General features: G+C 40.2%; 1 protein-coding gene across 1 annotated transcript; it reads right to left on the bottom strand.

The window, feature by feature from the left end:
- Window positions 1-17,948: 17,948 nt before the first annotated feature.
- LOC146651262 (neuroligin-4, X-linked-like) lies at window positions 17,949-41,996 on the bottom strand. Its single transcript, XM_085384778.1, has 9 exons — window positions 41,630-41,996; window positions 39,367-40,329; window positions 38,410-38,559; window positions 35,437-35,622; window positions 33,479-33,929; window positions 29,375-29,588; window positions 28,038-28,162; window positions 24,676-25,285; window positions 17,949-20,954 (listed from the first exon to the last, which is right to left on the bottom strand). The coding sequence occupies exons 2-9, from the start codon at window positions 39,839-39,841 to the stop codon at window positions 20,547-20,549; spliced, it is 2,619 nt and encodes an 872-aa protein (XP_085240904.1). The 5' UTR covers window positions 39,842-40,329; window positions 41,630-41,996; the 3' UTR covers window positions 17,949-20,546.
- Window positions 41,997-57,935: the final 15,939 nt, after the last annotated feature.

The raw sequence follows: 57,935 nt of genomic DNA, 5'->3' as shown, positions 1-57,935 counted from the left end.
ATATAAGGTTACACACAGACACACATGCAACCAATATTGATGCACAGATGCAGAAAAGCACAAAATCAAAAACAAGAGATGCATTACAAATAAAAAGCCACGGCGGAGTAAATGATACAAACATTATCAAAAACACACATCCGTAGTCAGCTGACCGTATCTCGCCCCTCATCAGCACACATGGCTGTACAGGTATTAAACGTCGCCTGTGGCCTTTGTGCGATCAGCTACAGAATAACAATTACAGACACAAGGAAACACTTTTGGGCTGAAGGAGCCTGTAGATTGTGCACAAAGACAGACAAACTGACATCCACACATACATGAATAAAAAATATGCAAATAGACACATGAAAACAATTTTGTAAACAAAGAAACTCACTCACACATACTGGTCTTTCTGCGTTTTGATAGCAGAAGATGTGCATCAGACACACAAACCAAAGCTTGCTGCTCAGTCCTGTCTGTTTGCTTTCCCACTGATGTGGTTTGGTTGGGTTAGGCTGTCTCCAAACAAGCAGAGGAAGTCCAGAGAATCGCCGTTTCCTCTGTTTTCTCTTCATCTTGATGTCTTGAATAAGTCACCATGAAAAATATTTGACCCTCAACAGCTGTAGCCACGCAATTTCTTTATTGGCGTCAACAGATATTTGTGTTCTAGCTGTTATTTAACGTGATGCATCTTCTAAATGAAATGCTCCCATTCAAATATCTGTTCAGCAAAAAATAATAATTTAGATTTAATTAGATTTCTTTATAACTTGGACTTGGAAAAACTCCTAAGTGACACCTGAGCTGCAGACCAAGGTGCAGAGTTCACATTAACACCATGGCCAGCTCTAACACACACACATGCACGGGTGTGTCCACAAACTGATGCCAAAATCAGATTCAATCATTATTTGTCATCTTTGTATCTTCCAATTTGCAAAAGAGGTCAAATGCTTTGTGCAGTTTCTGTTCTGTGTAACAGATGAGTGAAAATAATTAAAGAAGATCTCATTAGACTACTGCATGCAAGCTAACATCTGATCCTGTGCACATTTCCTCGTCACATTAAATTCAGTTCCAGAGCGAACTGGCCAATTTATTTTTAATTATCAGAAATGACTCAACAAAATATGAGTGAATTATGGTACCACCCCATTCAGTTTTTCTGGAGGCCCAAACATGACCTGTGATGCACTTTAAGATACTCAGCATGTATTCACACACACAGCAGAGCCACTGAGCAACAGAAAGGTGGAGAGTCGGTCGGATGGACAGACTTTACCTAAACCTTTACTCTTTAGCTAGTATACTAACACAGATGATGTCTTTCACAAAGTCAGAGGAGCCTTGCTGAAATACATTTAAGAGCTTTATTTGTTTCTTTTCTTTGTTATTTACATAAAAAATCTATAGACTCTTTTTCTATCTGTGATTTACTTGGCTTGAAAAACTAATAGTTGTAGTAAATTTGGTTTTCATCTGTTGTTTTTACCTTCTTCAGTCACTGTTAACAGTGACTGAAGAAGGTAAAAAAAAAAAAGGATGTTGCATTAAAAAAATAATACAATGAAGCACCTAAAAACATCAAATAATAACACAAATCTACTTCTTACCAAAGATATTATAGTGAATTAAGCTCATCCCATCAAAGTGGCTTCACTGTGAGGCTATTGCTGCATTTTCACTGTGAACCTTAGGTTGATACTTTGACTGGAGAAAACAGAGAGGGCACAGTTGATGTTTGTGACATAAAACACAGGAGAGATAAAATCTCAAGCAAAAGGTACAAACTGCTCAGCAAAGTTCACGGGAGTAATGTAGAGGAGCATTTTAATCATTTTATTTTTATTTTTATAGTCTTGTGTAGCCTGTTACTTAACCCTGTAACTGTTTAAAGAGCAGAAAGTCAGGAAAGGTTCACGTGAGATCACAAGCTTGGCTGTGTGACCCTTACAGGTTCCAGTTTGTCTAGAGTTTCTTAAGTATGTGCCCTAAACTATAAAATCCTAACCATTATTATATTAGTGCAAATTTGTTTTCAGCATCATCCGTTCACTCTCTGTTACAGGTTTTCTCCGTCCTTGTAGGGCTGATGGCTGAATGAAGCCATCTGGAGAAAAGTGGATGCAGAGTGAATAATGCCAAGGTTACAATCACATTACCATATGTGACAAGGCAAAGAGTTGCTGTAAGACTATAAAATGCTGGATCTGTGGTCCAATAGAAAAAATGAAGTAAAGTGGTTGGCTTCAAGAGTTGATTTTTTTGTTTTTTTGGTGTGCTGTCAAGAGGTGCATCTTATCTGATTTCAATCATACTTCAAAGCAGTGTTTACATACATAGTTCTACGGTGCTTTCTTATATTATTGTAAGTTACTGATGCCTGTTGTAACTTTTTTTCCGTGGTGCTCAGAACAATTTATGGGGAAGGAAGCAAAAACTGTCTGCAGAAATGCAAATCGTGATATATAATTTTGATCTATTTCGATGTGTGTAGGATGTGCATGTATCTGTGTAAGTGTGTGGAGCTCCAGAACTCATTTTTGTCTCTTCAAGGTAAAATATTGCTCTTACATTTCTCCTGACAGCACAGATCGTGGCTCAGATTTAAATTCTGCAAAGCCGAGGGTGAAACTCGGATGAAATGTGGTTATTCTAAGCAGGCCATTGATTCCTGTAAGAGACAAACCTTTCCTGCTGAGAGTGTTGTGTCAGTGTTTCTCCACCCAGTGGATATCAAACCACCCCATGAGCACGAATGTAGACTTCCGTACAAAAGGAGACTGTTTAACTGTTTCTGTCTGAAAAGTGAAATACCAGACTTACATGATGCTCTTTGAGTAAAAAAAACAAACAAACCACATTCCCAGACACATGGCTGTTCCAGTGCTTGAACGATTGCACACTTATACACAGACGCTTAACTAAAATAAAGATTATTAACAGAATATATGGCATGCAATAATAAACTGAAACATGCAGAATTGTCATTCAAACACACAGAAATCAGTCAGAAAAAGGCCTGAAACACAGAAGCTGCACACACTGAAGCATAGTTAAAGGATTTACAGGGCGCAGAGGTAGTAGTTTGTTGTTGGAGGTGCACTTAGAGAGTCACTAATGTCAGCACTAAAACTAAATCATAGCCTGTAGTCAAACACGCCTCTTGAGTGACAAACACACAGGCACTACACAACACACACATGCCTAGGAAAATACACTCCTGCACAGACACACACACCTGTTTGCTGTCCATGACCTTGCCTCCGCTGGCCGTGACACACCTGCACTCTATCTGCCTGTTCAGACAGAAATTTAAGTGGGAATCCATCAAGTTTGGCAACAGGGCTCTGCGAGTGCATGTATGTGTGTGCATGTGGGTGTATGTGAGAAAGGGAAAGAAAAAGAAGGATTTTCAAAGAGCAAAAAGAAAGATGAAACAAGATACCAGAGCAGGAAAGTTGTTTGAAGTGAATTTGAGTTTGTGAATTCACAACAGAATTGGCCACGGGGAATCAGCCTCTGCTGTGCGATGGTGAATCTGCTTCTCCTGAGAGAAACAGACAAGTGGATTTGTTCTGGGACCAGCAGTAGATATCAAACTCCAGCAGAGTGTTTATACAACAGATTTCTGATTCCCCTACAAGTTCCTAAAGAGAAGTTGTAGGTCTAGTCAATACTGAGACAGTAAGAAGCAGAGGAACAGACCGACATTCCTTCTGAAAAAACCAGACTATGACGGATTCACGCTCTCAGCAGAAAATATTGGTTTTGTGAAACTGTCTGGTTAAAGGGGAAAGGAGGGGTAAAGTGAAAGGGAGAAAGCAGGGTGAGTCAGACAGAAAGAATAGAAAAGAAAGAACAGGTCACAGGCATTTCTGAGGGCAGAAAAATGGGAGATGGAAAAGAAAATTGTGATTCTCCTCATGTACTGTGGCAGAACTAACAGGAGGAGAGGAAGAGGAGAAGCCTGAGAGTAGATAAACATCAAAGAATGAGTAGGGAATTTGAGTTTAACCTTTACAGCCAAAAGGGTTTGACCCTTAACATCTGTAAAGATACATTTACTCCAAAACACCTCATATAAACGTACGTTTGCACAGAAAGAAGAGGAAACACTATGAAAACACTTTAAAGCACAGTCCTTACTATTTGCTCCACCCGGCCTGCCTTTTATCTTTATCTGTTCAACACATACACTCGCTGCTACACTTAAGAATACTTTAAATAAAATAAAAGCTGGCTGACTTAATCTTCCCCCTGATACACACATTCTATAAATTCACAGATAAGCATGCGTGGGCGTGTGGTGAAGAAGATCTAAGTGCTGCAAAGGTTTATAATGGCTCCACTACACGTTAACACACTTGTTTCATCTGCCAAAATCGTGGAGCGGATCTGCACCAGATCCAAGTGTCACCTTCCACCTAATTGAGAAACTGCAGTTTTCCCCTGTTTGCTCAGTTTATTGGTATTCTAGTGCTGAGTTTCTAGTGCTTTCACTGGTAGGAAGTCATATCAGCTTAACCATCAAAGCTGAAGAGCAGAATACAAAATTGCCCGTACCAGTACTAACAAAGCTGTGTTCACCAACAACAGCTGAAACTGCTGGGGAAAAAAAACAAAACATTTTTCTCATTTCCTGCAGACACCAAGGAGAAGATATTAAAACCTCAGAAGTAAACGGCTTACTGATGTGGCATATTACAATTTCTGGATGATTAAGGATGTTTGATTTCAGCTTTTGCTACTTTATAAAGCAACTCAATTTGCAAGATTGAATGAGGAAAAGTTAACTGTATTTTATTAGTGCAGGCAAAAGTAAGTTCTTAATATCTTTCTAACCAATCCCACCTAAGCCCTTAAATAGTGAAATTAAAGACCTATAGCAAAGGAATATGTAGAAGGTTGAAAATGTTACCTTACTTAATAAAGATGTGATGAAGATATAAAGGGAAACAAAAACACAGCTATTGGAAATTGTTAAATGTGCATTTTCTGTTTCATTTCTCATGCTCTTGAATAGTCCTATGTAAATAACTTTGTGTACTTAATGAAATGCATACTCGGAACCTGACCTGATCTGTCCTTGGGTTTTTATACCTTTTTCAGAGAGCCCTATCAGACAGCTTTTGGTGTGAACACTGTCAGGTATACTTAGGTCTGCAAGAACACAGAGCTGAGGGCTATTTGGTCTGTTTTCCTGAGAAAACATTTCACCATGACAAGGTCAAATGTGAATCTTATTCAGTTATAATCAGCTTAACTACATAAGGCCACATCCAGAGTGCATACAACATTGAAATAATTGAACACACACACACACACACAATCATCCTGGTAGTTATCTGCGTCTCCCAGCCGCAAGCTTACTATCCTGAGTTACATCAGAGACACCTGGGATTGCTTTGAATAACACACACATGAGCAGAGAAGCATGCACATTGACCAAAAAAATCAAGAATCACACTTGCACATACTGTACACAGGAATTGGAGGTGACTTTGTGCAGGTCTGGAGCAAGCTAGATAAAAGTAGAGGTACATAAGTCTCTGTGGACTCGGCCTGTGCATCTGTCAAGTGAATCAGTACACAGACAGTACAGTACCTGGCTAGCTAGCTAAGTGATTCTGTTTGTCTCATCTGTCTCTACATGACCAGACTAGAAAAACAGAGCTATTTGTCTCAGAGTATCCTGTCGCTTAAACCACAGAGGCCAGAGAGGTTCCACATCCTGGATGCATAATGAGCAAAGGATGTAAGGTGACAGGAGGTAAAGGGTAAGTAATAGCACTGCAGGAGGAAAAAAACATGGTTTGAATTATATGTTTGTAAATATAATACTACTGTAATACAAATCTAATAGTACTACAATGTAGGACTATTTGAAATCCACAGAATACTGGATCTTTTTCATGTCCAGAAGTATGTTATTTATTCATTTGAAGATTGGATTACATAGCTTCAGTCAAAGATTTTGAATTTAAACAACCTTAAAAAAAAATGCAAAGGAATGTCTCCCTTCGGTATGGGCTTTTACAATACCTTATTTGTCTGAGGCAGGAATGGAAGTGGCATTGTACAGACACTGAGCCTCATTTAAAAACAGTGCACACAAACAAATCTTTGCTTAAACCATGCATACAAACCTTTCACACACAGAATTTTCTTTTCTGAATCTGTTCAGCTCTCATGTTGTTTATGCCAAAGCTGTGGTCTAACAATTCTGACCCTATCGCCCAAATGTTAGGAAAAATGGAGACTCATCAGACAAGGCATCTTCTGCTGCTGTAGTCCAGAAGGTTTCAAGGTTTGATGCAGAGAACTGCTGTTAACTGGATAGTTTCTCTTTTTAAACCCTGGCTCGGGCTCATCTGGCAATAACAAACATGCAATGTTCAAAGTCACAAAAATCACATTTCTTCCTCATTCTGATTCTTGTTTTGAACTTCACCAGATTGTTGCCATAACACTGGCTGATTGTATATTTGCGTTTACTGGAATTATTAGGTTTTACTAGATTTCACTATTACTGTAGGTTTCACCACTGCAAAAGTGATTTTATCTCAGTTTTAAATATTTAGCATTTGCATCCTTGCTGGATTTCTTAACTTGCACCCTCATTCCTTTGCACTATCCCGCTTCTGGACATGCAATAACTGCTGTGGGTTTTTTCATCTTGAGTTGACAGACTGTCCTTGTCTTTTCTACCTGCTCCATTCCTTTTTGCTCCTTCCTCCTATTATTTATTTATTTTTATTACTTCAGCTTTGATACCAAACCTTTCTTTTTTTTTCTGACTGCACTGGAACCTATGTCTCAAGGGACAAAACACTGACCACCTCAGTTATTGCAGTCCAAGCCTTTTGTGCCCTTTCTGGCTTCGTCCGTGGACACTATATTTTTCTTCTGTTTCTTCTGTTACAAAATTATTCCGCTTTAGCAGTCAGGCTTTTATCTTACAATAACCTCAGCACTTTTCTCCATTTAATACATCAAGGTAAACATATTTCTTTAAATAGCAAAACCAAAGCATGGCAGTGCACTGACTGTAGCTTGTGTAGCTAGAATGATTGTGAATCACTAACCTATGCATAGTAATAAGAACAAAATTGACTAGTATGCCCATTTCATGAATGTGACTATAATTTTGCACTGCATGCACACCTATTTAGTAAGACATAGTAAGAACATTTCTACACATATGTTACTCAATGGAGAGCATAACACAACAGGAACTGGCACAGAATAACAACCATTTCCTTGCACAATACTGTCATCATATGAAGACAAGGATACAGGGGCTTTACGGCTGACAAAAAAACAATTGTTATAATCCTGTAAATATTAATTTTGCTTTGTGAACAGATTCAGTGGAATACTGGTAGCTGCTGTTGTCCTTCTATTGCTATCAATAGAAAGCTTACTGACGTCCTGTCTCTGTGTGGGATTTTCTAGCTGGACAATGGCAGAAGAAAGCACTCCAGGGGGTTATAAAGGTTGCCCAGGAAATCTTTGGCTGCCCTCTCCCCTCTCTGGAGGAACTTCACAACACCCACTGTCTCAGAAAAGCCCAAAACATTTTGTGTGACTCATCACACCCAAATCCTAATCTGTTTGAATTTCTGCCATCAGGCATACAATAAAAGACAATAAAATCAAGGACAGTCAGACTAAAAAACAGTTTCTACCCCACTGCCATTAAACTCAATTAAACCATAGTTTTTATTATTTTCATAGGATCGAGTTCATATTGTGAATGCAGGGACTGGCGACACATTTGCTGAATATCCATCTTTTATTATATTTCATTTTTAGCCTCATCTATTTATATTTCTTTGACCCGTAGGAGGTACTATTTAAATAGGAAATGAGCCATAGACATGCAGTTAGTTCACAAGGTTTAATGCTTATACAAAAAATATATATTTCTATACATGTAACAGCAGACACCAAGTAAACAATTAAAAGATCTGCTTTAGTAATAAATTAAATTAAAAACTATAGTACTGGGAAGACAGGATGATCACTGCAGGGAAAATATCAAAAACAAACATCATGTGTCACACGCTGTTTGCACAACGATCTACATTTTAACCCAAAAGGACAAAAATATATAAGAGAAAATCCTTAATGCCCATCATCACTCAAGCTCTATGTGGTGCATGGAGAAAGTGCAAGAAAAATCACACAGTTTCTGTCTATTTAAACCAAGAGATCAACTAGTTACCTGCACCTTATAAAGGGGAAAACAACAGGGTTGGTTCCAAGTCTCGGGTCTCACCTCTCACATTTCCTTTTAACACTGCACTTAATTTTCTTGTACTTGTAAATGACAATAAAAATGTCCTATTCCATTCTATTGTTTTCTATTCTATTCTAGCCAATACATAGAGAGTAGACTGTGAATTTAAAAGAAAATGCAATTCAGAGACTTAATTCTGTTCTCTGAATGTGTCAAATGTGATTTGGTCCAAAGAGATCAAAATTCCCACCCTGCTCCTGTGAGTGGTCTTTAACCTTCAAAGTGGGGTAATTTACCAGAGGCCTGGGAGCTTGAGCGTCCTGCACAGTGTTTTTGCTGTTCCTAAGATTTTGCTCTTCTGAACAGAGATCTCTGATGTTGTTCCTGGGATCTGCTGGAGCCACTAGCATAGCTTGGCGGTCACTACCCCAAGTGCTCCAACTGCCATGGGGACCAATGTTGCCTTCACTCATCACATCCTCTCGAGTTCTTCTCTCATCCCTTTGTGTTTCTTGGGCCTCTTATGTTCCTTATGTTCCTTCTTCCTGATGTTGGTATACAAATAACAGCCTCTATCACTGCATCTATCACTACAGCCATTGATTGCTTGTCCACTACTACTATGTCTGGTAGGTTAGACATCTGGAAGTCCCACAGGATATTAGCTTGGTCAATCGCACCCAAACTAAGGGGAGTATCCCATTATGACTTCAAGACTTTAAGACCATACAGATGTTCCTGTATACTACACCAGCCGCTTGATTATGGTAAACCATGTATGTCCTGCTTGCTAGCATCTTGCACTCTGCTGTTATGTCCTGGATTATTTCAGGGGCATCTCTGAAAGACACTTCTTCTATCGGCCTGTGGTTCTGATACTCACTAGGCCTCTTTCCTTCAACTTAGCATTCAGTCTCAGGGTGTACAGTTGTACATTTCCAGGCATTCCAGGATTCATTAATAAGGCACTGAGTCTGACTCTTTCTTGTCATCCAGGCAGTGCACAGGTTGGTCAGTCTGGTCTTGCAGTCTTGAGTGATTGCTCTGCTGATCTACCAGTAGTGTTTTGCCCCTCTGGTGTTTGTGCCTATTCCTGACCTCTTCCCTGTCGTGCTGAGGACGGATATTGGCCAGTAGTTGCATGGAACTGCTCCCATCTGGAGATTCTTAGGGATTACGACTGTCCAGTCACTCTGGGTGTGTCTCATTCATTAGAAGCTGATTCCTTTGTGTTGCCAGATGCTCATAAACTGCAGTTAGCTTCTTTATCATGTCCATGCCTGGTGCTGTCCAACTCTCCATGCTGGAGATTCTGTTTTGGATGTCTATTACTATGATGGTTACTGGATCCTGTTCAGGTAGGTTGCTGTGGTCAGCTCTTAGCTCCACCAGCCACATGTTATGGGTTATGTCCTTTTTCCATATGGTCTTCCAGCATTGCTCCAGCTTTAGCCTGGGTGTTTGTGTTCTTATATTGTTCCCCTGGCACTGAGAATACACCTTGGATGGTTCGGTATAGTACAGTTGGTTTATCCTCCTGGGTTCTATCTCTATGTTATACCTCTTCAAGCAGCTAGAAAAGACTGTGAGTTTTTGCTTGGCAGTTTCTAAGGTCTGACGTATGGGCATCTTGCTGTACTTCTTAGGAATCCCTTTTTCATCACTCCTTTCTGCAGATCGAACAGTTGGCTAACTTCCCTCTGTGTTACCTTTATCTTGGCCTCTAATCGCCTTCTTCAGAGAGGTTACTACTACTTGTGGCTGTTCATGGTTCCAGATGTTGGGACACTGAGCTACTGTTTAACCATTAATTTAGACCTTGGATGAAGTATCCATAAGTCCCACTTTGTCTTCATGTAAACCCTTCTGCTGGAATAGCTTGCACAGCAGCATTTCAGTATCTTCCTATTCTGTTGCTAATCATCTCTTGGCACCTGTTATTTGGGAACAAGAGAACATGTTGCCCTCAAAGTTGAGTTGTTAGAAGCATGAAAAACAAGCAAGTGTAAGGATTTGAGAAAGTTGAACAAAATGCCAGATTGTGATGGCTAGATGACTGGGTATGAGGATCTCCAAAACTGCAGCTCTTGTCAGGTGTTCCCAGTGTGCTGTGGTCATTATTAATCAAAAATGCTCCAAGAAAGAAACAGTGGGGAACCAGCAACAGGGTCATTGGCAACCTAGGCTCATTGATGGGTGTGGGGAGTGAAGGCTGGGCCATGTGGTCTGATCCAACATATGAGTTACTGTAGCTCAAATTGCTTAAATATTCCATGCTGGTTCTGGTAAATAAAAAGGTGTCAGAATACACAGTGCATCACAGTTGGTCGCATATGTGGTTGCATTGTCTCAGGGTGTCCGTGCTGATAATTTTTCACTGCTAAAAGCCAACAATGTGCATGTGAGAATCAGAACTGGATCCCAGAACAATGGAAGAAACCGGTCTGGTCTGATGAAACACATTTTCTTTTACATCATGTGGATAACGGGGTGGGTCACTTACACAGGGAAAACCTGCACCACAATGCACTATGGGAAAAAGGTAAGCTGACAGTGGTGCTGTGATGCTTCGCGCAATGTTCTGCTGGTAAACCTTGGGTCCTGCCATCCGTGTGGATGTTACTTTGACATGTACCACCTACCTAAGCATTGTTGCAGACCATCTACACCATTTTATGGAAGCAGCATTCTGTGATTGCTGTGACCTCTTTCAGCTGGATAATGTGCTCTGTCACAAAAAAAATGGTTGAGGAGCAGAACAATGATTTTGAGGTGTTAACTTGGACTCCAAATTGGCCAGATCTCAAACCAATCAAGCAGCTGTGGGATGTGCTGGACAAGCAACTCTAAACCATCGAGCCCTCACCTTGCAACTTAAAGGATCTGTTGCTATCTCGGTGCCAGATACCACAGCAGGCTGCTGTTAAAAGAAATAAATTAAAAACAGAGTAGGAGTCTTGGATAGAACTAGTCACAAATCATATGGCCGAAGCAGCAAAATATGGCAGGCTAAAACAGAATAAGCAATAACGTATAACATGAGCAATAACAATGAGATATTTTCTGCATTAATTTATCACACTCAGTTGCTCAGCTCATTTTAATGTGGCAAACATGCAGAAAAAATTATTAAATGAGGCCCAGTGGGAACACGGAGATGCACTCCAGTCTTAAACAACACAAGCAGTCAGATAAACTCAGAGCACAGTGGGTTTCAGTGTGACACTGAGGGTCACATTGCAATACCAATTAGCCTAACTTCTAAGCTATTTGAGGGGACATTGGGGCATAAAGCACAAGAACTTGTAAGGAATTTGAGAATAACTCGAAATGACTTTAGTTTTCTTTGCCTGCAGCTACCAAGGTTGCAGGGTGTGAGATGACCAGATTTTATCCTCTAAGGATCACAGAGAGTTCACACCCCTGTGTGTGTGTGTGTGTGTGTGTGTGTGTGTGTGTGTGTGTGTGTGTGTGTGTGTGTGTGTGTGTGTGTGTGGATCACAGAGAGTTCACACCCCTGTGTGTGTGTGTGTGTGTGTGTGTGTGTGTGTGTGTGTGTGTGTGTGTGAGAGAGAGAGAGAGAGAGAGAGAGAGAGAGAGAGAGAGAGAGAGAGAGAGAGAGAGAGAGACCAAAGCTCAGTGCTAATGAAGAAAGATAAAATGTCTGGGGCCCTGCTAAGGGTTAAGGTTTTGGTGTGAGCTGAGGTTAGGTTAAAGCTTGGGTTGATTTTCCACAAGGAATGAAAGTCAATGCAAAATCCTAACAAACACAGCTGCATTTGCAATTGTGTATTACTCATTTTGTAAGGACATTAACGTGATTAGTGCATCATTTTTGCAACTCGACTACCTTTTGGGGGCAAACAAGTCCTAATATCGATATGCACTGACATGGATATGCATGTAAGTCAGCATAATTCCTTTCATGTGATTGAAACTGCAGTGCCCTTCAGTGTGTTAGTGTGTGTTTTTGGTAAGAGCTTTTGCAGTAAGGAAAGTCAATTCTGAAGAGCCGAGCTTCCTTCCTGTCTGACAGGCATCACAGGCCAACAATAACACACATTTTCTCTCTATTTTATCTTTCTCTCTGTGTCTGCCTGACAGCAGAGTACACAGATCAGACAGGGATGGCCCAAGTGAATGGTAAACACATGCATAAATACACACACTCACAAACAATCATGTCAAGCAGCAGGACTGCCTGGAAATGGCACACATGCAGGGAGCAGGAATGGTTTTTTTTTTTTTTTTTTTGCTGTTTTTGTTATATACCCTGGTGTTACTGGCTAATATATCTATATATGTATTTTGTATCTGACTTTAACACTGGTTTAGGTCTATATTAGCAGATGTGACTGCTTTATAAAAAAATAAATTATTTGAAGTTTTGCAGGTTTTTAAAAAATGAAACTTTGCAATAAGCTCTCGCTTATGTTTTCTCTTAATTATCAGGAACAATGCTGACCTCAGCTGGACCAAGTGAGTTACTGCTGTTGTTTACCCTCCTTTATGAAAAGCAGTGGGCATCAGAGAAAACTGAATCATGTAGCAGTTCACCCGCAGAGACAGTCTAACAGAGCATATCAGGGGAAAAGACAGACAAAATGGAAAATGCAAGGCAAAGAATAGAGAAACCAAAGACAGAGAGAGAGGTGAGGAGAAGATGTCCTAACAGGTAGGTAGATGGTGCCATAATGGTGAGAAAGAGGTGAGAGACAGTCAACAGAGAAAAAGCAAGCGAGACAGATGAGCAATATTCAGACTAAAGCATCCTACGCTTAATTAATTAGAGAGTGAACACACTGCGGGGCTCTTGGCTGCTTGAAAGAGAGTTAGGCGTATAACATCCTCACAACACACACCCACACTCAAAACCCCAGACACGTGCAAAAACACGCATGGAAACGCACAACAAAGGAACCCCGTCTGACCTCTTTTTCAACAGTATTTTAGAGGAGACACAGCGAGAGTGAAAGCAGGGGTGAATAACATAAGGAGGGAAGTGCACAAGTTGGGCAAAAAGAAAAGAAAGAGAGAGAGAGAAGAGTCAAAGGGAGGCAGAGATGAAGCGAAGATCAGATGAGAGGCGATGAGACCAGATGAGGTAGAGATAGATGGTAGCAGAGAAGGAGAGAAATGGAGTGTGAGATGAAAAAAAAGGAGAATGATGCTTGGGGAGAGAGTGGAGGAGGAGGGCAGATTAGATGGAAGAAGGAGAGGCAAAAAAAAATAAGTGTAGTGAAGTGCAGTGGAGAGGAGAGAGGAGTGGAACGAAAGACGAGCAGCGGGCAAATGAGAAATGAGAAGACCAGAGACTGGAGACGCTGTGACCTCACATGCTCGGCTGCAATAACTCTTTGAAGATCATTTCAAGGTTGTAGATAAGAGGGAACACATCCAGACAGGGGGAGGAGGGTGACAAAGGAATGGGGAAAGGGGGGACTGGGGAAGCGAGAAGACCAACAGGAGACAGGAAGTAAGAAGGGGGAGATGAAGACAAGAAGTACGAAGTAAAAAAAAGCAGGAGAGAAGGATTAGAGGGAGGCACGGGGAACCGTGAAGAGATAAAGCGATAGTGAGAGAGAGTGATAAAGACCACAGAGAAAATGATTCAATGACTCAAGTTGCCATCAGGCATGCAGTAGTGTGTTTGCAAGTGTAGAGGCATGCATGCATGAACATGCGCATGGTGTATGCATCGGTATTCTGGAAACATGCAAAAATGTGTGAGCTTGCATGCAGGAGTGTGTGTGGTTACGTGTGCATGCTGGGTGCATGCTTTCTGGCAGGAGTGATTAAGTACTGCGAACCTTCACGCCAATAAACAACCAGGCAGGCTGTGTTCCATTCCTTAATGAGTTACCTTTATCAGTTCTCCTCTCCTCCTTCTACGCATCCTTTATTTAATCTCTCTTTCCATTATCTCCTTCACTTTCCCTCCCATATGTCCCATTATCTTTCGTCTTACATCCTCCACTTATGCTCCTCTTTTAATATTTTCTAGCTCAACAGCTTTTTTAGTCTTATCTTCATTTCTCCTCCCTCTTTTTTTATTCATCCTTTTAATTTTCCAAGAAAGAAACAAAGGAGGAGATAGAAGTGACACTCTTGTGTTTTTAGAATCTCAACAGATACGGGCCAAATTAGAAGTCTGACATAAACTATATGATCAAACGATACAAAAAAATCGGTGTAGCTTTACTACTTTGGTCCAGCCAGAAAGCAACTTTTGAATGAACTACTATGAAATATTGTACATTCATGTTTCTCTGAGGAAGGTTAATGAGCTTGGTGGTCCTTTGACTTATGACTAAATAGATGCAAAATTAACTTATGCTGTCCTTCTGCTTCAGCAGCACTTTGTGTTAGAGCCAATTAGCATGTTAGCATGCTGATGTCAGTATTTAACTCAAAGCCTCGTTGGGCATAAATGCACACAGAGCTGCTTGCACTTCTGTAGACCCATAGTCTTAGTTAAACAGCTCCTTAGTGCAGTCTCCGTTAAAGCAAGTGGATAAAACACCCCATTAAGAATATGTCTACTAAATGACATATATTCTCCATATGGAAACACGATGCTCACAACATATCACACATAGGACAGCGAACTGTAACATGCTGAAGAACGGCATTTGAATAAAAAACAACAGCATTAAAGGGACAAATTTAAAGCAGTAAGCCTCATAGAGTTAGTTACATTCAGGCAGATCTCACTGTTAGATATAAATTCAGCCAGGTAACTGAAAAATAATCAAAGCCTCACCATCTCTACACATTAGCACGCATAAAGCCTGAGTGCACTTGTTCAAAAATTCCTGATGAAATGACATTAATCCAGTTGGAACCACTGAAGTGAAAGCCAAGATTAAAGACGTTACATAGGAAGCGTTTCAGTGTCCAAATGGCTTTTGATTCATTAAAAAGCACCCCTCTCCCGAACTGTCAAACTGACGGTGCAGTTTGCAGCAGCTTCTCAGGGCTCGTTCATGCACATGTTGACGTCAAACCAAAATTTTAAAAAAAGAAAAACAACCTGGTCATGACTTGAACTCATGCTTTCTGGTGTGTTGCCTTCCATAAATCAAATTAACCGCAGTTATATCTAGTTAATGGGATTAGAGCAGGGACACAATGTAGGAGACATCAATCTGGTTTGGAAGTCAGCCATGAATTTGGTTCTTTCACATCTTACAGGGTCTCTGTGGCCAGCTGGCAGGGGCTGTTAGTCCATGATGATTTACAGTAATGTCTCCTTGCTGCAGTGGTGGCTTCAGTAATTGCGCCATATATGCACTATAGAGTAAAGCTAAACATAATCAATATATGATTCTTTTTACATGGCTTTGAAATCTAATGGAATAGTTCCACATTTTGGGAAACACCCTGTATTCCTTCAGGACAATGTATAGCACACTCTCATTTGTTCTCACACAGATATGTAGCTTAGCATATAGATTAGAATCAAGATACTTTAGATTTATAAACTCTATTACACATAACTTTCTTCTTTTTTCTTACGAAAAACTAAGTGGGATAACAGCAAGCTGTAGTTTTACCAGGAGCTGAAAATAATTTGGCTGAAACCATTTCTTGGCCGAGCAAGTCCTAAGCAGAGGCTCCAGGAAGTCACTGTTCCCAGCCAAGAAAGAGACACATAACTAGACCCTGAAGCCATACATTCTTATTTAGGCACAAATCAGATATGCACCAGTAATGGGGAACTTCAGGGAAGGTAGCAGGCTCCTACTCTTTATGCTAAACTAAGCTGAGATAAGCTAGTCTCCTATTAGTAGCTGTTTCTGAAAGACTCCATTCTTCCACAGCATTTCCCACACTTAAAACTGGCTTGAAATAATAAATGACATATCATATTTATTTACTGCTATGACTAATATGGGCGCTGACATATATTTAGTTTCAAGTGGGAAGATGAGAGCATGAGGGTGGGAATGGATGTTTGTATCTGTGTGTGCCTGTATGTCTGTGTCTATATGTCAGGTTGGGTGTCAGGCGCCACCTCTCTGGGGACATCTCAGGCCCTCCAAGGTTTGGAGGCCTATCTCCCCCTACCACCACTTCCCCTGCCAGTGGCGGACCCCCTCAGACATCGGTGTGTTGGTGGTTCTTTGTGTCCGGGGATGGGCGTCCAGGTACACACCGGCTCACTCCTTGGCGGCCGCTTATTGGGGCCTGGAGCCTGGGGCTCGCTCGGGCCACTTCGGAGGTGGGGTGCCCCCGGCCTCTCGGCCTGGGGCTCGGTCACTCAGGCGCAGCTGGCTGCCGGCAGAGCTCATGGGCGCGTCACTGCAACTCCCCCTGGCTTCTGCTCCGCGGCTGCTGAGTGAGCCCTCATCTGGGACTCTCCTCAGCTCTTTCAGGGACAGTGGCGCAGCTGCCCCTCTGTTGGTCTTCCTTGGTCTCTTGTGTTCTGGGGGCCTCTGGATGTCTGGAGTTTTGATCTCCTCCACACCTGCTTCATGCCCTGGAGGACGGGGCTGTGGCCCCCCCCACACCCTCTAGCAGATTATTACATGAAGGAACCTTTTAAAAAAACAAAAAACAAGCGCGTCCATGCTCACAGGTGTACACACGGGTGATCACACCCACAAACTACACCCTTTTTGGCTCCTACCTCAAAGCACACTGTGTTCTGTTGATCTTATGTGCTGCACAATAATGTTTAACATTTAGTATTTACTGTCATATTCCCATATATCATTGTGATGTTGTTTATTCTATTACTCTTGTTCTCTTCTGCTTGCTTTCTTTTTTCTTTCTCAGCAGGTGATCCAGGTGATTGATATATGCATTTTTTTTTCTCTGCCCGTTCTGTTGGTTTTTGTCTTTTGCCCTTCTCCCCCGTCCCTCTTCTCAGCTGTTTCTCTTTCCCTCTTTCTTTCTCCCCTTCTTTCCCCCAGTTAAGTCTGTCCCGTATTCAGTAAGTGAAAATAAAATAAACAATAAAAGGTGAATCAAATGGACCATTACGGCAAGGCTGGGATGGTCAGTTTGGTAAAGTAAATCCGTTGGGCATCTTTCTTTGCCTTTAGACAACAATTCTGATGGCAAAAGAGCCAAACGGGACAGGCCAAAAAAAAAAAAAAAAAAAAAAAAGTTTCAAGTGGGAAGTAGGAAATCTCAAGTCTGAGTCCAAATTTTCAGCTGGAGCGCTCCTTGAAGTTGGATTTCCCGCTTGAAAAGCCCCACCAATCTGGACAGTACAATCCAACATGGCAGCAGTGAGTGTAAACAGCATTAAGACTATAACACTTGTAATGTGTACTACCTCTGTTGTGTATTTCTTAATGGCTAAATAAGCCACACGTAGAGAACCGTCCACACGCTATCTGTAAACGCCCTGCACAGCTGTATTAAGCTGAAAAATAAGCATCGTGTTGTGTATTGCTAGTGATGGATGAACAGCATCACATGTCTAGGGAGCACAACAAATGCGGATTTCCCTTGCATTCAAAGCTACCAATACTGGAAAGCAGTCAACTCTGGAATGAAGTCACTCCCACCTCTGACATCAGACTTCCGATGTAAAAGGAATGCAGCATATCGCCCATAATATCCAACGGAAAACAACCACTTTATCTAATCAAAACAGAGATGACATTACTGGAATCCTCCTATTTCACTCTAATTGTTTTAAAAATGAAGACATACAAGGCATTTAAAATGCTCATAATTGTAAAATACTGATATTTTTATTTTTCAAAAATGCAGCAGAAATGTTTTATGCTTGACACAATCCAGCCATCCGCTGAGTCAGTAAACCCATATATGAAAAAAATATTCAGTCAATCAAACATTTGTTAAATGTTATTTTTATATCTCTTTGTAAAAGGTCTTTGCTTACCATCCACAATTTTTTTTTCAGCTTTCATTTTTCATGTATTCTGTTGACAGGTAACTAAAATCTCTCATGAAGAAGTTACTTAGGATGAGAGGAGGTTAAATAGGCCTCGCTGTCAAAGCTGCAATGTAGCTGCACAAATGAGGCTGGGAGGGGGAAAGGAAGGGGTTGGATAGGAACCAGATCAGGACAAGGAAGGCAGAAATAAAAGCGAGTAAAATGGGAGCTTCTCTGCGCCATCGTTATGGCTTTTGGTGAAGTTCCTGGAATCTGGGTTTTTAGTTGGAGCAAAGAAAAAAAGTTTTTAGCTTCACAGTAGCAACCAGATAAGACTATGATTTCATAAATGCTTCATATCCTATTATGATGACCAAAGCAGCAAGTACTCACGCTAAAATCAGCCATTATTTCCACATGATGTAGTCTGGGTGGGGAGGGGGGGAGTGATAATTAATTTAACTGCTTTCCCGGTGTGTCTTGATAGAAATTTGGAAAAATATTGCTCCATTAAGAGGATGTTAAGGCGTAAAAAGCAGCATGTTTGCCTCACACTGTAACACAAAGCAACTGTGATTGTCCCCTCTTCTGCTCCACCCAGACTCCACCTCATTTATCAAATCTGGCAAACAATTGGCACCATGGTGGCAGGTAGTAAGCCAAACATCGAGCTTACTACCGATAAATTGTTGGTGAGACCGCCACATTTCTCTACAGACTGTGGGTGACAGCGTCAAGAGAGTCTAAGCAACAAGACTTCTTTGTTTTATTTAGGAGGGGTTGGCAGGCGTGATGGCGGCTTTTATATTTTAATGGGTGCAATTCAGTCGTGGGTTCGTAAAACAGTGGGGCTTGAAAAAAACAACAGAACGAATCCTTGAATTTTGAGGGACATGCTGTGATTTTCGACAGCATGTGTCCCAAAAAAAAGTCTTTCCCTCATGCCTTCTGTAACAACCCCGCAGGGTTATTAATAGAGGTATTTAAGCCTTTTGTTCTTTGAATGTTTGGGGAGACATGCAGTGATTTTTGAACTCCTGAACAATCACCATCTGTCTGTAAATCTTCAGATTACATTTTGGTTTTTTAGGTAATACGGGTAAGGCCTTGACGAAGAATTTTAGGAATGCGAAGGGAAGGAGAGCAGGAAAGGTTCAAAGGGTTCGTGGTTTTTGGCTGGTGCTCAATCATCAAACCAATATTGCATTATCTACACAGTACTAGCTCATCTTCCCAATGATCAAAAAAAAGACAGGATGGAGTGAAAAATGTCCTATATTTCAACGACTAAACAAGTACCTAAATGCTCACATTGTTAAGAATTACTCAAATGACTGTGCATAGCAAATATAGTCTGTAAATAAAGGTACTGTGTACATATTACAGTGGGTTGAGATAGAAAGACAACCAGCCTTGCTTTAGGACATCTATACAATAATATAGTAATATCTGAAATGAAAGCAATAATGTGGTTAAATAAGTCATGTTTTAATGCAAGAGCAGGTAAATGCTGTAAATCATAATATATCATCTGTATCTTTCCATTCTATTTACAAGAGTTTAACACATAGCTGGTTAGAGTGATTCTTCAGTAAGTCTGGCAACACTTCAGAGGCCCCTTCTTCTTCTGAAGCTAATTTCTTTCTCTTGGCACACTTTCCATTTCTGTGTGTGTGTTTTTTTTCTTCATATCACTCTATCTCCCTTTGTCTTCCTCACTCTCACAGCTGTTAAATCCCTCTCAATGAAATCTTAATCTCTTTCCCACCATCGCGCAAACTTTTTCCTTCAGCTTATGTTGTCTTTTCAATCCCCCTCTTCCTCTTTCTCTGCTTTTTCCTTTTTTGTTTTTTTTTTACATCCATCTCTCGCTGGAATTTGTTATTTTCTCCTCAGCTTAGTTTGATCCTTGGCAGATAGGGCCTTTGATCTTTTAATGAAAAAAAAATGCTACATTCACATTTCACAGGTTGTTCAAGTTGACATCAGCAGTCTGTGTGTGTGGTACTTCATAACTCAGTTCTGCATCTACATCTGCTCTCTTCAGCCTCAGCACGGTTTGCACTGCGCAGCTCAGGTGCAGTAAGAGATGTAAAGTAACTGACCCCTTTGCCACAGTGCTCCTCATCCTCCTCCTCAGTTGTAGAAAAAGCAGATTTAAAATCCAAAGCAGGTTTTCAGACATTTGATGGATGTCCTGGCTCATCGGGTTATGAGCAAATGAGTATCTCGTCTGATCCAGTTTTAGGTTTCAGTTCCCCAGACATGCAACACACAGCTGTTTGTCTTTACATCCTGTTACTGAAAAATGTCTCTCTGTCATTCCTTCTGTAACAATCCTGCAGGGTAATTAGTAGAGGTATTTAAGTCTTTTGTTCAGTGTGTGTGTGTGTGTGTGTGTGTGTTTAAGTAAGGGTGTGTGTTGTATCTATGTGCTGCGGTATCTTGCTGCGGTTATACACGCGTGGTGGAGTGTGTGTGCGTGGAGATGTGTGTGTGTGGCAAGTGTGTATTACTATATGGGCTATGGTGTGTGTATCCCTGGTGAGGATGCCCCATCCTCATCCCGGCCACCGATCCAGGCGTCATTGGGGTCATTGGCGTCGCAGGAGTAACGGGGTGAGACCCCGGGGTCACGGGCAGCGATCCCGGGGTCAGAGAGGTCATGAGGGGGACATCGTCGGGTGAGCGGCGCAACGTGAGGGTGTAATCAGGTGGGCAGGTGAGGCGCACAGTGTCCAGTGTGCTGTAGATGTCCTGGGTGTCCAACCCATCCAGCGCATCTAGAGTATCCAGGGTGTGATGATGGTGAGCGTTGTTCCGTTCATCTGCTGAGGCAGCGTCACACTCCAGCTGCTTCACCTACAGGTTTGGAAAGTTGGACGAGAGAAAACAAGGAGGTCAAAACAAAACAAAAAAATGCATTATTAAATAACCACATCTAGGGCAGCAACTGAGTATTGTTTCTATGATAAATTAATCTACCGGGTATTTAATCAAGTAATTAATTTATCATTACTCCTGAATAAAAGATAACATGAGAAACTAGTTTAATGGGTTTGGATTTTATGTTTTACCCAGCAAACAGTCCAAAAACTGAAAAAATATTGAATTCACAGTGAAATAAATCTGAGAAAAACACCAAATCCCCACATGGCCAACATCAGCACAATTATGTATAAAGCCACAGTTCAGTAAAATAAACAATTAATCATTATACCTACTTCAGTGGGCAATTTTCTTCCCTTTAAATACCATTTAGCAGGTGCTATCCAAGACCAGCATAAAATATCACTGGTTTATATAAATATATAATGAATGCACAAGCCTCTAAATGCCACCTCGATCTAAAATGAGAAAGCGATATCAAGTGAAAGCTCTCAGTGGGTAGCATATGATAATAGAAGGCTTTCACTTCAAACCTGGCTAAACCAGACACTGAGCCTCCTCCAAAATAAGCACCGCTTTCCTTTGTCAGGAAAAGCCTCCATGTTCACAGCACCACCAACGAGAAGATGTGAATAAGATCATCTGACATTTAATCAGGTCAAGTTCCATTTATCAATGTGGTCAGACTATTATCATGATGTTGTTTGCCCCTTTCAGGCACTACTTGATATTTTAGACATGGCATGGTTTTTTAATTTTTGGAGAAAATATTATATTTAACCCTACTTTTTGAGAACTTTGATATATCAAATATACACATGTGATTCAAATGATGGGCAGTAAATGACAACATAATCCTTCATAAGTCTTTTTGAGCAGTAATGCTATTAAATTTTGCAAAATCTGCATTTAAACACCCAAATATATTTCTTCACATGTTCAGGCATAGGAACATATTTTTGAATGTAGCGATTTCAACATATAAAGGACGGTAGTCTGGGCACCGTGTCACACATTTGTGACATGTGTCATGAAATAAAAATAGAAAAATAAGAATAAACCCTTAAATTGACCCATTAATGCCTGTGTATCATTTTTGAAACACGGTACTTTATTCATTGTTGAGACTTCTACATCATCAGTGTGATTTTTCCCCCTGAATAACTTAAAAATGACACAATACAATTTTAAGCCTGATGCAGCAAATATGACACAAATGAAAAAACAGAAATTATTATTAAATTCATTTTTTAAACAAATTTGTCTAATAGTTCCAACTCTCCATTTTTTTTAAAAAATTGAATTTTCTGGCAATTATTTCATGGTTCAGGCTTTAAATGGTTAAAGGGACGGTTTAATAAGCAAAAGTGTGGTTTGTTGCCTGAGGCAACACCGTGCCATGGAGGGTTAGCTTGCTCGACACAACAAGTATTCACTGGTTTTAGAGTAATTTATTTATTTGATATATCATAATTCTGTTTTTATTTTTTATTTATTATAACAACAGCACAGGGCATAGTGATTGTGTAATCTCTTCTATTTATTATTTATTGATTATTTTGTTGTACTGTGTGGCTATTGTTCAGTTATTCATTTTGAATCATTTATTTCCAGTTGAATCTTTAGTGATTTTGCAAGCCTTTCCTACATCTTGTACAAAAAGTATTCTGCAAAACCAGCACAGATGGACAACAGGGGTTTGGCTGCAGAAGACAATTGAATTTGTTGAAAACCCAAGAACTGACTAGAGTTTTTGAAAATAAGGCATTTAATTCAGTCTCAAATGAAATTTTACTATAATTTCTAATCAGGAACCTGATTTTAAAAAATGCTTAAAACAAAATGTGTCAGATGGGCTTAGAGGTATTTGCATCTGATCTTTCATATATACTACAGTAATTTGCACTGTATGAAAGTCATGATGAATGGTAAAGATTGGCAGCCACTCTGCATCTTAGTGTTGTTAGTTATGCCCTCTGTCAATCGTGGAAGGAAATTATGGGGGAACAAGGGCAAAAAACATGATAAATAATAAAATAATATTAACTGAAAGCTTGTGTGTTAATTGCATATATAAAAAATTACGTTTTGAAATATGTCTCATAGTTGCTGGGGTCCATTTCCGACCATTCTCTAACTCCTTTACCTTGAAATGGTGCAACGATGTATGAGTCATTGTTCTACAACTCAATTGAATAAAACATATTTAAGGCTCTAACCAGACCGCCTTTTGTTAGCTCCATTACCCTGCGATTGAATCTTGTGCTTCAGTGAAGCCACTATATTGTTACAGGGCAAGCATGTCTCTTAATGCATGTTTATGGAAGCAAGAGGTCTGTCTGCAATTAAAATCAATATAACACTGATTATTGGCCCAATTTTCTGATATTCCATTCCACAGCCCCAGACTAGTACTCGGGTCCCCCTATGCCACCCCATTTTTAAAAATCCTAGATGCACCTGCACACCGATGTGAGACATTCACATTAGTGAGATCGCCTTTAAAGAGTCAAACGTCTTGGTAAACTGGGATTTCATTGCACCTGATTCAGAGCCAGCTTTGAGCACCTCCACACAGAGTTAGGACTTGAATCCATAAAACAAATCAAATCAAATTCTAACTACCTCATGCTATTTGTCATATAAACCCCTCCTGCCTTTATTTGACTGATTTTTAGGTATTACTCTACATCAGCGGTGGGTAATTAATTTTCCCAAGGAAAACTGGGACCTTTGCGGAGGGCCACACGAATAAGTTGAACTTAGTTTTGGTCAGTTAATTTTATTTCTTTATAAATAAGCTTATTGGTGCGGCCCTCCTCAACAGTCCAAGTTTTGCCTCCTGTTCTACAATCATATGTTTTTCTTAGCCAGAATAATGTAAAACCCAAGAATACGTTCTAATAAAATGTTAGATTTTTATATTTAAAGAAACACAGAATTGAAAATACGGACTTAAAACATAAATCTGGCAGCTGTTGTGCTGAACTTGATTACTGTAGTTCAATTGCCAATTAAGATTTGTCAGCTATAAAACATATCTAACATTTAGCACTCGCTGTGTGAGATTTAAAAGCGACAAGCGGCTAACAATGCTCCAAAGAGGCCAGATATTGAATGAACTCGAGGCAAATGAAAGCAATTCAGGCAATTGTACACAGCTAACACCTGCACATGCATCAACACTCACAGATACACACGGATCCTCACACTGATAATGTCTGCTGATGACGGGCTGTGTTTTGCAAGAGTGCTCTACTGGCAGCTGCTACACTGACAAGAGTTTAATTACGTCGTCACACAAAACCTCAACTGACTCGCTGACAATGAGCGTGATTATTTTCCATATAGCTTGAATCTGAAAGGGCACTCAGGGAGCACAGACCTCTGCCAAGGCTGATCCCCAATTTTGCAGGATTCAAAGAAAGCGCTCTGATTGTGCACACAAAAATGGAATGGGGTCTTACTTTGCCCATGCTCCACCTCTCCAAGAAGGTTGATGTAATTCTATAACTTTTGCTACAGAATTACAGCTAATCTTGGTGACAAACAAACAAACAAACAGACAAACCGCCAAGCTAAACAAAGATCTTTGAAGAGGATTTCTGTGGCTACACAAGCACACCATGACTCACCGCAATCTAGACTTCATCACATGTGCAAAGCATGTGCAGCCACCCACACTGTGACTTACCTGTAATGACATCAGTCCCTCCCCCTGTAGGTGGGCTGCAACGTCTGCTGGCGTGATGTCTCTCCTCGGTGGGGGAAGCGGACGTGGCCTACGATGCTCCAGACGCCTTTTGTCTTTTTTGTAAAGAAGAGCCGCAAATGCAAGTATGTTAAGAAACAACAGTGACGCTCCTACTGCAATAGTCACTGAGAGCTCAGTGGAGTAGTCCTCATTAGGGACACGGACCCCATTTTCTTCTCCACCTTGTCCTAACGCGGGCTCGGGTGGTTGTGGAGTACCTCCTGGGGAACCCGGGTGGCGTGTACTGCTAGGAGGCCAACCTTTGGATAGACGCTTAGTGTAAGAGTAAGGGGTGTCATCCTGTGGAGAGGGACTGTGAGTGAAAGACGACACCGACTGGAGGAGCTCGTTGACATGATGCAAGTGTGGGACCAGCTGGAGCCAGAAGGAGATTTTGGTAGCACGGTAGTGGTCTCTGACACGGGGCTTGAGGCCAATGTGGAGATACAGCTGCTCCTTGGGGGTGTATTTAGACCAAGCCACTTCCTCGAAGCGATTAGGCTTTGTGTGGATAAACTTGGTATCTTGAGGAACTGGCTGGTTTGGATCACTGAAAAATGCGAGAGAAGGATTTATTTGTTGCTAACAAATAACTGTAACCTTAAAGAAAATAATACTAAAAGAAACAAAGAAATTAAACACATTTAGCAAATGATCTCATGTTGCACCACGTGTGGCTCAGATATTCATTTGACGTACAAATATCAATGACTTTTTTTTCCCTTGCTTCTCAAATGTCAGGGAGTTCTCAGCTCCTTCTGTGCTGGCAATCATCCTCCGAGGATGCCGAGTTTCGCTCAAGCTGGCACAACAGTTTCATCAGACTTTCTAATCAATATTAAAGTGACATAAGACAAACCAGAGGCAAAAAATATTTGCTACAACGCAAAACAAGATTTATTTTCCTGTAAACATAGCTGCGAGGTGGTTTCGTTTTAGTTCATTGATTTTTGTGCAGTTTATATGCCTCTTACAGAACATTCCTGTTAATGCACAGTTCAAACTCCTGCAGTTTGAACTGCGTGCAAACCTGTCAGATATCTACATTAGAGATGAATGTGTGCGTGGTACAGTGGAAATAGCTTGAAAAATCACTTCTCTGACACATGCCGACAGGCATTTATTTGTCGATTTACCGACTTATTTGTGTCAGCAGCTAAAATGTTGGGAGTCAAACGGCAGCGCATCTTCACAGACTTGCCAGTTACGTGCTATGTGCTCGCTTGTCAATCAACACCTTATGAACAGCACAAAAAGGCTGCTAGCTTAAAGACCCACCGACACACAAATGCACACAAGCTGAGGATTTATACGCCCACACAGAGGCGTGCAAAATATACATCAGGGAGCATCACATCTCCCCCGTTAAATTGAGCTGTCGCAGAGTTCCATCACCATCCGAGGCACTCAGAGCCGAGAGAAATCTTTCTTCAGAGAAAGTTCCCCTTTGATAATTGAAGTGTATACTGAAATCTTCACATGCCTACTTGGTGATTTTGCGCTGCGGCTTGCTGCGACGGTAATGACAATACAGACTATGGGCTAGAAACAGCTAACTTAATGCAATGTGACTGCCTTAATGCATTCACATTAAAGATATCTTTATTTCATGCCACAGTCAAATTATGTGAGCGCACTGTCCTGGTTCTTTACGCTGTGAAACAGCGAGGCTCTGCGGTGATTTAGATCAAGGTTTAGACCACAGATGTTTCTGTTAATCTGAAGAGGTCTCAGTGGATTGAGCCTCAATTGGATTAATTACTGGTAATTACTCACTTCAAGCACTGCAGAAAGAAGGTCCATCTTCAACAATTACTTTTATCTTGTATATAATGTCAGCGTGGAAAGATAAAAGGCACTCTTATCAGTGTGGATTGTCAGGTTTGTAAAGTTTTAATGCGGGCTTTTTCTGTGGCAGCAATATTTTTCAAAGCTATGGGCAGACCACTTCAGTCTGCTTTAATAATTTGGATTGCTCTTTGCTACTTAGTTTTAATTCAACATACTGAATAAACTATATTTCTCATTGCGTCAGAGAAGAGAAGAGAAGAGAAGAGAAGAGAAGAGAAGAGAAGAGAAGAGAAGAGAAGAGAAGAGAAGAGAAGAGAAGAGAAGAGAAGAGAAGAGAAGAGAAGAGAAGAGAAGAGAAGAGAAGAGAAGAGAAGACATTTGTCAAGCAACAGCAAATTAATCAATTGATTCCTCTTTTAGGACATCACCTTGGCTGTCCTCAAAGACTTTTTTTTCAAGAGCAGGAGCTCTTTAACTATTTCCGCCAAGGTCCCAGAAGAAATGCCTGTCAAGACATTGACATGACAGACAACCTGTATGCCCACTTTGCCAAAATTAGTCTGCGGTGCTGCTTTCATTATTGTGTCTACAGCGGCGTCTTCTCGTCAGACATCAGAGAGCTCTTGAAGGAAAAGGCATTACAATAACATATCCTTTGCCTGTGAGCTCATTATTTTTGTTGCTCTAAAAGTGCGATGTTTTCATCTAATGCTACATTAAAATTCAACTTCTACGACAATTGCAATCAAATTTTTCTGGAGAAATGTGGTTCTCGTGCCATTATTTGCTATGTTAAATATTGCTTAATTTAATAAAGAAGCTGAGCGATTAAGCTTATTACTCCTGCCTGTTTTCGATAAACTCATGCCAATGCCTACAACTCAATGCTAACAATCAAAACTTTTACATTCTCCTCTTTGTTCCCTCTTTGACTGAACTCTCTGTGTGTAAACATTGACAGATAGCTCGGTGCCTGTGTTAATCTTTATTATTAATCTGTCCACAAATTAAGCACATGGAAAGGATATCAAGCGCTGCAAAGTGGAGAGGCTGTTTATCTTGATAACATTATAGACTTGAAACTTGGCTGTCCTATTTCAAGCCTGGAGGAGATTTATTCCAGTAAAATCAAGACTGAAATGTCCACACTTTCAGAAACAACACTTTGCGTTGCCAAAACCTCGTCTTTGCATAGTCAGTTAAAAAAAAGGACAAGGAACGACTGATCTTTGACTTTGACAGCTGTGCATTTTCTTTTGCACTTGTAAAATGTGATTAAGTGTCTTGGCTTTCATTCTCAGTCATGAGACATTTTACACATGTGGGAGGGGATTATGTATTAATAGCAGAAATTAGAAACGGGTTTCTCCGTTTGAAAAGACTGAATGACGCCGAAGCCATCCTCTGTTTTTTGTCTTTTTTATGGACTTTTGCTTGTGTTTGCTTAATTCTCCGCAGGATTTTCCAACAGAACAACATCTCACATTGCAGCGGACATTTTATTAACTCACCCAGTCTTGGCAAAGTTGGTCCAGTAGGTCATAACGACCGCACTCAGCATCACATCGTTTTTGGAGAAGTTACAGTTGAACAGATCGGTGGGTCCCACCATGGGCACGCCGAACACATAAGGCACCTACACATATACACACATATTCATGTTAGAGTCAATACATTTGTTCTATGGACTCCAACCATAAGCATGACTGAAGCACTACTGAGTCAGATCCTGCACATTTAATTTGATCATATTTCCATACTCTGGTATCTAATCATTTTCATATTACATGTTTTGTTTGTGATCTTACTTTGTAGCAGGGATAGTGCAATATTTTTTATGCTTTTTCATGTTATGTTATCTTATGTTGACTAACAGAGGACTACAGTAGAGCTCTACACCTGCATATCGCTTTCGCCCTTCAGCTATTACATACTTGAGCCAAGGAAAGCACTTACGATTAGCCAATCAGCGCCAGGGGTGGGACAAACAAAGAACAGGCATTTATGTGTATCATCACCTGTGCACCCATATGCACTGGCAGCAGAGCCCAGCTTCAATTATTTATTAAAAGGGTCTTAGCTTCGTTACAATGTTCAATCACATGTGGAGTGGCAAAAAGTGAGATGGGCAACATTACTGAAATTGCACTGCTGGCTTTAATGGGTAATTTAAGTTAATTGTAAATGTATTTCACTTGTCTTAGTGGACATTTTTTATGCAAGGGTGAAAAGATCAAAGTACTTTCTTACTTAATGCACAACATTTGAAAACCTTGTGAATTACAGCCAATTATGCATTTTACATTTATTTCATTATTTTGAAAAAGAAATGTTGTTGGTGTGCACAAACAAATACACAACCAACAATGACTCTGTAGTCGAAATTAGACTAAAGTGTGAATTTTGTGTCCTGTTATAGCCATATTGTTACCATCATAATTCAGTCATCACATGCATGAACAAAGAGCTGTTTCATATAAATAGTCAGGAAAAATACACATACACAGCATATAACTACTTAACCACCTAAAAGGCCTGTAGCACAAGTTATTTCATGAACATTTCTGATATTTAATGCTCTAACGAATTCCTTAATCAAGTATTTTGAACAGATCAATGTGAAGCAGTAACAAACCCCAAAGCTCCTCATTCATTGTATAAATCTTTCAAGATTCTTTGAGAAATAAGTCATTTTGTCAAATTTGCTTTAGAGTTAATTACTCAGATTAGTCACCGTCCTTTGCGAAGTCTTTCTTCTATCCTCTTTGATATTTAGTCTCATTTCTTGAGCCTAGTGCTTAATAACTCTTCCCATGCAACAGATACTGCTCATGTACTTTGATCTCACCTCATCACCGTGGGCAGAGTCGGCCCAAGGTGGCGTGGCGTCACTCTGGCAGTGGTGGTAAAATGAGTAGAAGTAGGTAGGAGACCCATACTGAGCGTGGAGATCAGCTGTTGCTATTGCTGGTGCCACCCACTGATGGTCAGTAAAAAGCGCCACTAGTGTCTTCCTGCGGGTTTCTGCATTGTCCCGATCCGCCCAGTCTGTGTACATGAACCTTAAATCATAAATACATTTGAAATTTAGTCAATCGATCATCTCATCTTTCAGCAAATCTATTATATGCATTACAGAGCAACAAGATTTCACAGCGAACGGATATTTATATACCAAGGATTCAAATTCTGTTGTCCTTGCACAATGACAATAAAGGTCTTGCACCTTGAATCCAGATGTCGAGAGGAAGAGATGGATCCGCATGCTTATACAGTGGTGATTCAACAGTCACAAAGTAAACCAGCCCTAAAGCATGCAAGCATTATTTGTTTGACACTACATAGCTAACTCATAATGTATAAAATTAACAGTAAATTGCATGAAATAATACCTAAATAATACCTCCTGCAAAACTAGAGACCATAAACTCATCATTGGAAACTATGGTCAGCTCTTTTTGCAACCAGAGCAGTCACCCTATGCAGCGCATCATAAGGAATTCAGGTTTAAGGTCCCTCTGCACTGCTTCAGTTTTAAGACACCACACTATGTCTACAGTTGTCTATGGCTTTTAGATTTTGCTAACTATGCTTTTTGCCATGCCTTTGACCAGAAGATTGTTCCCACTTGCATGTCAGTTTGATATATTTGAAGCTACAATGAGGGATCAGTTAACTTAGCTTAGCATGCAGATACTACAGTGTAGTGGTTTACACATTTGCCTAACAAGCAAATGATCCCCGGCTCAGTCCCAGGAGGAGACTCAAATCCCTTCGGCGATGTGTCAGGAAAGTCATCCGGTATAAAAAATCTGCCAAATCAAATATGCAGAGCAACCCACTGTAGTGACCCCTCTGTGATTAAGGGAGCAGTAGAAGTAGCCTTTTGTTCTAGCAGTTGGAGAAAACAACTCATTTTGTCCGTGTTAAAATAATTGCTAACCAACACCTCTAAAACTCACTAATATGCTGTGTCTTTTTCCACTAAGTCTCCTGCTGGTTTCCTTTATTCTAGGAATCACTGCCTGGAGGCAAGACACTGTCAATGTGAAGGGAGGAAGTAACAAATTACATTTATTCTCATTACAGTGCCACTAGTGTTTTATGAGTCCAAACTTTGGCTACATTGGTATATGCTGCAGAGTCAAAACAAATGTCACATGAAATAGGGATAATAAACACGTGAGAACGGAACAAGAAGCTGTAGCTGACATAAAAACCAGCTTGTTTACTGTGAAACACACATGTTCTCCGTGAACTTTACCTCATGAATATAGTTGTTGCACTGCTTGTTCACGCTGTTTCGGGTTCAATGCTAAAACACTTGTGTGGGGGGGGCTTTGCTATCCCTTCATCACCTATGACCCGCATGTGGGCGGTTGGTTTTCTCAGACCCATGGCCTGCTTGTATATTCTTATTATTCTGTTGTGTTCAAGGCTGCAGTCGCCCTTACAAGCTATGTCTCCTAGTATGAAGTATGCCTTAGATTTGGACATAGTACTTTAATATAGTGTGGAGACTGTGAGGCAAAAATTTAAGAAAAAAAATATGCGATTTGGAAGGTTACTTAAATCATCCGTCTTGTGATGCACGGCTCATATCTTCTACCACACAGAGGATTGTGAGTCATAATAGCCAGAAAAGCATGTTGGTTTGCATGCTTCAAATAGTGACTGGATGCTGTGGGACATCCTTGTCATTTTGGCATACTGTTTTGGACATACTGTATTGTGACATACTAAATCTTTATCTTATATAATAAGCAGCATGGTAGTAAGAATATTGGAACAAAGGCCATCTCTCTCCTCTGATCTCTGTCTGTGTCATGGATGTCTTTAGAGCCGCAGGTCTGTGTGTCTGTTTGACCAACAGTGGGACTGAGGCAACAGTAGACAGGACGACAGTGTGGGTGTGCTTATTTGTGCTTCAGAACGCGACCGCCATGTAACGATCAGAAAATAATGTTTTTCTTGCTCGCACTGCTCTCCTCATCATCCACTTTCTAGCCTGCTTGGCCACAGCTGCTCTCCCCATTTCTCTCTCTCTCTTTCTCTCACTCAGGAACAAAGGGGTTGGGTTTGAATGTTGGTAGTTTGCACGTTCAGATAATCTAAATTTCGACTACTATGACAAATATCCCAGTATGGCCACTTGAAATGAAACATCCAGCCAGACAAAGAAGGCAAAATAGAGGAAAAGCTGAGACTGATTTTTTTTAATTTCCTGAATTTTTAGAAACAGGTTTGCTTTAAGGCCGAGGAGTAAAGAGTTATCTTTAAAACAGGTAGGCATGTCAGCAAGTTCATTGTCAGTAGGCAATAAATGTAAAAATAGCTCAGGTTTGTAATCTGCTTTAACCTATAACTGCAGATCTATTAAAAAATGTAAATAATGTAAAGGGGATGTAATGATCATGCAGGGATCCCATGGGACAGGCAATGTCATTTTGTGTCTGAAAGCCCCATAACTTATTGCACAAATGTTGTAACTTCAAAAGTCTCATTCAGCTCAGTGTTTGAAGGCTTAGAGGCAGATTAAACTGAGAAGTGAAAAACAGAAAAGCTGAACCTGGAGCAAAATCAGAGTCAGGAAGGAACTACAACAAACTAACTGTGAGCACCACAGTTAGTGCCTATGTAATCTATGTGTGTTAGTGGGCTGCAGCTGCTGTGTGTAATTAGCTTATATTGTTTAGAGATTTCAGTGTTGTCGGCTGTACTGATGCCTCATCAGCTGAGGCTGATTATTTGATTTATGTAGCTTAATATTGCTACACAGAGTCTGAGGACACCCACTCTGGTTGTTCGGTTCTATTTTCTTCTAAATTCTGTAAAGGCCACCACCTGCAAAATACTCTATTGACAGTTGCCATGTTAATTTTACTCACATTTTAGTGACTACATTTGAAGGAAACTCTTTTTATTTTAGCATAAAATCTCTTTAAGGAAAGGGATACTTTTCTTTTTTCTTTTTACGAAGGTGCAACCTCCAGAGCTGAAAAATGAAGCCAACTGCAATTCCTCCAGGTGCCACTTTAGGCTGGCTGCAAGAGACTCAATCTTCATAGTGGTAAAATGTCCAACTTTGCAGCATCAAAAAGCATATTCACAGCATGGATCAAAAACAATTTTGGGCTCTGCGGATAGTTTCCCTCCTCTTAACCACTGGGTAATTGAATTATGGGCATAACCACATTGATTGACTAACCCATCATAGGCAGATGGCGCTAACTGGTGTCTGCTAGGCCTCACCTTCACTGCTGCAATAGAAGATAAAAACTGGACCTTTTTATCTTCTATGTACTATTGGGGCCCTGTGGAGCATTTTTAATGGATTATCTGATTAATATTGTGGCTTCTTTTGCAGCCATCCAAGACATTTCTCCTTCAGTTTTGGTGAGTACAATTGTCACTGTGTTATTTGCACGTTACATAGCGCTAATTAGCTGATATGTGTGTCTATGTGTTGCACCGGAACAGTTTATGAATGCAGCTTAGCTAGTATTAGCTAATGAATTAGCACTCCACTTTTCCATCCATATAAGCTAACTTCTGGCTCCAAGAAAACAACATGGTGCTGGGGAAAACACTAACACTGATACTTTAAAATGTGAAGATCAAAACCAATGGGTGACATTAAACTGTCTGATTTTTACTAAGTACTGTTGTAAAGTGCTTCTTCCATCCCTGGTCACAGCCATGACAGATATTTTTTCATAAACTTTAGACATGCTGGAGTCTGTTTCTTTAGGACAGAACATCAAGCTGTTCACACTATTACATCACAGCTAGCTGACACACTTCTAACTGCAGGGTCACATTTATTAGCTTCGTATCAATGATCCCATCTAACTTTCTAAAAGAAATCTGATAATTATATTATTTGGAATGTCACATTATTATCCCCTCACTTATTACTCATTTTTTAAGTATATTCAGAAACATAACTCACCTTATGCTTTCTCTCAATGTGTCTCGGCCCTCTGGGTATCCATACAAACTATCCACAAAGTCCGACACTGCAAAGTCAAAGTCCTCAGCACTGACACCGTCCTCTGAGTCCACTATGCCCTCCACAAACTTCACGCCCTCGCCCTGATTAACCCCCAGCATCACGTCGTAGTTCAGAAACTCTCCCTGCTCCATCAGAATCTGGGGGTCATCAGGTATAACATCACCATCAATCACCGGGGCAAAAGCTGTATGATATTTGGCTGGTGTTATGTTCTGCTCCACAAGTTCACGGTAACTCCGGCCCTGGAGGCAGGCAACCAGTTGCGTGCTGTCATCGATGCTGCAGCCCACTCTTTCACCGAGCTGCCGGGCATACTTGCTTGGCTGGTAGTTGACAGCCCAGCTGGCTAAAGCACTGCCACTCTGGATGATGGCTCTGTGGAACAGGTCTGATACACATGAACACACAAACATACTGTAAATACAAATCTGGGTGTAGATGTAGCCTGTATACACTGAGGCACATATATACCCACACATGTGTGCATGGATGCACAGCCACTTGAATGCACACCGGAAGGTTGCACAACACATTTGCACACATAAATAGATCCAGAAACAATCATTCCCACGGCAAGGGAAAAAAAATTGGCATCGAAGATCTGCATTATTCTGATTTAAAGTATGACAGGTTATATCTGGCATACTAAGTTGAAGTAAGAGTTAAATGTTAAAAGTTAAAAATAATAACAGCCCTAGGCTATATGAGTCACGGGCAGGCTATATTATTCACAGAATTCAAAGGCTTTTTCAGGCATTAAGACCACTAAATGAAAGCTGCAACGGTTCACTGGAGACCTTGAAAAGATTCATAATGGTAAATGTCAGAGCTTACAAAGCAGCCACCTACCTACCAACCACCATCACAATCTGTCCATTCTCTTTATATATTTTTAAATGCAAAAAAAAGTTTAACATACAGATGGGTGATAATGATCGCTGAATTCTTGAAATCTATGGCAAGGAGATCAAGTGACTGGTGGTGGATGGGGGGGGCATTTTTTCTGCCATGATTTGGTTCTCCCCTTGGAGATTCTTGGAGGTGGGTCACTGCAAATCAATACATTGTTATTCTGACTGATCACCTTTATCCTACGATGAGGCATTTATTTATTTTTTGTCTTGATCGCCGTGCTCTCTCCCAGGATGACAGTGCCTCCACCCATAGGGATAGTGGACTCACTTAACTCATTCACTGCCAGGGTTTTTGAGCATTTTTACTCATTTTTGAAGAGCCACAGAAAACTGTGTGTTATGATCATATAAACGCTGAACCTACCAAAATGAAGAACAGACTCTCTTCTTCCATCCAAAAAAAAAGCTTGTTTCTACCATTTTCCATTCTTTAGTAATCAGCTGTAGAAGAGAGGTGGGTTCCACCAAAAATGCCTGTTTTGACCACAAAAAGGGAGAAAACGAGCTTTTTGTGAAAAATACATTTCAAGCAGTCTGATGTTCACTGACAAGCTGCCCGAGGTTGTATTCTAGCCCCTCCCATTGGAAACGTAATTGTCGTCTATAGACGTCAATGGCAGTCAACATAAGTTTTTCAATTGACGTCTATAGACGTCAATGGCAGTGAATGAGTTAATGATGTAATAAGTATGAAATTACTTAAGTCATACATTGTGGTCTTCAGAGTTTTTGGATGTCGACTCCAATGAAAACACCTATGGGAAATTCTGGATTGACATGCTAACCAGGGCTCTTAACCGCCATCATCAAAAGACCAAAAAAGGGGGAAACCTTGATAGTCCACCACTACCCTAAAGTTGCACTGATGGCATGTTGTGGCTTGACAGTTGGTTTTTCTTTTCATTTGTCACCCATCTTTAAAGGTTGAACTGAATAAAACACAGTACATCAATACACTTTTTATCTTTGATTCTCGCTCACCCTCCGAGTAGTGCGACAAGGTGAGGAGGCTCACGCAGGATGCTCCAGCCCCTGATCCAAACACCGTGACCCTGTTTGGATCCCCACCAAAGGCTGCGATATTTTCCTTCACCCAGCGCAGGGCCTGGATCTGGTCAAGCAAGCCGTAGTTCCCTTTTGCTGCCTGGTCACCTGTACTAAGGAATCCTATAGGTAGGCAGAGAGAGAAGGAAGAAGTGGTGCATCTTTATCTCACAATAACAAAAAGAAACTCAAAAGAAAACACAAAGTTGGGCACAAGATTACGGCATTCATACTGTTAATTATTCACAAGTTGTTTTTATGATACATTGAAGTTTAAAATTCATGAAAAGTGATGTGCCTCTCCTGCAATTCCTCAAACTGAATCAAATCAACAAGTTACATCCATATTCATTCATTCATTGTTGGTTTAAAATGGAGCACTGTAACAAAAAATAATTTCCCCCAGGGATCAATAAAGTATTCTGATTCTGATTCTGATTCTGATGTCAGGAAATATCAATTACACACGGAGATAAACGCATAAATCTACATGTGCATGCAGTTACAACTGCAGCGATCCCTTATTCCCTTTACTACTGATGTTAACTAAACACGAGGATCCTAACGGCTCACTCCTCTATCTCATTACTGCAAAAGCTCATTTCTGTGAACCTCAAGCACATAAGAGTATAATGAGCAAGAAAAGCAATGCTAAAATACATTTCACCACTTATGTGCATTTGTCAGAAATTTCTCTGAAGCAAAAAGAAGGACACTGTAAGGATTATATTCGTTTAGAAGAGCTCTGTGATTATTATAACTGTATAATGTGCTTTCATATTCTGGGGAAAAAAATTTTGAGTCAATCGTTTATTTATTTCATTTATGCTCATGTGCATAATTGTACATCGCTTTTAATAAATGGGCTCACCTCATGCATCCAACTTATGGTGACAATGGCGAGGAGAAGGAAGAAGATGTACTCGAGATGTAGCTTGATGGTGATAGTGATGATGATGGAGAAGGCGCAGGTGGTGTAAATACAGGGGATGGAGTGAAGACACAAAGAAGCATGTAGGAGGGTCTTTATTTGGCTCTGAATGATGATTACAGCAGTAGTTGCTATATTTTCCCCAAGGTCAGAATTAAATGGAATTTCTTCTCACCCACTAACCACATGCAGCTTTATTCCATCTTATAAAATCAATGTCTAATGAAAGCCTTGGAAATTAGCATTTAAAAACGTATTAACCTTTTAGCATGTATTCAAACCCAATTTTCAAAAAACATTCTCTGCCTAATTAAGGAGGAACCCAGATGTGTCCTTACTTTTGGGAGAGAAATGTCTCTCAAACAGCCTGAAAATGATTTGCATGTGCAAGTAAAATATATATAAACCGATAAAATTTAATTAAAAGCCACCTATTAATTAATACAAAACACCAGTCTAGTTTTTCTATTACTAATTTACATAATCATGCATATTATAATAAGGGATGTCATTTTTTTAGCTGTATAAGCTAAATCAGGCATTAAAGTAGAAAAGATACAGTATCCACATGTTTCTAACTTACATATTATTTTCATATTTTCCTCACTCTCACTGCTAAATAGTGGGCACCTTCTTATTAGAATGCTTTTACCCAGTCAGTGGGATGTGTTGCCTGTATATTGATTGAATCAATATACGGGCCTCACACAAACAACTAAATGTTCATGCCCTTAGTGTAATACAGTAAATGAGGCCTCGCATTTATTTTTAACCCTCCTGTGGCCCTACTCAGCTCTTTGTAATTTTAATAATTACAACCACAAGAATGCTTAATACCAGGATTTTAAGACATTCTGATTATCCAACCTGTGAGCTTTGCATAGCTGCCTAAAATTAGAAAAACCACAGGGAATCAGATTTTTGCTGTTCAGAGAGCAATGAGTCAGAGAGTCATGGAGGTAAAGTGGATCAGATTTGAGTCGATGCTAGTAGTGGTGGTGGGGGGGTGGCTTCAGGGGGGTTTTCTTTTTCCACCAGGGACCCCCATACTCAACATGTTTCCACTTAAAGAAAAAAATTTAAAAAATAAACGGAAAGGGCGCTCTGGGTAAAAACAGCGCACTAATGGTTTTCACATTTCATAGCTCGTTGAAGGATTAAACAATCCAGATGGTAAGTATACTCTAGATTTGACTTCTGTGTTGAGACGTAAAAACTGAATTTTGTTTTAAACGAAACTGTTGTATCTTATAAAAGAAAGTTCCCACATAATGAGAAAAAGCAGAAATATTACATGTAAAAAAAATTCATTTACAAAGTACACACTGCATCAACCCTGAACTCTCAATTATAGCTCATAATATCTAATAAACAAAAACTAAAACTGAATTAGTGTAAAGCAACAATGTAAAATGCCGTTTTCTCCAAACTAATGCATTTTTTTTCCTGGTGTAAGATCATTCTGATAAATCTCACCACTGCGGTGACCACTGCCATCGGTGGACCTTTTGATTTATGCATTCCCACCTTCATCGGCTTCTATCATGGGGTAAAATATCCATCTCTTCCTATGCAATTTAATTTTTCTGGAAAAGACTAAATTCCCAGATTAAATAAGTGCCACTGAGATGTGGACAACGCATTTCAAATTATTATCCATCCATCACCCTTTAGACTAACGCTTCATAATGGAAATTACCATACAGTAGGTGTATGACACTGCAGTGATACCCAGAGCACCTTGGCAGTAATTGCTCTGCTATTGTTCTCTCTCGAAGGGTGGAGCACAGTTTTGAAGCTCAAATTCAGCCATTTTAGAAGCGATTCACTAAAAACCTGCTTGTGGCTGCTTGGATTTGGGAGACTTAAACTTAAAAATAAAGGCAATACAAAAACAAACCATGAGCATATACACTTAATACAGCCAAATTGTATACATACTGGAGACAGGATGGGTATGAAATGTAGATAATTTTTACCTAATACTCCTAGGCGGTAGTTGAGAGTTATGACGATGACATTGCCATAGCTTGCAAGCACACTGCCATCCATCATGTTACCGGTGCCTTCTGTGTATGAGCCACCATGGACGTAGACCATCACTGGCCTCTGCCCCTCCTCATGGATGTCTGGGCAAGAGAAAGATAGAGATGGGTTAAGATAGATAGATAGATAGATAGATAGATAGATAGATAGATAGATAGATAGATAGATAGATAGATAGATAGATAGATAGATAGATAGATAGATAGATAGATAGATAGATAGATAGATAGATAGATAGATAGATAGATAGATAGATATTAGCATCACATGGCATTTTTTTGCATAACTTTTTGCACAGCTTTATTCTGTTTGTGTGTGCATCTGTGGCTGTGTGTGTGTAAATGTCCATGTGTCCATTTTTATGTATCTCAGCCTTTGATCACTCTTCGGGTTTATTTGCTCCCCTGCCTTCATTTTTCAGTTGGTGGGTATAAATTGAAGTGGTGGGAGCATTCAATGCCATGGCGTGTGTATGTGTGTATGCGTGTGCGTAGGGTCACATGCATGTGTATGAACCAATATGTATGCATGAGTTAGTCTGTGTCCTTCCCACTTTCCTCCACAAGTAAAGGCGTAAACCCCATGGCGACTGACGCAGGTGTCTGCATATTAAGTGTTGGTTCAACCAGCAGTGTGCAGAGGGGGTTGAGGGAGCAAGGTATAGTTTAAAAAAAAAAGATTTATTTGTTTGTCAAGGTTATGTCTGTGCTCTGACAGGACACTCATGATTTAATCATTTGTCATGCCCAAAATATTCCCACAATCAAGTATCATCCTCTTAGCCAGTGTAGAGCAAAATGAACCTAACCATGTAATCCTAATCCCAATCCTGCACGCTTGTTTTCCTTCCCTGCCCCCAGATTTCACTGCACACCACTAGGTTCACTTACCTTCCTCAGTTGGCACATAGATATTGAGGTAGAGACAGTCCTCGCTCTGGTGAGTGAGGTACGTCGCTGCTATATCCAAGTTAGCAGTGAGCCAGGATGGCATCATGTCTCCCAGTATGCTCCTCTCATCCAATGACTGTGGGCACACAGGAGCAAACTGCGTCACGTTTCGTATTCCTGGCCAAGGTAAGGGCGGCTCAGGCGGCTGGAAGCGCCGATCCCCCGTTGGAGGCCTGGCGTAGGGTACTCCAAGGTACTGAATGACAGGCCCAAGGAGGTCTGAGGGCAGCGGGGTCAAGATGCCACGGATACGGCCCTGTGCCGTAGAAATGACCGGCACAGTCTGTTGTGCCAATAAGGAGGGTGGATAGAGAGAAAGGGAAAGGCAGAGGGAGAGGAGGAGGGATAGAAACCTGAGGTGGAAAGAGAAGGATGAAGGGGGGGATAAAAGTCTGCTGGTCCTCAGCTCGGACATGATGATGTGTTTTGGGGATAGCTGGAAGAGGAGGGATAGGAGGGGCAAGGGGAGGAACTGGGGGAGGCAGAGGGTTCCGGCTGCTTTGACCCTTCAGAGGTATCCAACACTCACACACAGCTGCTGCTCAGCTTGGCCCATAGCACACACAACACAGTCCTGGCTCCTGCAAACAACCTTTTCCCCTTGTGTATGTGTCTGTCTGTGTGTGTTCCTGTGTGTGAGTCAGTGATTCTGTTCCTCTGAGTGTGCAGTGACTCAGTCAGTGACTCCGTTCAATACGCCGTCTCAGAGTGTATGCATGTGTGGAACTGTTTAAGTGAGTGTGTATGTCTTGGACTGGCGATTTGAGCCTGCTTGCATGTCTGTGTGTATATGTTTGTGCATGTATGTGTGTGCAAGTCTCTCCTGTTATGTAAACAGTGGCATCACTGTTCCGCTGTCACTTTCTCCTTCGGGTCACCCCCATAACAAGCCCAAACTGCCGCCTGGATAAGAGAAAGAGAGGCAGAGAAAAGCGGAGGAGGGGAAAAAAAGAGAAAGAATGGATTTAATTAGTCCTGATTAGAATAATCACAGGGCAACAAAAAATAAATAAATAAAATGTCACACACACACACAAACACACAGGAGACACACATATGACATCACAAGGCCGGCTTGTGCACCTTGCTTTCTTTTCATGATAAAAATAGATATGGGAGTGATAGATAGGGCAAACGAGATGTTGTCCGCTCAGCTTAACTCGGTGTCAGACTGTCAGGGCTGCTGTGTCACATCCTCACTACACACTGTTTCACAGATCACAGGACCCCGATGGGGGGATGGGAGGGTGTCACGTCACACGCTTAATTAAACCCCGAATACACCGTAGGGCTCCTGACCTGCATGTAGCATAAGGTAGGAAGCCTGTGACGCGCGCACGACCACGCACACGCATACTTTGCTCTCTATCCCACCACCTAAGATGCGTGCAATACACCTTTTTTTTTAAATGTCTCACACACACTTTCTTTGTCACCTTACATGCTCAGTCTTTTTCCCTCTCCATCTCAAGCGCACTCACACACACTCTCACACACACACACACTCACAGCTGCTTCCCAGCCGACACTGCTTTCTCTCTCTCTCTCTCTCTCTCTCTCTCTCTCTCTCTCTCTCTCTCTCTCTCTCTCTCCCTCCCTCCGAGGGCCTGAGGGCAGAATATTAACACACGCGTCCACATACGCGCACAAAGAGAGAGAAACATCAATTCTCTGTATAATCACACACACATCCGCGCGCGCGCGCACACACACACGCCGACCCACTGTAAGCTGCAAAGATATTAGAGTGTAAAAGGATCAGCGCGCTGTCGCTCCTCTTATGTTAGATTGTATTGGTGTCTGCTGTCCAAGGTGCTAGTTAACATTCCAGTGGTGATCACACACACGCTGATGAATAACGCTCCATTTATCAAGGCAAACCCGCCTGCCACCCTCCCCTTGTGTATTTTCATATAGAAAGAACAGATAAAAGCTAGGCTGCTTTCTTATTATAACGAACGAGAGGGAAAGCGTGTGCGATGAAGAAGAATAAAAAACAAATAAGTGTGGAAAAATGCTTGCCTGTGAGGTAGAATTCCCTGTCTAAATCTCTATCGGCTCTGAAGCTGACTACGGCAAAACACGCTCACTCACTCACACACACACTCACACACACACTCAAATGCAAAGCCTCAACCTGCATCCCCGCTGCAGTAGAAGGGGAAAAAATCCTCAAATGACAAAAATGTAGGATATACCGTACCCAGGCTGGGTGAGAGGTGTGAAATCCCATGGACCTGCTCTCCTTTCCCTTCCACCGCAATATTTGCCGCGTGTTTTCGCTGCTGCAGCTTATCCGACGTGCCCGGGATGGGATATTGGGAGATATTCCTCTGCTGCTGCTGCTACTGCTGCTGGTGATGGTGGTGGTGGTGGCACGTCTCCGGGGTGGGAATAACCCAAAAAAGAAACAAGAAGAAAAAAAACAAAACAACCTACAAGCCTTCCGCCTGAGAAAGGTGGGAAGAACAAGAAGAAGGAAAAAAAGATTTGTTTGGAGCTATAGTAGAAATTTTAATGTTTCTCCGAGGAATACAGGGCCCAGGACGTTCAAGTGATCAATCTCCTTCTCTCCCTCTCTCCCTTTCTTTCTCCTCCCCCATCTCCCCCTCGCTTCCTCGCTCCCCCCCCCCCCCCCCCCCCCCCCTCTCTCTCTCCCCCTCTTTCTCTCTATTTTCTCTTCCTAGATGCGATTGGACAGTGTGGCAGCCAACAGCTACTGATCCAATGATACGCACCTAGCTCCGCGAGGAAGCGCAGACATGGAAAGAAGGGGGTGGAGGAGAGGACAGGACAGGAGAGGAGAGGACCGACCTGTTCATGGGAACACACACTCACACACATACAGAGAGGTGGACACCATTACACAATAAGTGCATAAATACACACACACACGCACACACACACACACACCTGTGGAAAGTCCCTCAAAGCCTAGAAACACACAAAAAGCATTAATGCATATTCCGACTCAACCGCATACTCTTGCATGGCCACAATCACACCTTGACAAATTTACAAATTTACTGGAGTAGCTGCACAGTAACCTCCTCGGGACCAGAACAGGAGAGTCTGTCCCCATTCTATTTAGCTATGCCTGCAAGCAGCTTTCTCCCTCGGGCACTGCGTGTCAGGAGTGTGTGTGTGTGTGTGTGTGTGTGTGTGTGTGTGTGTGTGTGTGTGTGTGTGTGTGTGTGTGTGTGTGTGTGTGTGTGTGTGGTAATGCAGTTGGTCTGCAGTCGCTACTAACTGTGTTTGGGAACACTCCTCACGTCAGCACAGTCTGCCGCAACAGCATTCAGGACTTTCTATTCCTCTCCTCAACAAGCTTCCATCCACCCATCCATCTCTTTGTCTGCCTCTCTACCTCTCTGTCTGCCTGTGCACTTGTTTGCTTATTTCTCTGTGTCGCCCTCTACTCACTTAACCCCTCCCTCCACCCTCCCTTTCCCTTGTCCCCTTTCAGAAACATGCTGTTTACATATCCAATAAGGCAAAAACAAGCTTGTGCATGTTAATTTGAACAGATGGGGTTTTGATAAGTGATTTAGAAGAATGATCCTGACATAAGTGGAGACCTGTCCAGGGTCCTTTCTTCATCTTTATCTTCCCCTGCTTGCTCTGCTTTTCTTCCCCAGGCTCCTGCCCCCCCTGCAAGCCTAAGATGGATAAGCGGTTAAGAAAATTGCTGGGTGGATGGATACTGACATAAGCTTTACAAAGCTATAGCTCCAATAAGAAAAAGCCCTGTCACTTATTCTCTTTTAACTCAGACTTATCCAAAAAATACCCTATATCTAAAACTGTGCCGAGAGTCATTTCGGCTTAAAAGGTTAGAGATGAGCTAGAGGTTAGACTAGGACGATCCAAAGAAGCTATCCATAAAATCCCAGTAACAACTCTAAAACTGGCAGCCTATTAAGTAAGACTATAGAGCAACTGGTACTGAGGTCAGAAGGGTTCAAAATTTAACAAAAGTAAGCAATATTTCATGTTATGAAAGTTATTTTAGTCTTGTGTTTACAGAAATTTGATTGTCTACCCAATACATTTATTTTAATTCCTTTAGTTTTTACATCTATACATGCATTTTTCCATTTTATTTTATACTACCACTTTTTCTCACAGTGATTTCATTTGTCAGTCAGAGCGTGTACACTATGTGACTGATTAGTTTTCCTAAAACGCGTGAGGCTTTCTGTAGACTCAGATTAGCACCGGGGAAAGTAAACTGTCTCGGGGAAATGAGCGTTCCATAGACTGTATGTAAAGACAGAAATTATATCAACACTTCCTGACATTATGCAAAAGGGAAATGAAATATATTCGTGTAACATCTCAGTCTTTATACCTGTTATGTTACTTAAATTTATATTCTATTACCTCTATATTGTTATAGTGTTCATTGTCTCAGACACTACCCAAGGTAAATAAACAAATAAATATGTTTTAAAGGTGAAATGTACTGTATGTTTCCTAACCCATAAACCCTAAACTACTGTTTGAAATGTCTTTTTAAAAAATGAATAAATGATATCATTGATAAATAATAAGAAGAAGAATTTGTTAAGTAACAGCCAAAATTGTAAGGTCAGATTAACAACTGTGGGCTTTATGGATGGAAGACACTTTGGTGAAATTTCTATGAAAAAAAAAACAATCAGTCCATTTTTGCTTGTTATCAGTCCAGAGTTTGTTTTTTCAGATCTTTAGTTTTATTTTCATTCCAAAAAAATTGTAAATAATACTGTAAAACAGCCACAACACTGATGTTATTGAACCAGTCCTAAAAACTCTCACTGACTCTATTAAATTTAATGCAACAGATAAATAAAATACAGCCAATATTACTTACATTTAAGTCATAGTAATAATATGCAGCCTCTTCAGTTTATGTATGATAAACTTTCAAAATTCAATTCAGTTTTTGTTACGGTTGGAAGGAGGACTCAAGCGCAGGACTCCGGTACTGATGCTTACAAGAAGAGTTTATTTACAAGTCACCAGGTGTATATACAAGAATGTGCAAGGGGGGTGTTATATACAGCTGAGTGGGGGAAGAAGGGGTCTCCAGGGAAGTCCAAGGGAAAGCATACGTTCTTCAGAATATCCACTCACACGATCACAGGTTCACACTCCAACACTGCCACACGGGAAACACACGGGGAAAAATCCAAGAGGTTGCGTGGTAGACAACGATCCAGCGACGAACAGCAGTCACCTCCTGGCTTAAATGCTGCTCCCCTTAATGAGACACCTGGGTCTCATCTCCCGAGGGCGTGGGCCAAGGGCATGAACCCACAGTGAGTTCCGCCCCGGCGAGAGAGAAGAGGAAGAGAAACAGAGAGGGCTGATCAGCGTGCAGCTGATCCGCCTGGCCGTGACAGTTTTATTTATATGGCGCCAAATTACAACAACATTCACCAAAAGGAGCTTTACATTGTAAGGTAAAGACCCTGCAATAATATAGAGAAAACTCAAGCAATCAGAATACCACCTATGAGCAAGCACTTGGTGAAAGTGGGAATGAAAAACTCCTTTTTAACAGGAAGAAACCTCCATCAGAACCAGGCTCAGGGAGGGGCTCCGACTGTTGCGACCAGTTAGGGGTGAGCGGAGGTAGACAGGACAAAAGACACACTGTGGAAGAGAGCCAGAGTTTAATAATAATTAATGATTGAATGCAGAGCGATGTATAAACACATAGAGAGCAAAGAAAAGGTGAGTGAAGAAGAAACACAGTGCATCATCGGAAGTTTCCAGCAGCCTAAAACTTTTGCAGTTTTAGCCAAACCATACAAATACAGAGTGTCTGTCTCCCAAATTCAACACAGATGAGGGGCCTGAAAGCTGAAGGCTCTGTCTCCCATTCTACTTTTAAATACCATAAGAACCACAACCAGCCCATTAGTATGGCACCATGGTACTATTAGATCTGTAGTCCCTGTCTGTACTCTTGGGTCAGCATTTTAGATCAACTGAAGGCTATTCAGGGAGTTTTGGGGACAGCCTGATAACAATGAATTGCAAAAGTCCAGCATAGAAATAATGAATGCACGAACTAGATGCATGACATGCATGAAAAATGGCACTGGTTGCGTTTTTATAACAGATACACAAAGTTCTGGGATGAAATGGCTGCACGGGCCCTAAAATAAATTACATTTGTAAGTGCCTCTTAAAAATTAAAAATTACTACATTGGCTCTAAAGTTTTGAAGTTCATTGAAATTAATTTTAACAAATGTGTATAGTTCCGCTCAGTCTTTTTGGTGAACAGAGAGGATTAAACCAAAATGTATTTTATTTCTGAGTGTTTCATATTTTTGAGGCTATGTAAAGACTACTCTACACTGTCAACAATATATGTCATTACTAATGTACTGTATATCCCACTTTTCTTTTGATTCTGTGAGTGTCCTGTGATCATTTATTAAAAACCAACACCATCAGATCGGGTTCTCATACTTCAAGGAATGACAAAGTACAGGTTAGCTCAAAAATGATACAGCAGTCTATCCAATTATTGGGTGTTTTTTGTATCATTATGAGCTTTCTCTAGTACTCAGCTGCCTGATTTTGTATGTTTGAGCACTGTCTTAAAATTAAATTCATAAACAGCTCATATAAAGAACTGACCCTGGAGGGAAAATGTTATGAGTTTTACAGATGCTTAAGGTTGGCAAGGTAGCTTTGAGAAGTTAGCAAAACAAAAATAACCAACTTATCCCACGTAATGCAGGTGAGAAGTTTACGTAAGTGCTCTTGACTGCAGCAGTTCACTTTGCAATGCAGTTAGTGAACCAAAAAGAAAGATGTACACGAATTAGCAATCACAGTACGCTTCTTCTCTAATACAGTCTGAGCTGCAGATCTTAATCTGACTTAATGTGGTGTTGCATATGTCTCATATCTAACATGTGCCTCGATTGACAGAGTCATTAGTTCTTAACATGCACCATGTCTCTATATAATTATATTAAAATTAATAGAATGATTCTGCATTCTATTAATTTTGTGTGGTATTGGACATATATTTGTTTGTTTTTTGTCATTTAGGTGTGCAATTTTGTATTTTATAAATGTTGTATGTTTTGTCTCATTTTTATAGTTAGCTTGTTATTGTTTTGTCACTTTGTGGAAGTTTTAATTATGACCTGTCAGGGGACTGCAGATAGAAATTAGTCTCACGCAGACTGTGGTAAAATGCATCAAAAATGTACCACGTGTTTAAAATTGTGCACGGTCCCTTACAAATAACAGTATTTAAGGCGTGTTTGATTAAACTTTTTCACATTTTAATCATAACATTAAACATTTGTTTGTTTCTGTAATTGAATTAGATTAATTTATGTCATATTTATTCTGTGAATTTTCATGATTTCATTTGAAAGTTGTGGAAACATACTCGGGTCTCTGTTTTAAATTACACTAAAATATATTTGCATACATTAAGTAAACAGGATGATTTGGGAGAGTTTGCATGGGGTCAACCTGGAAAAAGATGATAGAAGAAGTCATAAATAAAGGATCAAAACAAACATCTAAGTTTGTTTTGAAGTGGATATTACAGCGCAAGCAAAGAGATCATATTTAAGATTTGTTCCAAAACCTAACCAAACCAAAAACAGAGACTTTTCAAATCACAGAAAATATGTATTTTTGGAGTGGTTTGCAACAACACTGGAGGGTAAATAATCTTCCTTCACATGCCTAACATCTGTCTCTTCTGCAGGGCATGGACCTGTTGTGTGATGAGGAGTTCTGCAATAATAGTCCCGCATTAACATTCTCAGTTACGTAAGGAGGAGTTTATCTCCTATGTTTCCTTACTTACCACTCTAATGCGCAAGCACTGTGTGCTGTCAACCAAAGCTTCTTTTTAATGATATCTCTGTAGTATTACTCCTGTAATGATCCCCCTTACAAAATCTCATTCATACAATTCCTTTTGTTCCTTGTCTACTCATCTACTTCATATTTATTCAGAAACTCCTCATTAATAATCATGTATTTCCTAAGTTGCCTCTCACAAGTTTTACTCATATCTTTGACTAACACGTTGTGAAACAATTCATAGAAATCACCGAGCATGAGATTGGTGTTATTGCTTAAATGTGTTATGTGGTATATCCATACGGAAGTATTGACGTATTTCCCACCACCTTTCAAATCACATCAAACGCATGAGATATATCAAGACAGCTCTGTATCTGCCTCGATTTGTTCGATTGGAACAAAAAGTAGATAAAGAACTTCAAAAAGGATGGAATATATTTGCCTGCAATTTGCTTCTTGCCAAGATTACAAGTGCTGTACTGGAAAATTGTGTCGGTGTTTCCTACCGCTTTAAAGCACTTTCTCAATTCAATGCCAATCATGCATGATGCATGTTAAGAACCTAAATGCTTGCCACTATTAATCTTAATGGGCACAGTGAAAAGCTGAAACGCACAAAATGGCAAAACTGGCAGTAAAGTGGCAGGTGAAAGCTGCCTCCTAGTGTGTGGGAAAATGGTGATAAATACTGAAGTCTAACAAGAAGTGCAGGATTAAAATTTGTTGTTAAATGAATACTTTTACTTTCTTTGCTAAGAGAGACTGTATATACTTTGAAGCTGCTTTTTTAATAGCTAAACTTTAATAGCTAAACATACTAACAGGACTTGTGCAGACTGTAGAAACACAGGAAATGTTTTAACACCATGTTCGATTCTGTTGCGTGTTCACATGAATGCAACACTCCTGTAAAGAGTACCACTTTTATCTTTATCTTTAAAAGACAGTCTTTTTTAGTCATTATGTCATTACAGCTGAAAGCCGGAAGTGTGCTGTTAACAGTAAGTAATGTGGATGTAGAAAAGTGGAGTTCAATTCATCTCTCGTTGGTGGTGGTCCAGCTTATTCTCTGGTTACGACTCTCATTTACAACAAGACTTACATCTAACAAATACAGCGCACCATCATCAGCATTGCAGTGGAGCAGAGTGTCATTTTGACAAGTGAGCTAGTGAAAATAAAACTGCACTTCAGAATTAATCCTGAGGTATACCAAACCCCCGATTCAAAGAAGGATAATACTGTTCAACATGTAAGACAAATCACTGTGGAGATAACAAGTCCACTGTGTCACAGCTTTCATTAAAAGGTCTGTTTTTGCCTCACCTCTGTGACGCTCCATGTCTAATTTTTGCTGAAGGTGTCAAGCTTGTAATCAGATGAAACCAGAGCAGCTGACAAATCATAAATTTAGTGTATTTTCTGCCTCTTTGTGGCTGCGTTTGTGCTAAAAATGGAACTAATTAAATGTGTTGGTTGGATGTATTACAGCTTATTCTTTCTACTGCGGCCCTAGAGATGATTAACAATAATAGGTCAGGCCTTTAAGGTCAACATGTACAAAGCTTTGATGATTTCATCAGTCTCAGTTTCAGGAAAATATTGCATAGTTTTTATTGCCTAAACCTAACCAACCAAAGGAAACAAAAACAGGAAAAAGAACAAGGAAAAAGGAAATTGTAAAAAACACAGACCTTCAGATTTGCAAATAAACTGTAATCAGCTCCTAGTTGACAAACCGATGACTTACTCCATCACCACCTTCCTTTCGTCTGAAAATGCAAACTTCTTCATTTCCTTCACGTCTAATAAGGCCACAGAAGATGCTTCAAAGAGATGCCTTGTGTGTATTGGGTCTGATACCAGCCACATTTGATGCTCTGGAATGAGAACACATCCAGTTACCACACTAACCTCACATCCAGCTTTATAGTACGGGTTTCTGACCTCATGAGTCTAAACCTTATTTGAGTCTATGCCTAGATTTACTCTCATTTATATTTTATTTTTTATTTCACACACCTTTTTTTTATTATTTATCACAAAGCCAGTCCAAGTTTAGGGTCTTTTTTAACATTGCACAATACATCTATTTGCTCATTCATCTATCTTATTAAATTAATGTCGCTTCTTCTCTCCATTGCTTAGTCCAGATTAGTCCACCATTCATTCATCTCCCATCCCTCCAGCTTTTTTATCTCCCCTCCAACACATTTGCTCTGCCCGTCTATTAAATTATCTCTCCGTCTCTCAGCAGACCAACTCTCTTTCAGCTTGTACATCCTTCCCACAGCTCCCACTCTCTCTTAAAATATTCATTGATGCCTTAAACACTTTTTCTGTCTCTTTGACACACTACTAACTCTTAAATCTTTTATTGCTCCCTATAATCCCCATACACAACATCGCAAGTAAATTAATTTACAAATATACATATAATTCTTTGCTTTATTGGAACTACTATAGATGCTGTTATTTAGTATAGCTTTCTGGTGAGATGTTTTACTATTAGCTATAGTTTTATGGAACATACTGCATGTGTTATACCCAACAAACCCGTGAGTCACAACTTTCTCAGCTTGTTTCTTATTGGAACACTGATTTAACATTAAAGATAGTCTTAATTATCACTGCATAACACAAACTTGTATAATAAATAAATTACTTAAATCATTTTAAAAGTGTGAAGGAGGAGTTTAGCAGTCTGATGGTGAAGCAGCAGAGTTACTGTATTACTCTATCACTTGAAAGATGGTAGAGGAGTGAGCTGGCTGTGTTTGAGCTTGGTATTGTCTTTTCGTGTCTTTCGGGCTCGGCTCATCACACCAACAAGCTGCACAGCTTTTTGGTCTGCGCCCACAAGCCTCCCATAGCAGTTAGTGATGTTTCCTCATAGGATGCTTTTCTTTAAAAGTTAACAAGTTACTGGCACTGTGTCTCTTGTGTTTGTTATTTCAGCTTGTGCTACACTGGGTCTGAAAAATAATGAGAAATAAATGAGCGTCTGAGCTCCAGAACTCACAGCTGCATTTTCTTGAAATACCTAAACCTGTTGCTTGTCTCGTAAAAATTGTTCCATTTAAACGACAGTAAAGTCTGTGTTCAGTATAAGCAGCTTATTACTGCCATCAAAGAAAATCTTTTCTTATTTCTGCCTGCGTACAAAAATCTAACCAGACACAAAAAAAATACAGCGCACAAATGGGGGGAGTTATTGTTTTATCTTGTTCAGACAACACAGATGGGATAAAAAGAAGCGCTCCACCACTTTCCGAGCTGCATTTCGTATGTACCGTCTTGACATGAGATCTCAATTTATCTCATTAAATGTTCAAATTGTATTTCAGTCAACCTGCATATGGTGTCTGAGAGCTTCTCTCCTCATGCCCATTTCCTTGACCATGGTTCACTGATGTAGTGGCGCTGTAGGAGTATTTTTCATCTCTGCCATCATATTATATGGCTGAGCAGTCAAATCAAGTTCAATTTATTTATAAAGCACTTGTCACAAAGTGCTTTGTCACAAAGTGCTCCAAAGAAAATAAAGGACATGCAAACAGATATTAAAAGAAGGGCCAATAAAAAACAAAACCAAGCCCAAACTTCAGAGCTTCTGTTGAATTTGTGGCTTTAGTGACAACATATGGAAGCACACAGAGTCTGGAAGATACAGGCTAACAGGCTATAAGATAAGGAACGTTTTACTTCACTTTTTTACTTAATTGGCATCTAGCCTTAAGCAACGTTTCACATATTGTCTGAAGTAATGAAATGGGTGGAGCGGCATGGGAATATGAATACTGTGATGGAAAATATTGTGCAGTATTATGTAACAGCTTAAAACCATAGCGATAAAGGTGAAAGGGAACAGAGAAAAGTCCTGAACACTGTAAATGGCAAATGATCTAAGTGTCCATTGTAGAAGAAGTATTATATCCTACAAATGCAGATTTTTTTTTTAATCACTCGTACACTTGAGTAAAGTAAACAGAAAGAAGATATCCACAAACATACATCCCGTAAGAAAAGGCAACAAATGGCAGCAGTCATTTCATACATGCACTCACCCACTCACCGGCCACTTCATTAGAAACACTTTGCTAGTATGGGTTAGCCCCTCAGCTCGACTTCAAATTAGACGAGCTGCTGTACATTCCTCAGAGATTTTGGTCCATATTGACACGATGGTATCACACAGTTGCTGCAGATTTGTAGTCCACACATCCATCAAATTAAATCCATGAAAATTTCTGGTGTTTATTGAGCTTGCTAAGCAACAATACTCGAGTAGGAGTGTTCAAATGATGCTCAGTTCGTACAACAGGTCCCGAGGTGTGCTAAGAAAACATCCTCCACACCATTACACCACCAACAACCTGAACCAAATTTTACCTTCCTGTCATCTTGAAGCCGTCCGGGCATTCTCCTATGACCTCTGTCATTGACAAAGCATATTGATCCAAAGAAATGCCGCTCACTGAACAATTTCTCTTTTTCAGACCATTCTCTGTAAACCCCAGAGATGGTTGTGTGAGAAAATCCCAGTAGATCAGCAGTTTCTAAAATACTCAGAACAGCCTGTCTGGCACCAACAACCATGCTGCGCTCCAAGGAACTTAAATCACCTTTCTTCCCCATTCTGATGCTCGGTTTGAACTTCAGCAGGTCGTCTTGACCATGCACACATGTTAACAAGCAGTTACACAGGCGTAACCAGCAGAACAGCCAGTGAATGTTGATAGATCTCACATAACAAACCACTAAAAAAGTCATAGGTATTTAAAAACTTTGATTTTGGGTCATTTTAAATGTTCAGCAGTTACGATAACTGTAAATGTCTCATAAGTTACGATAACATTAAATTGGTTGTAACTGTTATAGAAAAGTGTGTAATGAAAGTTAGACTAAAGGGTGTCTAATTTGCTCTTGGCTCAAGTTATGGCCTCTTAACCATTTTTTTAGATTGGCTAAAGACTCACCCTCCTTTGCTCTCTTTGTTAGCTGCTAGAACGAATTCTCTTTCTGTTTTGTTACTGATAACAAAACAGAAAGTAATCACTCATTAATTACTCACAATCCATGAAGAAACTGTTAGCCCCGGTAAAATAAAAGATCCAACTGGTAGGCCTTTATGTGATAAACTTGATATTAATGTGGACTTCTTCTTTTTTTTAAATCGTTTCCACATTTCCTTTTTTGTGTGTGTTTTCATGGTTTATTTATCCAGTACCTAGTTTTACGTGCAGCACGGCCCTATTTGGTAGCGGTGCTGGAATCCTGCAGGTTGCATGAGCATGCACGTAACAATGGCTGGCACTCTCGAGGCATTCTGAGACTGCACACAGAGGCAATTATTACTGAAATATCTCCCAGCCTCAAAGTAGGAGGAGAGGACGAGAGTGGGAAGTAAAGGCTGTCACATTTCAAATGAAGACAAGGGGTGAAAGGGCAAGCAATGTAGGGGTGAATGAGACAGAAACAAGGATTAAAGGAAAAAGGGGGAGGCGTGATGACAACGCAGGAGAAAGAAGATTATTAGGAAACAAAGGAGAAACTGTGGCAGCTAAGGGAAAAAGAGAAAACAGGAGGAGAGGTAATGGACGAGGCTGACAGTGTGAAAACTGTTAGAAGCAATTAGAAGGGGTGAGAGCGATTCAGACGGAGAAAATGATACAATGTTACAGAGAGGAAACTTTGTATCAATCTCTTAAGTTCGCACTTTTAGTCTCCTGAGAACAGACTTTATGGGATGAGGATTTTACACAGCTGAGGACTTAATATTGATTGACCCCGAACACGAGAGTGCACATAAATCCAGAGGCTGTGCTGAAATATAGATACGTATGGGCCATGCTTGTGTACCATGAAAATATAAGTCCGATAATTGATCATACTCTATGGACTGTTACAGGCAGAGGTTAGAGCAAATCAATCTACCAGAAAACAATGTTTATATTGATTGTTCATTGGTCCGGATGAGTCAAGAGATATTTTTTTTTCTAATATGTTATCATTTAAGCATGAAGTCTGCAGTACTAATTGATTTATTTTTCCAGAAAAACAGCAATATTTCAGCATCCTTAATGTCATAATCATGTGTCGTGTCCCTTTCAGGTCAAATTCTCACACTGGGTTATCTTGAGTGGTTTTCCAAAACTGGGAAGCAATAATCGGTTGATTGATTTGCTGATTGATTTTCTGGTTAAATTGACTGTTGAACTGGTGTTTGGTTTAGTGGTCTGAATTTTTGTTCACAGGTTTTAAGGGGGGAAAAAATCACACTGATGATTAATGATGATAATGAAGCTTTTACCCAAAATACTGAAAGTTCTAATGTGTACATCTTCTTAAGTTAAATGTCATATTATAGCTACACCTGCAACTTATATATTTGTTGTGATAGTTATACCTTGTGATAATCATTTTGTTTTTATCTCAGCATATAGCAAGTACTGAATTTGTAAAATCACCGTGCCTGAAATTGATGTCCACGTATCGCAGCCTAAAGAGGGTTCCTGTTGTCATCTCACATCAAATAGAATAAGAAAGTCTCACTGCTCAGGGGCTGGAGCTTCTCTGTTTCTAAATATTTGTGAATCACATGAGCGCATGAGGTAAAGCTCCATTCCGTCCAACAACAACACTGGATTGAGGAGTGCGCGCGGCGTGAGAGGGATGTGTTCACGGCTGTGTGCTTGTGTCACGTAATTTATTGCTGAAGGTGCCGGTGAGCCACAAATAGCCACTGCACTGCCCACTGAATTGATACGGCAGCTGTTCAGTCGTGTGACCTGCAGGCACTGCTGGGCAAAAGAGACTTCTGAAGTGTCGGTGAAATCCTGTTGCTAGACTCAAACATCATTCTCTCTTTCTCTCTGTCAGCTCTTGTCGGGGTTGTGCATGAGCTTCTGTTTAAACTCCCTGTGCAGAAAACTGTGTATCAAATCCAATTTGTCACATCAGTATGAATTTATGCAGCGGCAACACACCTCCTGCTGTGTTTACTTAAGCAGTGTTCCAACAAAATTACTGTCAGAATTTTGATTCTCGTTGAGAAAAAGACTTCCCTTCAATGAGGCCGTTCACAATAGTGTGCTGCTTCTCTGATTGGTACCTGCCATCATCTCAATCACTGCCACATTTCATGGCAATGTTACATAAAATGAAACAATAAAGGTTCCGTATCTATGTTTGCGCATTGTTAAAATTATGCAAAAAAAAGAAATCTTCACAAAACAGAGAACTGCTCTTCTAGAATGATGATGAACAATAGGTTTGTTTGTTTTTTCAGAACCTTTCAAGACAGAGGAATTAAAATGATTGCTGTTGTGTGTGTGTGTGTGTGTGTGTGTGTGTGTGTGTACTCCCACTGAGGGTGACATATATATATATATATATATATATATATATATACACACACACACATACATACATATATATTTGGGAAAACATCACACAATGTACTCTCACATGCAGACACACAAATGCAAATGAGCACAAGGATACTAAGTAACCAGGTTTAAAATATGCAATATGTATGTGCATGCACTACAAGCTTGCAAAGTCGCTTTCTGCACTCTTGTAAGTTTTCTGTGTGGAATTGCAGAGGTAAAAGGCTCATTCATGTAGCCTGTACTCCTGAAGTACATATATTTTTAGTCGAAGAAAATTAAAAAATTAAAAAAAAAATGCACTAAGTGGAGCTCAACAGGTTTCATAGTAATGCAGAACATGTTTATTGAAATACTAATTCCTAAGATTCAACATTTAAAATATATTCCATCACTTTTAGCCACTAAAGCAGCTGCTTAGGTAAATGATGAGGCGTTACGGTAAAACAAAGTTTGCATGAAATGCACAGAGTACAAATTTATCTGCAAAATTACAGTGAGGTTGGATTTTCACCATGTAATTGAGTTTTTTTTACTCTCTCCATTCCCTTATTTTCTTTAATTGAGCTCTACAGACCCAAGCGAACTATGACTCGCGAGGCCGCGTTTCAATTTGTGAGAAACATCCCTAAACAGGCTGATAACTGCAAAGAAGCCATCCTGCTCCCAGAAATAGATCATTTTAAAAATAAATAAATAAAAGAACGAATGAGCTGAAATGGCTATAATTTAAAGATTAATCAACTGTTATTGTATATTCCTCCAGTCCTATGAGGGGCTAAAACTAAGCCACTGCTGGATAATCCTCTCGGTCTAAAGCAGAAGAGAGAAGCTGAGTTTCTAAGACTACATTACTCCATGAAAATATTCATGTCACTTTGTATCAATATGCCCATTTATGTCACATAGCTCGAACAAAGTAACGAGGAAAAACAGTCTTGAGACGAATGATTAGTCTTACCAAGAGTAAGCTGGCATGATTGATTGATATCATTTAATATCTCAGTACAAAAGCGGGTCATGGATGGGTTTTATTTGTTTATAGATGATTCAGTAAAGCCCACTGCTATAGTCAGTGCTTAAAGTGCAGGCATAATGTAAAAGGAAAAAAAAATGAGATGAAAGTAAATCATAAAGTCGCACCTTCTTTGTCACAAGCTTTTTGTAGACTTACAATCTCTGAAGTGAAACCATAAAATAAAGTATACTTGTGGTCTGAATTTGAGATAGAATATTTTAGCTCTGAAAATATATGTCATTTGTGGTTATGCCTTTGTGTTCGGTTGTTATCATGGTTCATCCTGCAGCACCAGTTCTGCTTGCCAAAAGCAATGCACTGGAAGGTCAACCACTCGGTTACCCCTTGATCAGGGCCATTAGGGGTTTTCTGCAATATAAGAGGTTCAAGAATCGAAGGAATAACTGATGCAGTGGTCAGGTTTCATTATGACCTCTAGTTCTCAAGCTTGTTAGAGTTAATAGACCTAAAAAAAAAGAAAAAAGGTGAGGACAAAGAAAAAACTTTTGTTTTGTATCAAACCAGGCATGCAAACAAAAAGAAGTGGGTAGACAATGATGGAGGTGAAGGTTAGAGTCTAAAAAGAGCAAAAAGCAAACAGGCTATGGTGACAAATGCACTGGCATATGCTTAAAGGGCAATCTAGGAGGGGATGGATTGTGAATTACTGATATATATATATATACTGAACTAACAATGCAAGGTAATGTAAGTGAGTAAGAAGTTAAAGGCCATCATATTGGTGGAAGAGAAGGGCAAGTGGGAGTTCTAAGTCTGAAAGAACAGGAGAGTTAGTGCAGAAACAATAGGCAAGCAGAAAGGAATGAATCAACATAATGTATTTTAGCAATAATACATCATCCAAATTCATGCCAATTAAGCCTCTTTAAATTGACCTGAACTAATGGACTGAGAGACAGAGAGAGTGAAATACAAGAGACAGAGAGAGAGGGGGATGGCAAATATTTCAGCGTGTATAAATCCACTAAGGCACAAGTGCCCTCAAAGAAAGAGGAGATGCAGAAAAGGACACGGAAAGGACACAGCAAATAAAAGTAAAAAAACAAAACTTAAAAGGTTTCCCACAGGTACTGTACGTGCTGCACCCATCTGAAGTCTGAGTCCATTTGGCATAGATTGTTTGTCAGCTGGCTAATAAGAACAACACTTTAGGGGCTAAGAAGGTCGATAGCAACCACTAAAGTAAAAGTACTCTTTTCACAGATACAGATAAGAGCTCTCAAATTAAAAGCCCTGGACTAAACATTTCTACTTGTGGGCAAACTCTGCTGTCAAAAAATCCAGTCCTGTATTTGCCACATTAGAGGTAGCATTATATTTACATGAGTAACTTGGGTAAATTATGGGGTTTTTTTTACTATATAATATATGAATATGATAAAATATAGAAAGGTTTCCTGTGAAGTCCTAGCAGCAATAAGTCTCTACTGTCCTACAAGTTTGCACCCAATAAAAATAACAGCGTTGGATCCAAACATCCTATTACATTTTAATAACCCATCTACTCCAGGAACCTCAACCACGATGCATATTAATTAATGTTTTTTGGCAAATGACTATGAAAGAAACTGGGGTGAAAAAGGAAAATTTTCATCTAGGAAAAACAAACACAGGTCAGTGTTGTCATACAAGCATTCAAAAACGGGAAATAGTAGGAGACAACAGGAGACAGGCTAACAGGCAAGCCCTTGTATCCTCAAAGTCAAAAATGTCCTGCAGGAAAACAGAAGAATGACAAAAATAATGACACATCAGGCTTCCTGTCCTCTGTAATACAGCACAATGTTGCAGGAAACAGTTGCACGGTAAAAACGTGATTTAATGCCCATGAAAATAGCTGTTCTCCTTCATTAAAACAGAATACAATTACAAAGCTGCTTATTCCACGTAATTCATTTCAAATTAAATGGTAGCCATGTCTTAGCAACACCCCAAAGATAAGGAATGTAATATCCACTTACCAAAGCAACAAAAATAAGGAGCGTAATGTCATAAATTGCCTATCTCCCCCCCACCCCCCATTTAGTTAAGGAGGAACAGGAAGCTGAGCCATGTGAGCTCTGAACTCCTTGGCCACTCAGTGAAGTTGCAGATCTAATTTATTTTGCATGGAAGCCATAATTAATGCATGCAGCAGTGGGCAAAAACTTACATTTCTTGGCTGCTTTGCTATGTCAGGGAACAGTGAGTTAAGTTTAAAAGAGCTGTCATGTATAGAAATGTGTACAAGTACAGTCAAAG

Source organism: Rhamphochromis longiceps, linkage group LG16 (genome assembly GCF_057381845.1).
Source record: "Rhamphochromis longiceps isolate RC_006_pf linkage group LG16, R_longiceps_female_GT1.1, whole genome shotgun sequence".
In the NCBI taxonomy this organism is placed as follows: domain Eukaryota; kingdom Metazoa; phylum Chordata; class Actinopteri; order Cichliformes; family Cichlidae; genus Rhamphochromis; species Rhamphochromis longiceps.
The sequence above is the reverse complement of the archived record's forward strand: the minus strand, read 5'-3'. Positions and strand labels throughout refer to the sequence as shown.

Bases quoted from the DNA above. Each gene is read 5' to 3' on its own strand.
- LOC146651262 (XM_085384778.1), bottom strand. From the start codon at position 39,841: ATGTCCGAGCTGAGGACCAGCAGACTTTTATCCCCCCCTTCATCCTTC. The intron at 35,623-38,409 runs GTAAAAATTATC...GCCTACCTATAG, and splicing joins CTACCGCCTAGGAGTATTAG to GATTCCTTAGTACAGGTGAC. The intron at 29,589-33,478 runs GTGAGTTATGTT...TTATGATTTAAG, and splicing joins ACATTGAGAGAAAGCATAAG to GTTCATGTACACAGACTGGG.